We start from the raw sequence: 64,869 nt of genomic DNA, 5'->3' as shown, positions 1-64,869 counted from the left end.
CTTTTAAGGTGGGTCATGACTACCTTATAAGGTTTGCCCCACGGGTCGTTTTCTACTTCCTCGATCAGATCACGCCAGCATTGTCGTTTACTATCTCTGATGGCCTTGCGTAAACTTCGGCGTGCGTTTTTGTACTCTGCCTCCAGTTCTTCATAGTTTGACTTCTTGCGGCCACGCTGTGATGCTCTTCTCTTTATAAGACATTCTTTTCGGAGAGTAGCAATGTGGTCGTTCCACCAGTGCATCGATGGTAGATTATTTATGCCGCGTTTTCGGGGCATACTAGCGTCACAGGCTTCCGTGATCCTCTTCATCAGCTCTTCTAACTTATTTTCAGCATTTCCATTGTTGATTGGCTGAATATCCAGGGCTACGGTGAAAACAGCAGGATCAAAGCCGGATGCCTTCCAACCAAATGTATTAAGTTTCCTGTACACCCCTCCAGTAGCTTTTCCAGTGGACACTTCCCATATTATCGCGCAGTGGTCACTAGCCGTGTAAGTGTCCAACACCTTCCAAGAGCAGTTTCCCTTAGCGAGGCTGCTGCTGACGAAGGTAAGATCCACAGTGGAACTCGCGTCACCTCTTACGAACGTTGGTTTGTTACCACTGTTGAGCAGGACCACATCCAGTGTCGACATGGCCTCTAGTAGCGCTTCCCCTCGTGCATTTGTCTCCTTGCTGCCCCAGTCCACTGCCCAGGAGTTGAAGTCTCCTGCAATTGCCACGGGAGAGTGCTGCTTCGCATCCTCAGTCAGTCGATCTAGAAAATCCGTAAACTCGGCTAATGGGAGGCTGGGTGGAGCATAGCAACTGTAGAAATGGGTTCCGTTCAGTTTCGCTACCACATAGCCAGCTTCTGTGCTCTTTATCATGCTCTGGAAAGGACGCTCACCACAGGACCAAATGACAGCTTTAGCAGTGCTATCAGTTTCCCAAGGTTGAGTAGTGAGATGTCTGTATGGCTCGGAGATTATTGCAAGATCTGCCTTCAGTTCGCGCACGGTCTGCATGAGCAGATCGTGCGCAGCCTCACAATGGTTGAGGTTAAGTTGTACTATTAACATTACCGTTTACTCTTCACCTTCTGAAGTGCCTCTTTAAAGACTGGGCATCTGCTACTACCAGCTATGTGGGCACAATTCTTTGTGTCATCTTTTTCGAAGCACAGCGCGCATCGGGCTTCTTTCTGACAGGTGGCGGCCTTGTGGCCCTCTAGTCCACACTTGGTACATAGTTTGGACCGGTCCACTTTACTCTTGCATTTAGCGGAGAGATGTCCGTAGTGCCAGCACCTAAAGCACTTGGTTGGCTTCTCCACTCTTCTTATTCTGCAGTTAACCCAGCCAATCCTGATTTTGCCGTGTTTCCCCAGGACCTTTTCTACCATCGATGTTGCCAGTGTCACTGAGGCAGTCTGCGTGCCTCCGTAAGCTTTACGCAGTGATCTGATGGCATCCAGCACGACTCCAGACTCTTCCCCAGCCGCTTTCTGCAATGCTGCAAGGATCTCAGCCTTGGTCGTCATCTCGTCGAGGTCCCGAATTTCAATTTCTTCTTGCGGGCCCTTACTGATTACTATGGCGTCGTTTTTGAGAATATCGGCCATCGTTTTTTGAAGGCCCTGTCCTCTATCTGTGTTCTCCTTCGTAAGTACGATTAACAGGTCGCCAGTAGCCGTCCTACGGATTTTATCCACTGAGGCACAGACCTGATCGTTTGGGACACCCTCTTTGACCCGACGAAGTATATCTGCATACTTTTCTTTCTCATTCGGGTGAACTATTAGCACATTTGACCTTGTCGCTGAGTTTCGTGATCTCTTCTGTCGAGTCCGCTCCACGGGTTGCTTCAAAGGCTGCTCTGTACTTCGCTGTTTTTCCTTCCGGGATTTAACCTCCTGCCAGTCCTCTGTCATTTTTTCAGAGGGCTGTATTACATTTTTGGCGGTGGGTGGAGTAGGTCCTGCCTTCTTCCTCTTTTTTGGACCTTTGTTTCCCGATTCGGATGACTTCATTTTCTGCTTGGTGTAGCGGACGTCACATTTATCCGTTGAGGCTGACTCAGCATCAGCGTCGGTTCCTGTGTCTATCGTCGACGTCGTCTCCGCGAAAGTCCGAGCACGTGATATTGTTGGCGTGCACATAGTTTGTGGCGTAACAAAAGCAGCACGTTGGTGTGTTACTCGTGCATCTTCCAGCGTTTTCAGCCTCTTGAAAACACTTCCAATGCCGGCCACCTTGCTTTTAATCTCCTTGTGGACATTCACTTTCGGTTTGACGAACTCGTGAAGCTCATTGATGAGCGTCTCCAAGCGGTCCCACGCTTTCGTCCTCTGCATTTCAGCACTTGCATCTAAGGCTGATTGCTGGTTATGCTGCCCAGTGTTTCTTCCTTTCCCTTCGTCGTTGTTTTGTTTTTTGTTTTTTTACTCGTGCGAGTGGTCCCCCCCAGAATCCACGGGACCAGCGCTGGCCACCAAGGCTTCCACTCGGTCGGAACCAGCGGTGAGATTGTTCTCTAAAAAGGAGGTGCTCACCTGAGGTAATTTGTTTTTATCACACCCTGCCATGTTCGATTTATTTTCGGGGTTTCTTCCCCTAGCTGATTTTGGTCCGCCCTGGGTATTTTATTTCCCCAGCACCCTCCATTTTGGCGAGTTCCCCCTATCCGCCACCTGGGGAGGCGCCCAGTTGGGAATCAGCAACTCCGCTGGGTGTGCGTGTGTGCGTGTGTGCGTGTGTGCGTGTGCGTGTGTGCGTGTGTGCGTGTGCGCGTGTGCGTGTGCGTGTGCGTGTGCGTGTGCGTGTGCGTGTGCGTGTGCGTGTGCGTGTGCGTGTGCGTGTGCGTGTGCGTGTGCGTGTGCGTGTGCGTGTGCGTGTGCGTGTGCGTGTGCGTGTGCGTGTGCGTGTGCGTGTGCGTGTGCGTGTGCGTGTGCGTGTGCGTGTGCGTGTGCGTGTGCGTGTGCGTGTGCGTGTGCGTGTGCGTGTGCGTGTGCGTGTGCGTGTGCGTGTGCGTGTGCGTGTGCGTGTGTGTGTGTGTGTGTGTGTGTGTGTGTGTGTGTGTGTGTGTGTGTGCTTCACTATGTTGTTCTTTGTAATGTTCTGATCAAAAGCTCCAATGGGCACGAAGTCCAAAAATCGCTAGTTTCCGAGATACAGAGCGTCAAAGTTGCGGAATACGGCTATTCCTGTTTAACTAGGCAGGATGTCTTAACACCGTTTCATTATTTAGTTATGAAACCAATGAAGACTGAACCACCGCAACTCTTCTTTGCATTCAGTGTGTAAAAAAGAGTTTGGATATGTATTTTTAAATATAACCCAAGAACCGTCGGTATCAGCATTACCCGATGTATACCACGTGGAGGTTGCGCGATCGGATTTTATACATCACGTAGCCCTTAAAAGGGCTGATTTTTGTAACATTTTCATATGCATTCTAACTCACAATGGAGTATCACGGTTGATTGTTTACTTTTTAGTAGCGTGGTCTATTTGCTGCATTTTGTACGGACTCGATTAGTCTCCTGGATGGATAATGGACGTTTTCTTGATGTTGTGCATATCCCAAGAACCATATAACGCTTGCAATGTGTGCACATGGTCCAACAGTCCGAGCACCAGACTAATAACCTTGTATATGATTATCATTCTCATCTTCTTCGTCCTTCACTTGTTCATTTTCCTCATCAGTTGGTATATATGCTATCCAAAGCTGATGTTTAGTAGCATTACAAAATCGAGAAAATACTCGAACTCTCATGAATCCTGGCTGAGGCAGTCTGTTTTGATCTCGTAACATTTCCAGCTGGAGTTCTTCTTCACCTTCTCGCTGTAATTTATCTTGCACATATGAAGGGGCCAGCTTTACTTGATATATACCAAATGTGAGGTCTTTCAAATGTTGAATTGTTAAAATTGGGAAGTCCTGTATTTGTCCAGCATTTAAACGTACCCATCTTTGCGCGTTTCTTGTGTGGAGATTCTGAGCTTCTACAAGTGCCTGAACAACATTCGGTTCCCTGGCTCGTTCAAGTAGTTGTTGAGCCAATTCAGCATTGGCTCCTTCCATCAAAATAAGAGGGCGATATCTGTTTATAATTGCACCAGCCATCCGATACAAGTCTCCAATATACGGAATCTGCTGAATTTGTACAGTCTGCTGGAAAATTTTAAATTTTGATCTAAGGTGTCCATTTCTGGCTTCTACTACCCACCTTGATTTTGTAACAAGCCGCGAATCGTTTGCATCTTCAGTGCTGAGCTGATGTTCGTTGTGATTCAGAAGCGCTGGCATTTTCCAAGTAATGCCCAATTGTTCAAACAGTGGAATGGCATCTCGGTACCCTCTGTCAACAATAATAATATCATCATCCTGAAACCATCTTCTCATTCTATCCGCATCGCGCTGAAATTCATTTCGCAAAATAGCAGCATTATTGTTCGGATGATCGGAAAAGTATGGACCTTGAATGTTAAGAATCCAGCCATTGGGTGCAACTATCAATACCGGTTTGACCAAGTGACGTCCTTTGTGAACAGAATAAGACTGTCGAAGTGCTCTGAAGTTGGTACTTTTCGGCATGTACGTGTATGTGGCATCTATAATAGCAATGACTCTAGGAGTACGGGGATCTGGGTTGTACAATTCATTGGCGAATTCAGTTACATGTCTGGCAATATAATTTTCCCGCGTTATTGCGTCAAATCCAATATTGGCAGGTACAAAACGCTGCATCAGGGATTGTCTTACAGTAGCAATAGTTAAACTTGTTGCTTGTCTGCTTGGATATTGAAACATGGCGCAGAGAAATTCATCTGAAAGCCCTTGCCGCATTTTACACAAAAACATTAATAGTCCTTTTTTACCAACATACTTATAACCACCTTCACGAGGAACTCGGTCGCAGTAAGTAAATAGTTCTCTGAATTGATCTTTTGTTATAGGACAGAAACATTCGAATTCCTCATCTGTTAAGCTGTTCTCGTCATCAATTCGCGTCATACTTATTGCTACATTGCGCAGAGCCTGCAAAAATATTTGGAGTTTTGGTCCTGTGATCACATACGGTCTATTAATAAATTGCAAACCAAGTAACAGTGGTGGTAGCAAAAAACCTCGATCATCCAAATGATGTCGACATGATTTAACAAGCTGAGGAATGTATATGTGTTTGGACAAGCTCGCGCACAAGCCTGAACTCTAGATTTAGATGAGGAAGGAACAAATAAAAAGAATCCGTTTATTGAGAGAGAGATTACGTTTCATGATTTATATGTAATTCAAATCAAAGTTTAAAGTGGGCAGATCTACACAAAGAATACCAACATTTGTTGCATAGGAGAAGGGAAACTGCCCTAAAACCTTCCCAGTATTCGTTAACAAAATCATACAGAGATTATACAAAATATTATGGAAATACAATAAATGTATAAACACATAAAAGAAATAAATCAATAGTTATTATAGAACAGTCCTTTCTTTAAATATGTATCATAATATACTTTGAGGTTTACTAAAGTCTTTCCTTATCATATAAAATCTTCATTACAAGAAGAATTATTATAGTAGATTCTCTTATAAGTTCTCTTGACGTAGTCAAGCTTAAAATTAGTTGTTCTTCTCTAAAGAAAGGATTGTTTGAAACAAACATAAATCAATTAATACAAGAATATCACTTCAGATAGAATTTATATAATTTGGAAAATAATGCATCAATCCTTTAATTTAAATACCGAATTACTATCATCAGTCTATTCAGGGAAGTTACTTGTAATGTTAATACTGATTGAGTATTACTAAATAAGTGTCGAAGTCTCTGCAAAGCATTCTACTACATTATGAGCGATTACTACAACATGAGCTATATTCACGACATGAACAACAATAGCAAAATAAGTGATATGTTTTTCACTGAATTTACTAGACTAAATCTTGTACTAGACAGTCTTTGATTGACACATTAATTCACCACCGCATAAACGCAATACTAGATAACTAATAATTCGCAAGATATTTATCAGAAGATTATAAAGTAATTGAATAAGAACTTATATAGCAACGCAAGGAAACGGTTATTCGATAGTGTTATTACAATGCCAGAAACGATCTATATATTTCGCAAAGAACGCATTATCATTTAGTACGTAATACAAAGAAAAGTACACATAGCTCGCAAATTAACAAGAGATATTATCTAATTAATGAGAAAGAAATAATCGTACAAAGAAGAATTAAAGTTTTTATTCGTCATGAAAATGGTTGCAACCAAACTATTAATTATTTACTTTAATTTAGACTGAGCTCATTGTTATAAAATTGACTCGAAATGAATTGTGCACAAACCCGAAATAAGAGATGAGGATAACTTTCCTCCCCAGAATAACAAGGATAACCTTGAGAGGAGAGATTCTCACTCTCGCAACGTTAGAAGAAATCCAACGTTTCCACTCTTGCAACGTCAGAAGAAATCCAACGTTTCCACTCTAGCAACGCTAGAAGAAATCTAACGTTTCCACCCTAGCAACGCCAGAAGAAATCTAACGTTTCCATTAAAAAGTATTTAAACAGGTTACCTTTAGTTTCATGATAACATCACGTAAGAAGTTCATACAAGAGTATATCTCGAAAATACCAAGTCAACGCCTCGTTTATCCAGGACTTCGAAAGGGCGTTCTATCTCATGCCGAAAGGTTCTCTCGAACGTTCCATAAAATGGCTGCCTTCCTCGAGCCTTCTACGTGCCGGCATGGCTCGCCAGGATGTATCTCGCTGGCTTCCTCTCAGTGACGATCGTTGTTGTCCTTTTCCGATCCGTATATGTTTCACCATTATCTTACTTATCGCGCACGAATAAGCCGATCTCAAATACTTTACGACTTAACTGCGAAAAGATGATGCAATTATGCGACTCGAATTTAAGTATGATTTACGATGTATCACCCACGGTATCCGCGAGACGACTGTGCTCGCTCGGCCGGGCTGCGCGCCCCTCCTAACATGCTCAAGCATGCGCAGTAAACACGTGCCTCGCCGCTTGGGACGCAGCGTTGTCGGCGCCGCTCGCGCGCTTTTTCCATGAACTACGTAGAACGCGCGGCTTGACCTATCAGATTACAATCGACACTGATGGCCGCAAAAAAGAATAACACAATCTCTCTCTCTCTCTTTCTCTCAACTTCAAACAATATGTCTTTGGAGATAAAAACATTAGCTTTACACTCAATTGACAATCGATGGAGGTCACCCGCGGCGTTGCATATAAGACACGTACCGTTCCTAGTTTGTCTTAGAACATTTAATCGTAAGCGACCTGGATCTTCTTCAATTGCTTGTATTTCTTCACGAACCGACTGGTTGCAATTTATACATATTCGTGTCAGATTTGTTACTTCCAGGGGAGGCCTATTAAAAGCGTCACGTCTCTGAACAGCTGTACCCATTTTGGCAGCATTTTCCTCTCCATCAATACGAGACATTGTTCTAGGAAAAAATCGTCCATCACAAATATAACAGTGAAAATAGATTCTGTTGGCCATTTTGTATTACAGGTTCTCGAATGGCTAAACGTTAAGATGGAATAATTTAATAGCTCCGGATTTCGCTGTTTTAGAGACTCTTATAAGTGCCAGTGTAGACTGCCTTTATAAGGGCTGAAGTAATAGCTCTAATAAGTGATGATGTGGCAGTTTACTATTCTAAAAAGGACTGTTAGGCTATCAACTACCCAACAGCAAAAAATCTTCTTTCAGTATATAAAAAAGGACAGTTGAAGAAATGATTCTCGAAAACGATGTAAGTGCTAGCTTAATATCCTAAAAAGGACTGTTTATTTAGCAGCTACCCACCGGACGAAGTCTCTCAACTATCATAAGAAGGACTGTTGCAGAAACAATCACTGCACCCGACGTGAAAAATCACCAACCACCCACCAAATGTGAATGCTCAACTATCCTAAAAATAACTGTCGAAGAAACAATCACTGCACCAACAACACTAACGTGAAAAACTGCTAACAGCGGTTCGCGGAACACGCGCGACAGACTCGAGTCAACGAGGCACGGCAGTAATATGCATTTTATTTGATAAATTTAAATCAAATTAATTTTATAAAAAAGATGTATAATGTATAAATTAATAAAACTTACGATTAACCATCACGGGGAAGAGTATATCCCCGACCCGTCAACAGACGGAAACGGAGCTCGGACAACAGCATGAACAACGCCATAGTATCCGGCGGGTCACGCCGATCACCACCCGGCAAAAAGTCGCGCTGACCGATGCGGAAACGTGGACGAGCGTAGATAAAGCCCCCATCCAACCAGTCGGGCACCACCAGCGTAGGAGGGGTGGTTTCCTCCCCCGCATCGACAGCCCGGAGTTCCTCCAGAGTCACTACACCTCTAACTGGCACAAACTGCTCGAGAGGAGTCCTAATCGTAAAAAAATTGAAAAGACGTTACGCGACAGAGAAACAGTCTCGAACTAAAGCGACTCGTTAAATTATATAAAAGCTAGCAGTCATAATCAGCAAAAAATGCGATAAAAATAATACCAAGATAGCACCGGATGTGATTTTCCGACCAGCCTCGTTGTATCGAGAGAGACCGAGAGAGACGATACCGCTCTCTCTTCGTTCACCCGAACCGTACGTTTCGCAAATAATATTTTTTATCGCGCGTCCGAACTCGTTCAAGGTCGCTGTCGGCGTCACATCCTTCTTTTGTTTTTCTCGAACGATGCGGCGAGCAATTGTCGTTTTTTCCGGGGAAAGAGTTTATCTCTGGGTATGGAAAACCAAAACGTTGAGATAACGAACGCGTATAAAATGAGTTTTGCTCGCGACGGCGCGGCATACGGTGACGCGGATTGACAAATGTATCGTGAGAGAGCGGTGCGAACCGATCGGAACGGGAATAAGTTGTTTTTTAATGCGGTATGAGCGACGAGTACGTAGAACTTTGCAAACCGGTGTTTAATCCTAAAATTAGAAAACCGATCGTAAAAATAAGCGAACCGCTCGTGAGGAATTGTTGCAGATCGGATTCGTGGAGAGTCGACGTAACGAGATATCTGATCCGTCGCGAAATCGGAATCGCCGATCGCCAATCGAACTGGAGGTTTTTCTATTGCCAAATATATTTGAAAAGAATAGAGGACGGTATTTATACGTCTAATTGATTTAGACCCGACAGCGGTGATAATGTAGCAATAGCAATGTGAGTACTCGCGAATGAACGATCACCGTTATTACTCGTCCCGAGGAATCAGACGGCGAATTGCGCTGTTACGAGCCCATGCCCGCGTTTTCGTCGGATTCGGACGAAGAATCGGCGAGACTCGAAACGTCGTTATCGTCAAACGCATGTGCGTTGGTGGTGGTGAAAGAGGACGCGCGATGGAATCTGGCGACTCATCATTTGCGGAGAGAGATCGGAGCGCGCGTGGATAGAGACAACGATGGTAAATTCCGCTAGGGCGCACAATTATACGCGTAAATTGCCGCTCAAATATCATCATTATTATCAGACGGTGTTCGGAGGAGAGAAGCTACGTAGGATTTACACCTGCGGGTCTCGTCGTCTTTTCGATCGAGTGAAATTCTGTGTTCCCGAGGGTGAAAGGCCCTTCTGGATAACATGCAGAAAGAGTGCGACGAATCGCTCGCCGCGGACGTCCGCGACGCGGACGGATATCGCGCGTGGAGACGACGATGCGACGAGTGTCTCCAGCTCCTGCGGGAGAGCTGTCGAGTCGGACGCTCCGGAGGGCGAGGCAACACCGGAGCCGTGACCGCTCTGGTGGCTCGAATAGCGCGACTGGAAGGTTCGAGGGAGGATCTGCGTCGGCGATTCGAACGCGCCGTGGGTGCCGGTTTGAGTGCGCGACGCAATTCTAGCAGGGTTGGACGAATTTCAGGAACGCGATAGCGGATGGACGTTGTCTAGAATACTGAACTTAACGGTGAACGTGAACAAGTGTAATCCCATGCGCATGGGATGTTGGATGGTAAACGTGCGATCGGAGAAGGACACGTGTTTCGCACGCGCAGTGGTCGCGGCTCTGTATCCCGCCGAGCGGCACGCGGAACGATGCGGCTCGTATCCCGATTACGCGACGGTGCTGAATCTCGACGGGATAAAGTTCCCCATAGATCTGAAACACATCGGAAAATTCGAACGTCAGAATGACGTATCGATCAATGTGTTCACCACTCGGGAAGAGATTGGAAAGAAAGACAAGTACGTATGGGGCGCCGACGACAACGCGATCGTGCCTCTGCGGTTAACCGACGATAAGAGGGATAGACACGTAAATCTCCTGTATCTGCGCGATACGTTGCGTGGCGTCGTCAACGGGGGTCATTTCGCCTGGATAAAAAATCTATCGCGATTGGTGAATTCACAATTGACCGTGAGCCGCTGCGCGAAGCACGTTTGCGATCGGTAAAAAAAAAAAAAAAAAAAAAAAAAAAAAAAACTGAGGAACAAGGGAACGGAGAGAGATGTTATTTAATATATGGCGTTACTTCGCAGATGCCTACACTATTTCTATACGCGCGAAAAGTTGGCCGCTCACAGCGTCGACTGCGGTCGAATGAACGACTGCGCCATCGTTCTTCCAAACGAGGACGATAAGTGGCTGTCTTTCGACAATCACGACAGGAACAAGCGACTCCCCTTCGTGGTGTACGCGGATCTGGAGTGTCTTCTCGAACCATGGGAGAGAGAGAATGCCGAAGGGGGGGCGAGATACGCTTATCAGCGTCACGTACCGTTCAGCCTGGGTTACTATCTGTGCTGCACCTACGACGATACCGTATCCACGTACAGATATCGTCGCGGCGAGGATTGTGTTTCGTGGTTCGTTAACGAGCTTCGCGTTCTCGCGCGTCGCGCTAAGATTAAATTCTCCACCAATATATCTATGGTAGAACTTACGGAGGACGAGAAACGCGAATTTCAGTGCGCGACGCATTGTCACGTGTGTCGAAAAGTGTTCCAACCGGAGGACAAACGCATGCGAGATCACTGTCATCTAACCGGACGTTACAGAGGTCCGGCGCATGTTCGTTGCAATCTGAATTACAGAAACGTGTACGTGATTCCCGTGTTCTTCCACAATCTGTCGGGTTACGACGCGCATTTCATCATCGAGAAAATCGCGAACGATTTCGAGGGCGAGGTCGAGCTCCTGCCGCTTACGAAGGAAACCTACATATCGTTCTCGAAGACCGTTAAGGAGACGCAGACGGATGGGACATGGGATCGGTACGTTAAGCTACGATTCGTGGACTCGTACAAATTTTTAGCCGCGAGTATCGAAACCCTGGCGTCCTATCTGAGCAAGTACAAGCTGAGAATAACGCGCTTGGAGTACGCGGATTTGAGCACGCAGGATCTTGATCTGCTCACTCGCAAGGGAGTATTTCCGTACGAGTACGTTGACAGCCTGGACAAGTTGCGGGAGACCGAGCTTCCACCGCGCGAGGTCTTTTACAGCTCCCTGACAGACGAGACCGCGAGCGAGAGCGACTACGAGCACGCGACGAGGGTTTGGCGACGTTTTTGCGTGCGAGATCTCGGGGAGTACAGCGATCTCTATCTCAAGACCGACGTGCTTCTTCTGGCGGATATCTTTGAAAATTTTCGGGACACGTGTATGGCGAGTTACGGGCTCGATCCCGCGTATTATTATACGTTGCCGGGGTACACGTGGGACGCAATGCTGAGATACACCGGCGTGCGTTTCGAGCTGCTTACCGACATCGACATGGTGCTGTTCGTGGAACGTGGCATACGCGGCGGCCTCAGTCCATGTTCGCTCAGTTACGCGCGAGCTAACAACAGGCACGTACCGACATACGATTCGTCCCAGCCCAATACGTATCTCATGTATTACGACGTGAACAATCTGTACGGCTGGGCTATGTGCGAATCGCTGCCGTACGCGAATTTCCAGTGGCTCGACGACCCTGAAAATTTTGACGTGACGACCGTGCCACCGAACGGTGATGTCGGTTACATTCTGGAGGTGGATCTCGAGTATTCTGGTGACCTGCACGACGCCCACGCGGACCTGCCGTTGTGCCCAACGCGCGATAAACCGCCCGGTAAGCGGCAGGAGAAACTGTTCGCCACGCTCTACGACAAATCGCGCTACGTGACGCACTATCGAAATCTGCAGTAATGTCTGCGACTGGGTTTGCGACTGACGCGAGTTCGTCGCGTTCTGCGATTCACCCAGTCACCTTGGCTTCGCGGCTACATCGAGCTGAACACAACGTTCAGGACTCGCGCGAGCAACGAGTTCGAACGAAATATGTACAAACTGATGAACAATGCCGTCTTCGGTAAGACGATGGAAAACGTGCGCGATCACGTGGACGTGCGTCTCGTGACGCGATGGGAGAGCAGGTACGGCGCGGAGGCGATGATCGCCAAACCGAACTTTCACAGCAGGAGCGTCTTCTCGGAGAATCTCGTCGCGATCGAGCTGCGAGGGCTCGAGGTGAAATTCAACAAGCCGGTCTACGTGGGAATGTGTATTCTCGAGATATCCAAGATGCGCCTCTACGAGTTTCACTACGACTACGACTACATGGCGCCGCTCTATCGCGACCGGTGTCGAATTCTTTACACCGATACCGACAGTCTGATCTATTCGCTGGAGTGCGAAGACGCGTACGAGCTTATAAGACGCGACTTAGACAGATTCGACACGAGCGATTACGCGGAGAATAACGCGCACGGTATGCCGCGCGTCAACAGGAAGGTGCCCGGTTTGATGAAGGACGAGAACAACGGCGCGATCATGATGGAGTTCGTGGGCCTCAGAGCGAAGATGTACGCTTACAAGGTACTCGGATGCGACGACACCAAGAGAATAAAGGGCGTCAAGAGAAACGTAGTCGCTAAGAGGATCACGTTCGAGGATTACGTGGCGTGCCTGCGAAACGCGCGCGAGCTGAAAACGCACCAGTCGTGTATACGCTCGTGCCTGCACGACGTTTTCACCGTGTCGGAGCAGAAACTTGCTCTCAGTCCGCACGACGACAAGCGATGCGTGAGGTTGGACAGCGTGGAAACGCTTCCCTGGGAACATTACGGAATACCGTTGTAAAAAAAATAAAAACAATATCATACGTTTTCTAAAAATTGTATTATCGTAAGATCAATACGTAGAAAAAATAACGATGAATATGTATACTTTTTCGACGTTTCTGATACATCGAGTCAATCGGAAACGGACGAAGTCAGTGAAGTTACAATTGCATCTCAACCGGCAAGTGGATCTATGAAAAAAAATGGAAAGCCGATTATAGATTAGTTGTTAGTGTAATTTTTTTTATATTTGATTTATGATCGGTTTATAAGTTAGATTTACTGCCTGAGTGAATGTCAGTAATCACGTCATTCTTCATTCTGTAACTTATGTTGAATATTGTAGATATTTCACAATTGTTTTTTTTATCATATTACTCGTATAACATATTTGTATTTTTTTTTGTATAACATATTTGTATTTTTTTCGTATAACATATTTGTATTTTTTCTCTACGTGAAAAAAATACAACGAACGATGTCGTTCCTCTTCACACGCGCCTATTCCACAATTTCCACAGTGTACATTACGAGCTACCGAGTGCGCAAAAATGGTCGGTCGCGAGAACGCGATAAACATTGCGTACCGCCGAATGCGTAAGAATGGTCGGTCGCGGTACTTCTTAATTGAACAAACAGAGAAACGGCGAACGATTAACGAGAGAGCGAGACGGGGAAGGAGCGATAACGCGGAGACGCTTCAGCGCGAATGACCCGACGAGCCGCTGCGGCGCGAGTGAGCGATAACGCGAGGTGCGGTTACGAGCGATAACGCGAGTTGTTCTAATAATGTTTTTTTTCTTTTTTTCTATTTTTTTCTTACGTATTGTATAAATATAAATAACACTTTTATAAATAATGAAAATTTTTTTATGCAGCATACGGATATTATAACATAAATTTATACGACTACATGCAACATAAATTATTTTACTGTAAACACCCACTTGTTATAATTACTAGACACTACAGACGCGCGCGCTATTTAGCTTTAACGTTATGCTATTACTATTACACTACAGACGCGCGCGCTATTTTTTAGCTTTAACGTTATGCTATTACTATTACACTACAGACGCGCGCGCTATTTAGCTTTAACGTTATGCTATTACTATTACACTATTAACCCACCTTGATACACACACACAACTGACAAAATATACAATGACAGCTGCAAATGAAGTAAGCGCAGCAAGAGAACCAATCGGCATCGCGGAAAAAGTGACAACAATACCTACGACATGCCCTTTTTAGAAGAGGAGTCACTATACATATAATTACCGATCTCCGATCCGCTGATATTTCGCGTGGCACTTCGATCCTTGCGTGACGCGACCAAAATTCAGAATTAAACGATTTTATATTTATAATAATGATGAGAGATCGCATTAATAATAATATTAACCTCGCGACACGACGCGAGCTGTCACATTATGACACACGCGACGCACTACACGCACGAAACTCGCCACACTCCGCGATGACAGTCCCTCACAGGATGAAGCAAGCTCGCGGCGCGGCAATCAATCAAGATAGCCAATCGGCATCGCGGAAAAGAGGCTTCAATTTTACGATACAAACGAAATTCACTCAGGTAACACGCCTTTTTTTTAAAGTGGATGTAAACATATCCTTCTAACTTCACTTTTCAAAAATTATGGCGTATTCCAAACTCGTTGAATTGTGAGTGCCGCAACGCTCATCAAAGCTGGCTGTGATATGAGCATCATTACATCAGCATATTACAACCACTTTGTGAGCAACGCGAGCACGCTTTCCTCCTTGCAGTCGAGAATACAATTAATCGTTTATTTGAAATACGGAATAGAGTCTCGCGAATAGTTAACGTCGGGAGTGTCGTATAAAGTGCGGAAAGTATATAATAATGCGGAAGAAGGTCGCATCGTCGCATCGAGAGAATTCAACCTGACAACCCGAGAGGACGAGGAAAAGGCCTAGCTAGAGGAGAGGCATCGGGCGCCAGCGGAACAACGTAGCGGTAATTATTATTTTTCATTTTGTTTAAAAATAATTGTTTTCTTATTTAATTTTGAGTCGTTAATTTATATATAACCATGATTTAGAAATAATACTTAGAAAAAAAGAAGTAGTTTAAAAAATTATATGAAAGTTTGTTTCTTTTATATATATAGATTTAAATAAGTATCTAGTTGACTGATGAATAAATAAATAGTGCGTAAAAATAATGTTTTGAAACATTGGTCATCTTAAACACTGTTTTAATATAAATTTTATGTTTGTATGTTACAGAATCAACGTAGCTACGTGGCAGATACAACTCCGCTGTTGCGCGTCGGGGTCGGTGAGTAAACTCACATTTTTATTGAGGTAACGGAGAGAGAGAGAGAGAGAGAGAGATGTGTGGCACCTTATTAAATAAATAAATAAATATATACATATAATACTTAATATATCTAAATAGCATATATATGCTATTATATATGTGTATATATATAGGTGTGTGTGTATGTGTATAAATACCACCATATAGGTATCTAAATGTACGCAATTTTACAACAATATAAAGATGTTGTAAATAAGTGTGAAGTATTCCATATATTCGTTGCCTCAAAATGGATAAGTTAGAAACAGATTAGAATAAGTTTAATCCTGGATGCTTCTTTATTAGTGTATTTATTTTACATTTATTGATTAATTTTTAGTGCAGTGCTTACGCGCGCACTATATACACAGACAGATTTTTTCGGAAAATTGAAAATACCATGAAGACACGTAATAGAGAATATTATTTATTAATATATATACATATTAAATAATAATATCTATTATTCGGTTAATATTAGAATCGAATATCAGACGTTATTGAATTTTAATTTTATTATATACATAGATATATATTTCATACACCACCACCTTTTTACAAATGTAAAAATTAAACAAATTAAAAGCTAAAGAAAACAAAAATTTAACAATTAAAATTTTTACTGCTAAATTACCTAAATTTATTTATGATATTTATATCTTATATAATCGGCAGAGAGAGAGAAAGTGTAAGTATAGCAGAGAGAAAGATGTGTGTATATTAAGTATTTTTGCAATAAAGAAAATATAAAGTATAATAAAATAAAAAATGAGCAAAAAATAATTACAGTAAATAATATTGTTAGCATAATATTGAAAAATGATTGTTACAGTGTAGAAAATATTGTATTATTTCCATGATTTATCTTTTTATCACAAATATTCATTTAGGATTAAACTTTATATAAGTGACTTTAGCCTAAACTGTTATAGCTTATCTATATGTACTTGATGATTGATAACTAGAAACTTTATATCAGTTAAAATAGTAATATATGACGTGAGATCCAATATATATTTCGTTATGAAAAAAAAGATTTTTTTCTAGTAATGATTTTAAAATCGATCAGTTTTGCGTCACTTAAAAATTCTTAACTTTGAAATAATGTATGATACAAGAAATAATTTTAACAAGTTCACGCAAAGTTCACACAAAGAGATATTATTGTCGATTCTAATTGAGGAAAATTTATTATACCTTATTTCGGATCTTACGTCATTTATCTGAATTTCTCATCTCTGCATGATTCAGCAACGAATCGTTCGAATCGATAAAAATACGTATATGGGCTTTGGATTTCTATTTGATGACACACTTCACGTGTTTAGTAATTTTTATTCAATTAGTGTTAAATTAAAATTTCATTGTTTATAGACATTTTTTCAAATTCAAATTTTCTTCTAATCGGATCTATGTATTTTTATTACTAGAATTATGTACTTTAATTGCTATAAGAATAAACCGCGTGTAAAAAATAAATGCAAAGTTAATTTGTATGCTATTGAAACTGTTGTTGTTACTGTTGATTGTTAATTTTGTACTTGATTGATTTAATTAATATGATGGCCCCTTCGCGTGACGCGTTCGTGTTTCGCGCATCATGCATATAAAAGCGTAAAATCTGACGCTTATTGCCGATGATTGGCCGGCAACATAAAGCCAGGATATTAAATCGATCACGACAAAAGATCGATTTAATTTGATCGGAAGACAGAAGACGAAGAGGATCGTACAAGGTAGGTTGGTGTATAACACCAATCAAAGTACATGTAAAGGTGAGTCTATTTTCTTGTATACGTGCGATCGCACGTAATCAGAGACCGAAAGGTGCCGTCTCGAATTAAATATTTATTTTGCATGTAAATTAAACTCCCAATAAAACTTTTAAACGGTCACGATTTAAAACAAAAATTCGCGCACGTTTTTCTAATTTCGGCTAATCGCATAGTTATAGGTATACTAGATAAAGATTCGGGTAGGTAGGAATACGGATAAAAATTTAGATAAAAATCAGTAGGTAGGAATATAGGGAGGGTGTGATTTTTAACAATAGGAGGAAACTTGGTTAATATTATAATTTTAAGAAGGAAACTTAATTAATATTAAAATTTTCAGAAATTTAAATAGGAAAACAATAAGTACGCATACGGGTAGGCAGGGATACGGATAGGTAGGAATGGGAGAAGGGGGCGTGATGAAAAAATTAATGTATGTACTTATAATTTTAAGGAATTTAAATTTATTTGTATAAAAATGCAATAATATAAGGTTAACAATTATGTACAAAACAATACATTCTATCGCAAAAATGATGATAAGTAATAAATGATAAATAATGAAGAAGCAATAAATAAAACATTTTCAAAGAAAAGAGGACTGCTGTAGAGGCTCACAGAGATGTCATACAAACAGCAAATTCCTCCGAATTTCTACCATGAGCAAGCACGAACGAGCAATTGGATTATTACACCGGACGACATATTTGAATTTAGATCGCAGTCATCGCGCGATTGACTACGATAGCAAGCAACCGTCTGTTTGCATAATAATAACGATGTAATAAAACAATTTTTTAAAGTGTGACTTAACATTACTTAAGGGAATGATAGTTGAATGTGCGAAGTTATGCTAAAAGGCAAGCATCGCTAATTACATTATTGTATCGCGGGAATAATACACTGCCATCTGGCATTTATTGGTGCCTATAGACGTGACATATAAAAAGTAAAAAATTTTTCTTTTTCAAAGTTGGTAGCCTTGCATTCGGAGCAGGTACTCCGTACGTCCGTACTCCGGCTTTCCCTACGTGAGATCTCCAGCCCAGCATCAGTTCGGAGTTAGTTACTCCTAACTGAACCTGTTATTTTACATCGTGTTTTATACGAGCATTTTATATCAAGTATTATTTCTAGAAATTGTTAGCGATGCAATGTACGAAGCTTTCATTAGCGGTTATCGTTTAGCTGATGTGTCACATGGCAAGCCCTATTATGTTTATTGTATCGAGATTTTGGAGTCAAAGACTGGCACTCGATATTTCATCGAGAGAAGATACAGCGAATTTAGTGCATTACATCGTAAGGTACGTTACGGAAATGTTAATTATTGATAATTGTGTGATATAAGAAAAAAATATTCGCGTGTGATCAATTGTACAATCAAGACAAATAACTTTTTTTAAACAACGCACTATGGAACAATGTCTCTTGGAAGATAAGTATAAATAAAATATTATATGTTTATTGGCAATAAAGTATAATTTTCTTGAAAAGTCATAAACTTGTGGCTTCCATAAGAGTTTTTAACGTACCGTTGATTTTATCCTGGATAGTCAAGTCTGTCAAAAAGAGTTTGCAAAATGTTGCGATAAATTTTTTCAGCAGAATACCAGCAGAAATATAACAGATATAGTGGTAGATCCACTAATATGACCGGTGCGACTGCGAAAATTGAGCAGAATGTGCCATTTTGCAGTTATTTAAGTGACGTATTTCATTTAAATGGTTACGAAATAACAAATTCTGCTTAATTTCTGCTGGAAATCTGCCGTCCGTTTATGTCCGTAAGCTCTGCTGGTAGAACACGAACTTAATGTTAATGTCATAAATTTCTGTTTAAATCTATTAATAAATTGCTAGCATACGCCGCTAATATTTTGCTTACCATGTTACGGATATGAACTAGTTATGACATAACATTGTAATCATTACTCTTGTTACAAATCGACATTGATACACTTTTCTTTTTTTAGGATATTTTTATTATAAGTTGCGCTTTGAAATATCTTGTATTTATTGAATAGGTATCGGTATATTTTTTATACAAGAAAATTGTATTCCTTTTTTATTCTTTTCCAGTTGAAGAAGGATAATTCGGATATTGCGCCGTTTCCACCAAAAAGAGTAAGAAACTCGCAACCAAAAGTATTGGAACAACGACGAACTGCTTTGGAATTGTATATACAAAAAATGTTAAGTCTATTAGCAACCAAACAGCAAGTTCTCAATTTTTTGGGCATAGAAAGCCAAGAAACTGCGTTCCATCGAAGGTATTTGTCCAAATTTAACTTAGAAGAAAGATACATTCTAGCATAGTAAATAATAGCAATTAATTTTGTTATTTTTAATTTTTCAAGAATACGTAAAGCAGCAGATAGTTCAACGCATAATCATCCAAATATTTTGGAGCATCATCCAGTCTTGACTTTTCATTGCGATCCATATGTCCCAGACCCAGCTGACTCAACTAACGGTCTTTCAGATGTTGTAACTAATGGTGTGTTATTAGGTATATATAAATCTTGATATTATACGAGTGATTTGCAACGTTAAAACAATAAAATAAGATGCGTTTTTGATAGGTTAGTAGATAAGTATAGAGAAATCCATCTAAATGGATAAAAGACTAGTGCACGTGATAACAATATACAAATAAGAAAATTTCTAAAAATAACACTTATTTTTTGTGAATAATATATCAAAATGAAAAGAATGACAAATTTAACGTTCTTATTTTATACAATCTCATAGACAGAATCTCATTTATACAATAGCACGTTATTTAAAACTTAAAGCATCGTACAATTTGTTTGTAGATACGTACTAAAAGTCTATATTTACAGGTTTAATTAGTATCGATCATTAAAAGAAATTGTATCTTTTGACTGTTATATCTTCTGATATGATACATGTGTAACATTACGTATATGTATATGAAATGTCATAAAGAAAATAAAATTAAATTATACTAAATTATTAAACCTCTGTATTACTCACGTGTTTCTTTTTATCGTAATTACTTGCATAATGGAGCGTAAAATATAGCCCAAAATTATATCTCAATTAATTTTTATTGTTCTCTTTGATGATTTATAATTAAATAAAAGTTGATAATATTCTATATATCTTGTAGATAAAAATAAGCGCAAAAGTTCCTTTTTTAATTATGAAACAATTTGCGCAACATTTAATCGATAAATATTTTTAAGGCTCAGGTGTGTATTTAACGCCTCACGTGAGAGTAACGTAGGGTTAATTATGCTCTGCGTACTTATCCAATCCAAACAAATGAACCAATCTAAAAAATTTTTGGATAAGATTGTACCGAACGATAGATTGTGAATACGTACAATATCACCTAAAAATCTACTCTCTTGGCCCTTGGCTAACCAATGATCCGCTAGTGCGCTCCTTCCAGTTATTTTAGGTTTTACAGTTCGGTGTTGTACATCTCATATTGGCAGTATTGAAATGTACTAACAAGTCTGCTTACCGTGATTATTTCGCATATGATAGAAAGAGACAGAAGTGACGCCGAACCGCCATTACTTGTACCACATATGCACATATATGCGAATTGTCTGTGAATGTGATCTGAGTATATCACAAAGCAGTGACTGTCCGTGTAATTTATACATGTGTTATGTGCCACCAGCAATGGCATTCCCTATTCGTGGTATCAAAAATGGTGGCAAATTGAGCAGTCCAGTATAGAAATCTATGATTCTGATACACAATGTTAAATTATACTAGCAATAAAAAATGCATCAATTTTGAAACAATTGTGGCACAATTAACTAATATTGGCAATAAAAACAGAATATTTAAATATTGCATATGTACAATGGAAATAGAAATGTTGTTCTGCTCAAGTGTAGGAACTAGAACTGCACTTGCGCCAAGCCTTTTCTTCTTACGAGAAATGAAGCTCCGCTATGCCTTCTCCTCCAGTAATTGGTCAAAATCGGTCGATCACTATTCACTAGAGATGAGGGTGAAGCTCGGTGCAAGTCAGTGCAAGTGCAGTTCAACCTCGCGCTAGAATAAAACAGCATTCTTATTCTTGTTCTCAACTACATATATATCGACAACTCAGGGCCTCAGGGCGAATCCTCCGTATCGTGCAGTTCAATGCAAACGTGACTAAAAAAAATTGAAGGGGCATATATTGGATTGGGGCTGATCGGAGTCGATCGACTCTCATCGTCTAACATCCAAGTCCGACGTCCGACAACCATCGGTGAAGCTTCGGTGGTGCCGTGGTGCCGAGACTACCGAGACCGAGTACCGAGCGAGAATGTGAAATGTGACGCGGCCAGCAAAGCGGATTGTAACTTCCGTCTCTGTCTCGCGCTTTGTCTCACCTTGCACAATGAAAGTACGCAACGCCAGAGTGACAGAGTGAGTGGGGACACGGTGTTGACGAAAAAGAAAAGGAGAAAGAAAGAACGAGGAAAGGTGGGAGAGAGAAATCGTCAGTTTCACGAGCCGTCATGGCTGAATCATTGTGAACGATTCTCGTAGGAAACCGATAACAAATGACAGCGCGGGTGATTCATTAGGGTGGTGAAAAATCGCGGTGTCCATCTCGCGATAGTCGCGAATCGCGATACTAGTGTCTCGGGCTCGGGGCATCTGCCGACTCCATTTGATTCAGCCCAGTGGGATCCGATTGCCCCGGAGTCCGGACAGCTCCATGCCGAAGCTTCACGACGAGAGGGAGTCGTGATAATAGAGACGGTGTTTTGTGCGTGTCCTCGGTGGCCGGTGCGCGAGGCCGTGTTCGGTGCTACACGATGAACGGGTTAAGTCTGAGTGAACTGTGTTGCCTGTTCTGTTGTCCGCCCTGCCCGTCCAGAATCGCAGACAAATTAGCCTTCCTGCCGCCCGAACCCACGTACACGTTTGTCGAGGACGAGGGCTCCAAGTACTCCATTTCTCTGTCGGAGCGCGCCGAGTGGCAGTATACCGAGCGCGAGAAGGAGTCGGTGGAAGGCTTCTATACGAGAACGTCGCGCGGCAACCGCATAGCATGCCTATTTGTACGTTGCTCGGCGACCGCGCGTTTTACCATTCTCTTTTCCCACGGCAATGCCGTCGATCTCGGCCAGATGTCGAGTTTCTACCTCGGACTGGGCTCGCGCATAAACTGCAATATATTCAGTTACGATTACTCGGGTTACGGGGTGTCGGGCGGCAAGCCGTCCGAGAAGAACCTCTACGCGGATATCGACGCCGCGTGGCACGCGCTGCGTACGCGTTACGGCATCAGTCCGGAGAACATAATACTCTACGGCCAGAGCATCGGCACTGTGCCCACGGTCGATCTCGCTGCAAGATACGAGGTCGGCGCGGTGGTTCTGCATTCACCGCTCATGTCCGGGATGCGGGTTGCTTTCCCGAAAACCAAAAGAACTTGGTTCTTTGATGCTTTCACCAGGTATAAGCAAAAAAATCATCCTCTGTTAGATAATTTTTTGACCATAGGCGATATGGACTGGAAGTTCAAGTCGCGCTGTCGCGAGTCGCGAGGTGTTTTATCGGGCGAGATGGGAGAGGGATTCGTGCGCATGACTATCGTCCAAGTCTCTCTCTCCCTACCCCCCTCTCTCTCTCTTAAATATACGTACGGCCATGCACGTGACATCGACACTTTGATTCAAATTATTTTTCGGAAATTTATACTATTATTTATACCATCAAAACATTTAAAAAAAATGTTTATGATAGTAAAAATAAATGTAATATATAATAATGTCCATTTTTTTCTGAAGACACAAAACGTCTAGAAGTGAGTTTCCATATTGTAACCTAAAGGTTATAACATTTGACAAGCATAAAAGAGTAACTTAAGAAAACAGCGCCATAGGACTGATAATCAGGGTGTCACGTTATATTGATTATTTAATAGTTTAATACAAAATATTTTGTTTTTTACTCATTCTGTTTTGAGATAGAAATTAGACGATTTACAAGATATTTTATACTTTGTGTCGTAATGCGTCTCTCTGATCATTTTTGTACAGATTTTACAATATTTATATCAATATGTTAATTTTAGAGTCTTGATATTTTGATACTATATAGGATTTTTGTTTTAAAATTTGTTTCAATAATTTCAGGAATCTGCCCTTAAGCTTTATATATGGTCTTTACGAGGCACTTCATATATTATTTATGTTTTTTACATAAAAACGAAAATATGATTATCAATATAACTTTACATGTATCATTAATAGTTCTATAACTCACTGTTTCTAATTTTGTCAAAATTAACTTATTATATATTTGTGTAAGATGGAAAAATAACAAATCTAATTTGATTAATTTAAACATAGATGTTAAAGCAATAAATATAACGAGAGAGAGAGAGAGAGAGAGAGAGAGAGAGAGAGAGAGAGAGAAAGAATCATAAACTTTTTATAGGTTTTATAAGAATTATTGACAATAATATATGAAATTTAAAATACTAGGTGGGTTTAAACATTAATTGGATTATTATTATTTTTTTGGTGATACAAAATACTTTATTTTAAATAACACGTTATTATTTGTTATATTTACCTTGAAATTGCAGGTATTTTTTTTATTTAAGTCTTATATTTTCTTCAAAGATGATGTTAGGTTGCAAGTGTATCCAATTTTGCACATTGATGCCACTTTTTCGATGACTGTTGAACAAAACAATGAATTAAAGTTTTATTTGTAATCTTAACAGATTCTAAAAACACGTCTTTATTTTGTCGATAGCGTCGAAAGTTGCGTAGTTATTTGTGCACTTGTAAAGTCCTGTTTTCATCTGTCAAAGTTTGTGATATCCTACGAGTACACTCACTTTATTCACTTATTTTAATTCTTTACTAATCATGACTTTGATATTTTCAACACTGACTCATAAAATTTTTACGAACCGTAATACGTAATTATCCCACAGCAAGCTATTCACATTTCCACATTATCACTATTAACAAATGTCCGCAGCTAGCAAGCACGTTTACGTGAGTCTGTTTTTAACGCATTCTCACTTTTGTTTAAAATTATTGCACTACTGAAATCTTTTGATCTGCGAAAGAGAGTTATAGATAAACTGTTTTTTTCCAATTTTTTATAGATTTTGCGGGGAAAAATTGGAAGTAAAGAGTATGAGAATTTTATTGTATTTGTTAAATTTATGTTATGACAATACCATAAATAACTTTTTCAAATGGAACTTTTGTCTTGTATTTTTTTTGTTTTCTCGCATGCTTTATTTTACCCTATAAGTATGTTTTTAAACAAAAGGATACAAGATTAAAATTTGTCAAGAAATATAATTTTGAATAAAAATATTTTATTCAAAATTGGTCTAATTATATTTCAAGCTAATGTCTTTCGTAATATTTTTCATTTCTCAACGTATATTGATTTATATAATTTATATAGGCATATTCTATATAAAAATATACTTGCAACTTATATACAATTAATGACAATCTTGTTAAGTTAGATATGATTTATCTTTAGAACAAATTCTGTATTCAGAAGCTAATATATTCGGCACAAATTTTAACTTTTTATTTAAAGTAATTTTGATATGCCTGCAAATAAAATTTAAAAAATGTAAAATCTGTTTGACATTAACTAGAAAAAAGAGATAAAACTGTTTAACACATAAAAATTACATTGTATAACGATATTTAAACAATATTTAAACGTTATTTTTTCTTTGCAGCATAGATAAAGTGCCGAAAGTAACATCTCCTGTTCTGGTTATTCATGGCACCGAAGACGAAGTTATAAATTTTAGCCATGGTTTGGCGATTTACGAAAGATGTCCAAGAGCAGTGGAACCGCTATGGGTTGAGGTATTGAAATAATTGATAACATATTATATATTATTAAAAGTGCTTAATATTTTTTTGTTTTTTTTTTACTTATGACATTGTTATGCGATTTATCTATACTTTTCATACGTGCTAAAATAAAGACTACTACATATGAAAATATTTAAATACAAACATAAGTACTCTTTGATTGATAAAATATTGAATATATGTTTCGTTAAAAATGTGATGATATTAATATTGGGTATTTTTTTCAGGGTGCCGGGCACAATGATGTAGAGTTATACAATCAATACCTCGAACGACTGAAACAATTTGTAAGCGTGGAATTGATAAACTGACGGCGACTCAGCCTCTCCCAGAGTCAGGGAGGACAGGGAGGGGGCCATATGCATGCAAACAGCCAAGGACGTACCGTTTCCAACAACTCTAATACCGTCAGTTCCATTTCGACAAGTTCTCCAACAGAGAAGCTAGTCTAGCAGTCGCCTCCCACAGGGGAGAAGACACCTGTCCTTCCCTGTGACGAAGAATCATCTTTTGCTTCCGTAGATGATGTATTCTTCTTTTGCGAACAGCAGCCGACTGTAAATCAGGAAACATATTATTCAGAGTCATTCAAGAAAACGCGTTCCAAAGACGAGTATCCAAATGCCGAAGGTAATACGAAAAAATCCAATGTGAGATCGGAGAATAAGAACTCTAAAAAAGATTCTTCTACGTGCACAAAGGACAAAGGCCAGAATAAAACCGCCACCGATCGTCACAACTTTCAATTGAATCATGCTGGAAAGATCGCCAAGAAACATACTTATTTACCAAAAAATTTGAAAAACCCCTTTGCTCACAGTCAAAAAAATATTGTTCACAGAAGCTTAAAGAATTCATTTGGACAAAATCAGAAAAAGACAGATAGCCAAAGAACTCACACGACTTTGATTGACATACTTGTGGAGGATTGTCGACAATGCGCGATTGGAGAGAAATCAGTCGCATCATTTTCCAATGTTTCCGATGATGTTAAAAAGGATATTACTGATTGTAGAGGTACTCTTACTCAGCCTACAGAGAAAAAGTCTCCTGGATCTCGATTTAAGTATAATTGCATAGAATCGGCGTTGGACTCGATTAACACTAATAAAGACAGCAGGCAACGTTATTACAATAAAATCTCAATTGTCGATAATATTACAAAGCTTAGAAAGCCCGATGCAACCCACGCAAAGACTACAGAAATCACAAAGAAGTTTCCTTGGAATTGCACATGTACTAAAACGAAGAGAAATCTCGACAAGTGCAAGGAACAAGAGAAGAATGATTCTATCGAGAGCTTTGATTCCTGCAATGACGCAAAGCAATTGAAAAAGAAAAAACCTGCTTGTAGTCCATTGAAAAAATTCGGCCGATCGTCTTTGTCAGTGGGCGCGGACAAAATCGCGATAAATTTGCCAAAGTATTCTCCTTGCGCAAGCAGATTAGCCGCAAGCTCAAAAATTTTGTCGTCTGATCGAGCGCCAGATCCTGAGAGTCCGCTTCACGTTCCACGCTCGAGGAGTCCGTCTCACGTTGATGTACAAACCGAGAACAACCCTTCGAACCATTCGGAAAAAACGTCGATACAGGCCAGTTTATCTCTGAACATACAACAGTTCCAAAAGACCCGGTATTCTCTGCGTAGTAGGAGTGTAGGTGACAGCTGTGTAACGTCACCAACAAGTGAAGCGACTACCGTGAGCTACTCGCCTACCGGTACAGAGATATTATCCCTGGAAGAAGTCGGGCCGCATACATCGCATACATCGTCGGCCGAAGGCTCGGGTAGTAGTTATTCAGAAGTCAAGGAAAAATTGGACGCCGAATGCTCTGACAAAGTCAGAAGAGCGACTTTAGAGACGAAGTGTTAATGAAACGTGGACTCTCGACGACACGCCAAACATGTGTTTTACATCATTTTCTCTTCCATACGTATTTTACGTAAAGCGATGACGCAGTTCCGTATGCGCGGTAAACTCCTTCGGGCTGTAATCGTGCTAGTGAGAAACTGTACACAGAGGCGAATATATACGACACACATTTATAAAATTTATTATATTTCTAGAAACGCGAGAGCATACTTGTGCATATTGATTATTCATATTCTACATATATACACACTCAACACACGCGTGTGTTGCGTACACGCGTGGATATTAAGCTGTTTTTGCAAAATAGGCTACAGAACGTTGTTGCGACAAATGTGTCGAGTATTATTATTATTATTATCCTCCTTGAAGTTAGGATATTCAATGATTCCCGTGTGGTTGTCGAAATATTTCTTTGCCTCGGGGGAAGTGCGACGAGCATTGATAGCATGCAGTGAAGAGATATCTCGCTGAAAATATCCGCATTATCTTAATTTATTAAAAAATTAGTTTTGTTAAGTTTTTTATTTAGCTAAACTTTTTAATTTTTTAGCTGTAAAAGGCATATATATATACTTTTTTTTAAGAACCTTTTATTTGCCTTTTATTTGCGGAAAGCGTATATATATATATACGCTTTCGTAAGGTAGGTGTGTGTATAATATACACACACACACACACACACCCACGCGCGCATTCTTATATTATCCAGGACCGAATTAGATCCACGGGAGGGAGGGGGGAGATATTTCCCGAAATTTCCAAGTTTTATTTCGGGCAGATCTGGTTTAGCGAGAAAATGCGAATCTTTTCAAATTTCATGTTTTTGTGAGTGATTGGTTTTCCCGATGTCAGTAATGATAAATGATAGTTGTAACAGTATAATGAGGGCATTTGTTCTTATATTTATGGTAAAGACCTGTGAGAGGAGAATTGGAGATCTTCCAAGCTAATAAAAGTTTCAGCACGCGGTCGTCACAGAATAGTTTGGAATTAGCAAAGTGAGATAATTAATGAACACGCAGTGCGTCCCGCAAGAATGTCTTTGTCGGAAGCTAAATAATAGGACAAAAATCTTGTCAACAACAATAAGAATGCAAATAGCTAGGGACAATATTACTGCCAAACTTGACTATGAATTATAATTAATTGCTAAGAAAGTGAGATAATGCGTGTGAAGGACCTCATCTACATAGGTACGTTTCTCGTTAGTATTTTTATATCTCGGTAATGTAAATACAATACAATAAACGATTTTTTCTTTATCGATGTATGCGACAGTATATGAGGCGGTTGCGTGAAATGCCAATTGCATAGATAATCGCGAGATGCACTCTTTTGCGTAAAGCAATTTTGCTACTTTTTAAGGCATTCTATAAATTGTTGATACTTTTTACCTGTCAAAATTGTTTATTGGATATCGCGAAGCCAATGTTCGCGTAGTGAAAAAAAAAGTTTTAAGATGATCGATTTTACCTACTAAAATAGGAAGTGATACATCGTAAGTGTAAGTCGGTTTTTACCGTTCAGGCTACTTGTGCCACAATGTCCTCGTAACTTGTTGGAAATGTTATAAGTGGAAAACAAACAAAATGCGCGACAGACGTACGAAGAAGAGAAGAGAAGAGAATAATGCAACTTAGTTACGTAAAAGCAAGATTTTGCTACGCTTCGCACGGCATCTTTTTTTACAAAAAAGCTTCGTTCAATCTACACGGTGATTCAAATATCCGTAATAGATCTGATGATGAAGACATTCAAGCAAGAATAGATTAGATTAGTGGAATAATTTTTCAAATATTCATGTAATTTCATTACTTATGAAATGATAAATACTAGGCGTTATAAATTTATCAAAAGACATTTCGGAGACAGTTTCTTTGGTGAGTTTAGAGTTTTTTTTAACTTTAGGAAATTCGGAAAAACACAAGAAGGAATCTTAGCGCTATAAAAATTAATTCTGTATTACAATATGTAAGAAATAAGAATTTTCCATGTCGAATAATACACGTACATTATAACGTTGAGCGAAACATATACACACACACTGTGATACTAAGATTTAATTTGCTAAGATACTAAGAATTTTAGCAAGTGAGGCTCAAATTAAATCTTTATATTAATCTTTGACAAACACCACAAGTTTTATTACACTTTTGTTATATAATAGGTCTATATCAACTTATTAAACACATTTCGTTGAGTTGAAAAATCCTTGAAAGAATAATTTTATATTTCTTTTACAATTCATGCCATTTTAAGCATAAGACTTTATTTTTTATATTTTGTTATTAATTACAATAAATTATTATATTAATGTTTTTATATTTAGAGATCTAAATGGATGCTCGGAAATCTCTTGGTATTTGTTGAGAATTTAAAATAAAATCGATCTGTGTGTATAAGCGTTCATAATTCGGAAATATTCGGCTTAATATTTCAACATTTTCACGGAGGAAAAAATCGATATTAAATTAGCCAAAAATCTATCAATTGAAAAATAATGCGTCAAAAATGGGATATTTTATACATTCTTCTAAGATGCGTGTAACGTTTACGCGGATTCGGTTATTTAAGTTTAACAAACTAATACTTTCTCTCTGTATTTCTCGAAAATAATGGCACTATTTATTGTCAGATTATTATCAATATTGAGTAGCCTACTCATATACATGTAAAAATCTCATAATTATCACTTGTCTTAAAGCATTCTCTGAAATTAATAGAAATTAATATTGCGTTAATATTACCCTTTACACGCACTTGTCTTCGTTGCAGTTTATTCATCAAATTCTTACTTGAATGTCTCCAGTTTTCACGACAATATTGTATTTATAATTATATCGCATAATTAGCGTTAGATGTCGAATTCTGAATCCAATTTATTAAAAATGAAAAATCTATTTAACATTGTGTGACGGACTGACAATTATATTATCACATTTGATGTGTGATAACATAATGTTGAATGAGGTGCCAATAAGTCAATGCTTACTTTAAAACCACCATTCTGTTTGTGTTGTCCAATCTCCTTCGTTTTGCACAGAACATATATATGTATACATACATACATATACATATGCATATATATTAACAGGGCCGGCTGTAGGAATGAGTAAAGCAAGTAAGTATCTGTAAGATACGCTTGCGATATTCTAATAAATTCAAAAAATAGACGTAAAAAAAACGAGCATATATATTTCTTGTGAAATTTAGATATCGATTTTTTATTTGATGAAAATATTATAGCGTTAATAGTTTCCGAATTATGTGTCATTACGGACGAAAATTTAATTCCTCGCGAATTAAATTGCAGCGATGAGAATAAGTAACGTTGTTGAGTATAAAATAGATTTATTAAAATATTAAAATAAGTAATCTGATTTATTTCATTATTCTGTTTGAAATAGATCTTCTTTAAGAAATCTAAGTTGAAATTTGGCTACCGAAAATATCGAATGTAGAAATAAGAAACATTTTTGCTAAAAACATTGCTCTAGATTTCATAAGAAATAACGAGGTGTCCACTTCTTTTCCGATTACAGGACATTTTATAGTCGGGCGACAAACTTTCAATGCAGCATTTCGATTATGTGTTTTGGTACATCTTTACCAAAATCCGCAGACATTAGTACAATGTATAGATATCGATAAAAATCTACAAAAATATTATTAAGAAAAATAGAAATGGAGGAAATGGGAGCAGATAAAAATGGCAGAAAATTGTTCGAAGCGGCAGAAAACTTAGAGCCGGTCTTGTGTCCTAGTTCCTGTTATCGGCGTTATCGCATCGCAATTTATATTATTTAAAATGTACTCCATACCTCGCGATACCATTGTGCATGTGCAGTTTTCACTTCTTTTACTCCCAACCGATTTCTATATAACTGTCACTATTTTGATCGCTATTTTTATTTGCGATCTCAATTTCAGTGATTAATTTAAAAGGTTAAGAGATAAAACTCGCAATAAGGATCGAATTATGTTGTTGTTTATCAGAGAGATTTGTACAGTACGCATCGATTTCGATATACTTGAATTTTCTCTTTTTTCTACTTTTTTCTCTTAATTTTTAGCTTAAACTACGTCTCTTCCTCTCTCTTCTTTTTCTCTCTCTCCCTTTCTCTCTTACTTTTGCTCGCGTTTTTTCGCCGTTTCTCTTCTTCACGCGCTCGCAAGTGATCGACCGGTTTTGAACAGTACTATCGTCTTTCATGATCGCGTCGTCCGAAAAGAAACTGGTAGTCTCGATACTTGACGTTTGAAGCGAGTACCGCGGATTCACGATGCGTTGATATTCGTAACTGTACATACATAGTAGCGTGTAAACTAAGTAATAAGAAAAAAATAACATTGCGCGTATTCGATGTTCTCTTCGGTCGTGTCTAATGTACTTACAAAGGGGAGAATCCGTTTAAGGACAAAAAACGCATTTTGATAGCGAAGATTATAGCTGTGATGTGATTGTTGAAGGTAAAAGTAAGAGGGAGACATTGTGAGAAGAGAAGCTATATACATAGATGAATGCGAGGAACTTTACTGTAAACGCGTACGTTTGAGAGGAAACGGAAGAAAGAGAAAAAAAGCTTGTCCTGAAACAAATATCGGAATCGTCGTTTATTTAGCTTTAAGAACATAATTAGGGAAATAACGACATTTGTTTCTCTGTATAAGATCGCGTAGAAAGCGTAGAAACACCGCTAGAAACATATACCCGAATAAAAAGGGTCATTTTAGAATTTTATACTTCCATCGCACTTGGACGTACTATCATCGCGCAGTACTTTACTAATCCTGTGGAAAACGTTAACACAATGTATAATTATGATGTAAATTACATGTTTAAGCACATATTATCAATGCAACGTGTTTTATTTCACGAGTAAGGGAAGGGATGATATTCACGGTAGAAATTTTGTGGATTAAGTATATATACATATATTATATGATAGTTGAGAAATAATTTAGAAACAATATTTGGAGATGAAATACGCTGACACATATATCAGAAACATGTTTTATATCAAATATAAAAATTATTGATAAAGTTATTACAATCGCACAGACTTGAAGTCGATTTTATCGACTTAGTAATTAATATTAATAATAATGCTGAAAAAGCAATACTTTTCCTTATTAAATTTTAAATGCTTGTTGGTGACTGTATTTGGACGAATTTGTAACCTTTTTTAACAATTACAAAAATATTTAACGTCAAAAAATTAAAAGCCACTATTGATGATTTTTATTGAGACTTTTATTTTAAAAAAGACAATTTTTTAACTAAAAAGTCTTGTTCCACAAGTCCATATTTCTGAAAAATAGGGATAAAAATTCATAGTTTCCATAATGTCTTCTACAAATATTTTTCTAAAATATTAAAAATTGCTTAAAAATAAACTTCGACTGAGATAAAAAAAAATGAAAGATACGAGAAAACTAAAATCAGACTTTATTGCAGATTTCAATCGTTAATACGCATGTTTCTTATCGTTTTTAAAAATATAACTTATGTCTATGAATTGTCGCCAGTGCACTACTTTGTCTCGAAGGTCAATGCGTTTCTGCGATGAAGAAGAAAAAGAAAAAGAAAACGTTGTGCCATGTATATAGGCTGGTTCACCACTCCGACCGGCACCTCCGCGACTCACCTGCGCTGAAACCTGATGCCGACGATAAAAATGAAAACAGGTTACACGGCAGCTCGCGCTCGAATGGCCACGCTGTACCTCCAAGGAACAGACTAAGTCGCTTCAAGGAAGAGATCAGCTTTTTCGTTATCGTATGCGTCTCAAATTAATTATATACTTCCTTTCGACTGTGGATCCTTCAAACGTTTTCAAGTTGATTTTTCTTTTATGAAAATGTCAATAAGGCATTAATAACTTACGAGTTATAAATGATTGGAAATGCATAGATCTTTCGATGAATAAATCACATTCCCGAAATGTTAATGAGCAACAAAGGTTTATTTTTCAATTTTATAGTCACACACACACACACACACACACACACACACACACACACACATTAAGTTAAAAATAATAAATATAATATTTTTTTATGAAATTTTTGGTAAGGAAAAATTGCCTTAAAATTAATAAAAGAATACGTAGATAAAATATTATACATATAATTTGGAATATTTTGTATATATTGACTATATCGAACTTTAATCTTATGCCGCGATAGTTATTTCCTTTATTACGAATAATTTTTCTCGTAATAAATCGAAATATACCAATCGGTAATTGGGCACAAGCATTTGATTGATTTCCCTTACGCCATTAACCTGTAATCAATATGTATAATAGCCTGATAATTGTGGAAAATTATGATTTATCGTAGCACGATGAGCAAGCAAGCAAGTTGGAGATTGTGTGCGAAGGATAATGTTAAAAAAATAAGTTTTTACCCTAAAAAATTTAAATTTCTTGTGTAATTCAAAGAAAATAAATTAATAATTAATAGAAAAAAAATGATTAAAGACTTGAAGAATCTAAAAAAGAAATCAAAAATTATGATTTTATAAGATTTGTAGTTTTTTCCCATTTTTGATGTCAGAAATGATTAACAGTTTGAAATTGTATTTTTTAGATAAGATACCGATGTGCAATAAGATCGATGTGCGATAGAATTAATGAAAGAATACGATAATAAAAGACTTATCCCCATTATCACCATGCCCGTAGCCGTATCGTGAACCACGACTTGACCACCGCGTCGCACAGTCTGCAACGATACAGTCTTGCGCTCTTGCTCTTTGCCACATACTGCCGTTCATTGTCCAGTCTCGGTTCCCCGCATATACATACCTCTGCACATATAGCAGCGCATGTTCGTGTACAAATACATACGCGCGCGTGTGCATTACAGGCATCTATTATGGTCTGAAATAACTAGCGGCGAAAGAGAGCATACACGCACATAACTACGTTATATCGTTATATCGTTCAACATATATATGCGCACACGTTGCACGCGTCACCGCTTTGTCTCCTAACGCACTTCCGTCGCGGAAGCGGAATTATCACCATGAGTCTCGGTTTGCACGAAAAATCTGGCCAATGGAAAGAGCTCCATATGCGATCGCATATCTCGCGAAGAAGCAGCTTCTTTTTGCTTTTACGTCGTAGTCGATTACATCGACCGATTAACTCTCGTCAGCGTTTTAATTTTTGACTTTTTTCTTACATCTGGTATAATAACCGAGAAAGAAGAGAGAGATAAACACCCGGACAAACGTTAACCGACGTTGGTAAAACTGCTGCGATTAAAGTAACCGGTCACGAGGGTCTCTCGCGGTCTCTTCTATGTCAGACTAAACGCGATCTGGAGCAGACGCGGTGCTTCACCGATACGCAAATGACGCCGCATCGGACAACGTTCGTCTCGAATTACAAATTAACGAGAAATAACTCGCAACTCGCTTCTGATATAACTGATATAACACACGCTGGTCGTTGCGGTGTTCTTGGCACGCGTATTTCCCCGCTCCGCCCCGCCCTGCGTTTGCGGACACGCGGTCGCGTAATACGGTCGTTGTCATATTTTTAATGCGATATCAAGGATTACGATGCGCACGCTATCGGGGCGCGGCGATATTAAATGTTTGATTTATTCGGTCGAATTGTTTGAATTACACGATAACACATGGGCATGGCCAATTGCTTCTCATCGCCGCTATGAATGATCAGTCAATTTTAATTAATTACATTATTGTTCCGCTTCCCGATTAATAGCACACATCTCTCTCCCTCTCTCTCTCTCTCTCTCTCTCTCTCTCTCTCTCTCTCTAAATATCCTGCCGTACCTATGTAAATTTCAAGAGAAAATTTATATTCTGAATCAATTTTTATTTTTCTTCTCGCATTGGATTTTTCTCTTCGTTTTTATAGTTTTGACACGCGAAAATCAAGATTAAATTAAGAACGAATTATACAGTTAGTAATTTTGCTATAACTACTTGTATCGATCGAATTAACGATCGATTAAGTTCATCAAACTTTTAAAACGTGCCGGATGAATTAATATATCAATTATCGTTGATGTTTTGGAGATATTGTTGATTATATAGATAATAAATAATAATTTTTGGAAATCTATTATTGGAACGTCGATTCTTCGACTGCTCGACATCGCTCCTCTCTAGACTGGATCGCCGACGGCGACGCGACGCGCGACGCGGCATAGTTAGTGGAAAGGGGGACTGGGGAGTGGGGAGAGTGAGTACGTGACCGCACGCTGGCGCAGGCGCACCGTTGCCGGCGCGGCGCGAGTGAGAAATTGAGTAGTGGGGATGAGAGGTACGACGGAGTCGGAGGTCGGAGTGTCGGAGCACGGAGCGGCCGTTGGCGTTGGCGTTGGCTTGGTAGTGCTGGCAGTTGCGATTCGAACGGCGAGTGGTGTGCGCGTGTCGTTCCGTCCGGCGTCCGGTACGTGTTTTTTCGCGCCGCGCGGCCGGAGACTCTGCGCGTACGACGCGCCCGCGTGGCTCGCGATTTCTCTTTTCTGTTTCTTGGTTTTATTTCGCGTGGCGCGCCATTAGCAACGCCGCGGCCGCCGCGCCGGATTGCGAAACGGCTAAAGGCAATCGCAGCAGGTGACGCGGTTGCCGAACGTTATCGAGAGTGACGCGTTCTGTATAAAAGGCGGGCCGGTAGTGGTGTTCCAGTGTTACACTTTATTGTGCCAACCATCAGTTTCTTCCCTCGTTCAACGGCCCCTCGCCCTCCGGGTTTACAATTTCTCTCGGCGGGCTCCTTCGTCGCACGACGAAACTGGACCCTGTCGAGACCCTCGCACGCGGTTTTACGCCGGGAAAGAGTGTTTCTTTGGGGACTTTTGCTGCGGGTGATCGCTTGGCAGCGAGGCCAGCAGCGAGGCCGGCGGGGATACTCGGGACGCGCATTCGTCGACCATCCGATTGGCTCTGTCTCTTCAGTGTCTTCTCGGTAAGTCCGTTCTCCATTGTCCGCGACAGGAATGCTCGTCGATAGCTTAGCTTGCCCATTCACGCTTTTTTTCTGTTAATTTTCTGTACTTTGCGCATTTAACGAAGTGACGTATCGGATTTTGTTTGAACTTTCGCCACGTTTTCAATCTGACAGTGTTGATAAAAGAACGTAAAGTTTGCTTCTGTTTAACGCGAAAAGTGTATTGAAAGCAATCTGTTTCGAAGAGATCGGTCAACCGAAAGGGTTTTAACGAAACCCAGGCATCGTACGCGGCTCGAATCTGGGCTCAGGCGGGAAACGGCGCGGTGCAGAAAGTATACAGGCGCGACGCGCGACGCGCGACGCTACGTGACAAATTTAGAATTGCTCGTTTTTAAACCAGACTCATCGGCACGCACGTTACCTTCTATTTTCCTCGCTCTATGACTTTGCTCAACTGTCGTATTTATATATAATGTGATCTTTCGTTTCAAATTATCCGTGTCAAGCTTTACAGAGCTTGTTTATGAATCTTTTTATGTATTTAAATTAGCTACCTTCGATATCGTTGAACTTGCTTTTATGCATTATCAATTTAATTATTTTTATATTAACAATTATTTTATTAAACTGTACAAAGTGATCCACGATTCGCGGTCTTATGATTTTAATGATCGATTCTCCGTGGATTCGATCTTTTCTTCGTAAAAATATCGAGGTAACGATAGTTTTCGAGTTATGTTATAAGTGAAGAGTATAAGTTGCGATAAATGATACGCGTGTGTATATAAAAATTCCCTTGATATTTTTGTTGAAAAAAACTCGACTGCACTTCTCAGAAAATCTATCATCATTTAAGATAGTTTCGAGTTATGATACAAAAAAAATATGTATATCTACATTCGTGACGTATTATTGTGATATATGATATATATAGTGATATACATATGAAGTTGATTCTTTTCTTTCTCGAAAAATTACTTCGTTACGCAGATATTTCATAAAAGGCATAGGAATGTATTACATGTGTTAAGTTTTATAGAAAATTTTTCAAGTCCCGTATCTGCTCCAAATTTAAACATACATATATACAGTTTTACAATTTTCGCGCAATATCGGGCATCGTTGTTGCACGCGTAACTTTCTTCGCAATATGGAACTTGAGGTAATTCAGGTCTATTCTTCTGAGTTACACACGTTCCGTATCTTTTTGAGAGAAATGTTCCTCTCTTTTTTCTCTCTTCTCACAAATTCCTAGCATATTATAGAATGCGATAGAATGTATTTCACGTCAAGTGAAGGGAAGGGAATAGAACTAATAATTTGTCGATGTCCTGCTTATAAGGATGACTTTGACCAAATACCGATTAACTTAATTAACTTATCAAATCACACATGTGTACGATATTTTACTAACTTGGATAGAATTATTCATTCTTCGTTTGAAACGCGAAAAGAAAAATTAGATATTGGACGGATGGCGGATTATATAGCGCCGCGAGAAATGTCATCGTAAGCAAGTCTGTATTTTGAATTAATAATCGTCAATTAAATTAATCCAAGTTTGGTCGAAGTCGTCCGAAGAGTGGCCGAAGGTCCAAACGTGGGGTCTGCGATCCGTTATCTCTCCCGCAATTAGGAATGCTGGTAGCGTTGATTGTTGAAAGCAACGCGTGATGCTGCGACGCTGCGCCACTCGAACGGCCTGTTTATCCTCGTTGTCGCGTTGTCCCTAGTTTTTCCCTTTGTCATAAATAAATACACGCACGCAACAACGATGCCCGATATCGCGCGCGCGCGCCCATATTCCCACTTTTATTTTTTATTTTGAGTGTCATTTTTCGTTTTCCTTCTCTCTTCTTTTTTTTCACCAACGCGCCCATCGATTGCAATCGTTGTTCCGACAAGAGCAATTTGTCAAACAAAAGTTCGACCTGGGTGACGTTGTAGGCTTTTGCGAATATACGATAAAAGTCGAGTCAGGTTGAAAGAAGTTGACGTTAAGCAAAGTTTCCGCGTCGATTCGGAACCCGGAGTAATGGTGATTTTTAAACTCAGAGAAAGCACGGAAAGTAAAGATTACATAATTATGTGATTTGGCACATGATTTGGACGAAGATGATCGTACGGAATCAATTAAAAACAATTGTAGTGTTTTCGGAGCAATATTTGCAGAAATAAAGTGAGAAAAGCGAAACAATTCGTCATTTAAAAAATGTTAAAAATGACAAGCTATCCTTAAACAAGAAAAATATCAGAAAATAATTAATTTTGTAAGTGTGTGAAAACGGAGCTCAAGTTATTATAAAAAGTATAGCTTCGTAAATTTTTCTATTAATCGATATATGTATATATATAACTGTTTTTATAATTGTGACATCCATGTAAGTGATATATTTCAAAAGGAAGAAGTCTTGCCACGCAATATATAGCCTATACATATTTGAAGACATCTTGTATATACGATAGATATAGATGCGTACATATTTTTATCGTCGTGATGTTGATAACTGTCACAGATATTTAAACGCCACGATACCTACGTAGGAACGATATGTATAACGATATGTATAATGAATGAAGACGTTCAGTTAACGAATACGGTGGGGCGAACGTGCTTGTTCCAATGGTTTATGAAGTTTTCTTGCGTCGCGAGAGAGCAGCCACGCCGTGACCACCAGCTTATCGTTCTCGAACACGCGTCGTTACGTTCGAGTCACGGGGCCCCTCCGGCGAAAACCTCGGAACCGGTTTCGAACGTATAGAATCGTGTTGAGTAGCCGGTCGGTCGGTCGGTCGTATGCGCACACGCGCACGACTCGCTACGACTTTCTAAATTTCCGTCGTGCGCATTAGGTCCTACGATTAACCCGTTGCATTCCCATCCAGGGTGTCGACTTGAAAAAACATGGAAAACCTGAAATTCACAGGGAGCTATTCTTTATCTGGAAAACTCAAGCAGCTCTTACAGAATTTTATATTATGACACTTTTGTCGAAATTATTTTTCCGGAAAGTTTCCTTTTATATTAAAAGTATTAAAATGCTGAAGATTTGTTTATAAGATCTTTAAATTTTGAGACATTTTTTGTTTAAAATTTTAGATAAATTTTGTTTTGCTTGAATGAATATGTCTTTTAAGCGTTGTCACTTTTTTTTATATTTACGACAGATTTTCTTTTTTTGTTGTTCTTTTGGAAAGAAAAAGGTGAACGTTTTATAAAATTACTTAATATAAAAAACTATATATGAAATTCTTATTTTTATAGGAAAATTTTCCACTTTTTTCAGTATTTTTTTAAATTTGGCATTTGAAACAGGTAATTCTTATCTTTCTTCCTTTATCGTACAAGCGAGAAAGAAGAAATAAAAAATCTAGATAATAATTAAATTTATTTTAAAATTATATATATCCAAAACTGGAGTTTTTTTACGTGGAAATGTGAACGAAGGTCTGAAAAATCATCAGACAAGTCTCAAATCTTTTTCCAAGCAGACATTTACTGAGAATAGACATCCTGTTATCGTTCGTTTCGATTTCTTGGCGTGATATTCTGGTGATTGTTAGAAAACGATTTTGATAAAGTCACGATTAAAGTTATAGTAGAAAGAATAAAAGAGAAACTCACTGTTGTGTGTGTGTGTGTGTGTGTTTGTGTGTGCAACTGCAGTGTTTATTATCAAATTTTTCGTTTAACGAAAATTATTTTAAATAGTATCATGTAGAAAATATTGATCTTTTTTTGTACATTTAGTTTGATACAATATTTCTCTGGAAAAATATAAAACTTAATTATTTTAACTTATCGGTAAATCGACGTGCCTTTTCTGAAATAATTGATTGCATTTTCGGGTACATATACACGCATATGCCAACATAATCGATTAAAATTATTTAAAGATTAAGTACATATATTTTCAATTTTTTGCTTGGGATCGATATTTGTGGGATTGTATTTAATATTTTCGTAAATTAAAAGAACAACGGTCAAGTTAAATATTGATGGTTAAAGCAATTACGATACAATAAACGATGAAAGAAACGTCTGAGAAAATCGGTATCTTATATTTTTATTTAATGTATTTCCGCAAATATATATATATATCCGCAATACTATTTGCTCTACATAGATATTTGTTTGTTATCTAAGAACGGATATTGAAAGATATCCGTTCTAGATCGAGTTTTCATGTACATTACGTTATTTTTAGTAGACTATTATCGCAAATGACGGAGCATTTTCGTTATTTCGTAGAAAAGATAATCGAGATAAGAGTCTCGAGGTAAAGATGAGCTTAATTTGTAGTATGCAAATTATGAAATCTCATTAGTGCGCGGTGCCAGCTGCAACAATAGCTAATTAGGCGGTATCTGTTCTTAAAGTTCGGATAAAGACCAATGATGAAAGTTATAAGAATCGATTCTGTGCACGCTGGAGTGTTATCTAATTCATTGTTTCCTTCAAAGCTGAATTATATTTTTTCATGTGAGTTCGTATTGCGTTTGATGCCCGACCGAATGAGTTATGAGCAAGTTACCGACCTTTCGACTAGCGCTGTATAAACTGCCTAATGGTATACGAAGTATATCGTTCATGCCCAAGCGCTTCGTGACATTCCGTTGAATTTGTAGTAAGGTTGCAATGAGGTGCCGCGAAACATCACAAGAGCAGAAGACGTTTATCTGTGGTACACGCGGTTCTTGGAGGTACTCAAATAATAATGATGCACTTACTAACATCTAAAGCTGTAAATGCCTAAACTCTTGGCATTCTTGATTTCATGTTAATTTTTGATGCACTTTCGTGTTTATGAATAAGCAAAGATCTTGGAAATTTTCAGTTAATGATTTACTCTTTTCCGTGTAACGTGCGAGAAAAATTAGAATCAGCTATTCTATAATAATATCTAATCTAAAGACATTTAGACATACATATTTTTATCCATAGATAAGATTCATTATTTATAATGCAGATATATGTATATCGCAAAAAAAACCCGCTCGTTAATGTTTTCGATCGCATATGAATCAATCAATACGAATAAATGTTTGATACACTCTGCTTTATGAATAATTTAACGAGTAATTAAGATTGTATACGTTTATATTCTGAGAATGAATCACATTCAAATCTTTGTCTAATCATAAATTTGAATACTAGGAAAGGACTGGATATTTAATCGATTGCATTAAAAATTGAATTAATTGAAACAAAATTAATAGGAACAAACTTTGTTTTTGTTTCAATGAATAAAAAATAACAGATACAGCAGTGTGAATGAATGAGTATCTTCTTAGTATTTCAAAGCGCAACGCGAGGAGCAAAGGCAAAAGTTGTCAGTGAAGGAACGTTCTCTAAGCTCATAATATAATTTCATTAAGGACTTTGTCAAAGAAATTTGTTATACGATAGACTGTGAAACTTATGAACATAGCGCATCCTGCTTTTAATTAAGTTTTCAATAAAGTAAATGTTAATATTTTGTTTTGTGGGTGGTTAAATGATATAACCAACTGTGAAATTGTATAATAATTTCGTTTATAATCTAAATAAAAGAATACAATATTTTGAAAGAATGACTTTGAGATACAAAGATTCGCTTGCATATCTTGTTAAAAGCATTTATAATTTTTTGTGATTTTTGGTTGCGGTATACCGTTTACAGTATACAATAGATCTGAAACGTAACTGCCAATTTTTAAGATATCTGAAATTCATCTGAGCTATGTTATTTAGAATTATTTGTAACTTGTGTGCATAATGTTTTGTTTGTAATTGCACAGTTCGAAAGTTACCACAGTTTATTAACAACCCATCTCTCGACCCGAAACCTAGTTGTCAACTCGAAAATTACGGACTAAATGAAAATCATTACAACAATTATGATGAATTCTAAATAATATGACGCAAGCGGATTTGAGATGATTTAAAATTTAGTCAAATTACGTTTTTGATTATTTGTTAATACGTTCTAACTTTTAAGCGAGATGATAAATACGAGTAAAATTACTGCATGTAATTATAAACGAAATACTAAATACTAATATTAAAATACTTTTTTTGAAAATTTAATGTATTAAAAATGGAACACCCCCCAAGTTCATAAAGATGCGCGACTGTCGTTAAACTCCTATTCGTTTCGATGCATGAAAGAGAGAAAATAAAAATGATACGCTTGATTGCAGTTATGGAAATGTGGGCTTCGTGTAAGAGTATTTCTGCAATTTCGCTGCCAATGGAGGGAAAGCATCCAAAATATACTTACCGCGATAGTCACGCGGAATTTAGGTTTGCGCTCTGTCGACACGTGAATTATTTCTTTTTTTTTCATTCCCTTTTCTTGCACATTTTCGCAAGAGCGTTTGTCAAGCTCGCGATATTATTTTCTGCGCGTGACCGATTACCGTTCTTCCTACGATTTCCGGTTAAGTATATATTATTCAAAGCACAGCATTGTGTATTTCACTCAGCGCACATTAATTCTTCATTAATACGAATATGATATGCTTGCTACATTGCTACTCAGCAATTTATAACTTTTTGATCATGCGATCGTGTTGCTTTAGGTATGCGGTCCAGTGTTACTTGAAATTTCAATTTGCTAACATCGTACGGTGTACACGTTTGCTCTACTTTATATCGAGATTATTAATAGTTTCATCTTTCTAAAACGTTTTTCCTTAAAAATATATATTTCAATATAATTATTTCCTAAGTATTATATGTATATACAACATATAGGTATAGGTATACAATAAATGTTTTATTTTTCAACAGCTGCATTTAAAATTAGAAATGAAAAATTGTAATAATAATTAATGAAAAGATGTTTGAACTAATATATATATCGAAAAACAAGAAACGTTTATTTTTAAATAAATAAAATAGTATTTATGTGAAGAAGGATATTGACATTAGCTTGGATGTAGCCTAGACACGTTGATATCGATTTTATGTTTAAATGATGTTAAGAAACTGTATACTGTTGCACCGTAAAGAAAATCTAGAATGTCAAGAAAATAGGTCGGGATTGTCTTGTCTCTAACATTTACACCAGCAAACTGTAGGTTGGAATGTAGTGTTGGCAGAATGCTACATGCCTTGCAAATAGTCCAAATTGCGGCACGCCATAAGTAAACGCATTCACACGATTATATGCAGGATCTAGCAAATAACGGAAAAACACGCAGTATTTAACTCGCTTCATTAATTGTTTTTTTGTGCTTTTTAAGAGATCTATATAAACAGTATAATACTGATTATGCATTTTATTTGACACAAGTTCGTTAATCATATTATATTGCATATCTGTTGAGTTTTAATGGCATTTAAAATTTTTTAGATTTTAACATTTTTAAAATTATTAGTAAAGAATAATTGATATTCTTTGAGTAGAAAATATCGCCAAATTTTATACAAGTAATATTTATTTTATTAGTAGATATTCTAGGCCTATTGTACTTATAACTATAAGTAACAAGTTCCATTAGTATATAGATTAGCTTATGAGGATTCGATCGAAAATATAACGCTATGCAAAATTACATAATATTTTCAATAAATTTTTGTTATGTGGAACTAAATATACGTATCAGCAATATATCAACAATACGTGAGAAAGTAAAACGAAATTTCTAAATATTCTAAAATTGCTAATATTATTTTATATGTGTGAATCATAAACAAGTTATTGCGCGAATAACTTACACTTACATTATATTATTTGCTTCCTGTGGCATTATGTATTCACGACGGAAGAGGTAATGAAATTTTTGTTATAACGTTGCCTATGAAAGTGGATGATGTAATTTCGCAACATTAATATTTTAATTCTGTGCGTGTTCAAACGATCACGCTATTTCCTAATTCGCTTAATTTCGGGTTTTGCTTGACTTATTGCTTTTAGTGCTTAACGTATTTATTTAGTCACAAAATATAATTACAAACTTCATGAATATAAAATTTATATTAAATGATTTTAAGACATTAACAATATTTTGGAATTTTTTCAATATTAATTCAATACAAAAAGATTGTCATTTTTTGATTAAATTTTGTTTTAACGTTATAGTTCGAAGTTTCTCAATTATAAAGCTTCATTTTAAACAACAAAATTATATCGAAGTAACTATTTATAGTTTTCAACTTTAATTGGCACAAATACAGTCAATTGTTTCGCAGCATTTTGATTATTCGTGAAATTAAACTTTGATATATTAAAGAGCCAACGAGGATTAATATGACTGATAACAGCTGATTCTAGCTCAGCTGTGTGCGATTCGTACAATTTCAACGTGTCGCGCTCATGAAAGAGAAAGCAGGTTCGTGTATGATCGCCAATGAAAAATACAAACTAAGCATCGTCGAAACTTTTCCTCTTCTGAATTATGAAGCTATCTAGACAAAACAGCGAGGTTTTATTTTCCGGTTTTTTTATCAACACATCGTTGATGGAAGAGCGAAGAAAAGCAGACAACTCGGAACGGAGCCAATCGGGTATTTATAGGATGATGAATAGGAATACCACATTGGTGCCAACCAAGCGCCGCATTTCGTTTCTTGAGATTCCCTTGATTTTATTATTGAACGATTGACAAATAATATTTAATACTATATAAGAGTTGATGATTAATAATAAGTATATTTTAAAAGTATTATACAGCGTATATTCAATTTGTTACGGTATAACCTAATATATGCGAGATATATTTTTTAAATTTTGTCATAGAGAGAGAGAGAGAGAGAGAGAGAGAGAGAGAGAGAGAGAATTTATATAATAGATTAAATAGATAAAATTTATATAGATTTATCTATATAAAATTTATGTAGATAATGTTATATTTGATACAGTACATATAGAAAAGAGAAGGAAATAAATATTTCTATATAAGTGTTTAATTTTTTAATCTGCTAAAGTTTATGGAAATTGACACATAATTTAATCTTGCTATTTAAGTGACTTTTTTTCGAAAAACCGATTTGTTAAAATAGTCATTTATTTAAAACATCATAAATGTCATGCAACTTTAATAAGTGTGACTGACACGAATTACTATTCTCTCTTTCTATATATATATATATATATAAGAGTTTTTTATCACTCTTTATTTTTTATTTCGCTCTCATCGAAGTTATTTCTCACGTAACATTTCCACTTTCAAATATGAGATCTCGCGTGCTTGAAATTCCGGTGTCGATACCCGAACGAGACGACGATTTCTTTCTTTTACTTGACACTTTACACGGCACTATCTTCGTTGATATCTGATTACTATTTCCGTTACAATCTATATCTCTTTCCTTCGAATCTGTTATCACGAATGTCAAGATGAATTTATTTATACTTAACTAATGTACTATAACGAAACTGATATATCGATATCTTCATCAATCAGATTATATCAGATTATATCACGTTTATTCACCTTTTTTTAGAAGTTGCGCCTATATCGTGTTATTCAGAAGCAAATACTATAAATTTTTTAAGCTGCATTACGTGTTTATCTTTGTATTCAATTTTAATTTCCGTTATAGCGTTATCTTTGAAATATTTGTTTTATCGCATAAAGATTTAAATTGTTTAAAATTTTACTTAAAACTGATTATTATTGAAAATTTTGAAAAATTTTTCAAATTTTTTATCTTGAATAATATAATAATATGCCTTTATTCGATTCATTTTTAATACTATTTTAATATTCTACAAATATATATAATAAAGTAGGGTCAAAGTGTTAATAGAAGGGTTAATAGAAAGGAATATAAGGCAGCGATCGATTCGGAAGATGATGCAGTAACGGCAATAATGCTGTTGTTTGAGTCGTGCTCGTATTTGATTAGAATTTTCATTATAGCATAGTTCAACTTTTTCTCGCTTTGCGAGACTCGCTTTCGATTAATATTATGAACGAATCGAATGAACGAGTACGACTATTATTGGCTCTGTCGTCGGTTGCCAGAACAAACGAGTGTGAAGGTAGAAGAGGGGAGGCCAGGGGAGATTATTACCTCTCAAGGAGTAAGAAACCGGCGTGGGCCAGGTACACTCCGGACGAGAAGTCCCGCGATGTAACATAAAGAGTAAACCCATCTATTTCCTGAGTCTGCTTTATGTTTCTTTCTTTACAAATTCTTTGGGTGATTTGAAATCGATTTGTTTCTTAACATTTTCCCGTCCGAAAGTTTTTTTAAGCGATAAACCGATGGTGATCGATTTGTGCAATGGGAACTGTAATTTTAACAGAGCATATGAATACTGTTTATAGTCATGCAATTTACACTTTGACTGACTTTAACTTATTTTTAATTAAAAGTCAATTATAAAACTATACAATGTTAAAAATTATACAGACGTATAGTCAATGATATCTTGTCTCTCGACATTTTTGTTAAATGAAACTAATTGTTTTTATATTGGCTAAAATGCAATGCTTGAAAAGACTGATAATTTCGGGAGTGGTGAATTGTTAATCTTTTGAATACGGCCTGAAATCTTTTAAGAGCTCAGTTCTTTTAAATAATTCTTTTTTTAATCAGTTTTTACTGTTCATATTGTTTAGTATATAATTGATTCTAGATTTAAGATTTTATCTATTTTAGTATCTTGTTCGCTTATATGTATTAAGGAGGCTCTTACCTCGATCATAATATGACAGATCTTTATGAAATTAATATATGTTGTAAAGTGAACCACAACGGACCGATGCCCAAAACTTGAGCATAGGTTGACGATAAAAACTGTAAAAATATCAGTATTGAAATTCGCATTTTTAACACAGGGCATATGGTAAACACTAAAATTTTTACCGGAAGTGATGTATTTTCTTGGCAAGTTTGCGAGCCAGGTAAACAAAAAACTAAGGAATTGTAGTTAAAATAATAATCTTTCTAATGATAAGAAGGAAACTTGGCGTTGACGATGAGTTATAAAAGATATTGTAGTTTTAATATGACGTACGACAGGTTAGGCGAATGATCTTCCGAGTGTCAAAATCGCGCCAAGTTTCTAACCTCACTTGCACATGTCTTTTCTCTGCGCTGTATGGTAGCGGCATAATTATTCTCTCGCGCATCGACAACCTTTATTTTCGAGAATTTTCCTTTCATTTTTCCTCTCAGCATTCTCACGTTATATCTTTCTTTTGGCTCCATCTCTTCATCGCATCAATCGCTACAACGCTACACGGCTACACCTCACTTAGCTACACACTGCTGCAGACGACGTTGTAACACGCGCATGTTATTATTCTGCTCTTTAGCACTGACGTAGTCAACTGACTTATTGTATAAATTTTAATATTTACACTAATAGAACATATAACTTACTCTTACACTATGTAAAAATCATTATTTATTTTTTTATTTAATTTTCCGATAATTTTATAACCAATTATTAATGATAATTTTTCGGTTGCTACATTGATTAGAGCAGCCGGGTAAGAGCCTCCTTAAGCAACGTTCTGTATATTTCGGTACTTTTTTTTACATATGGGTGATTACGCAACACGTATGAAAATATGAGAAATAATAATTTAAGCATGAATTTATTACGAGCCCGTGACTGAGCGATTATCGGCAGCGTACAGGTTGCTCGTACGTAATTGGACGATATATAGATGTATATAGGCGAGTGCCGAGTATGAAATTATGACGTACGCGGTGAACCGCATACCGCGTGCTTGAAAGCTATAACGAGGTACGTGGCGCGCTTACATTTGCACAGGTATAGTCCAGCGCTCGTTTTGCGACTTATGCGCGCGAGGAATGCACGCCACGTGTAATGATAAAAACATATCAGGTATATCTCGGGTATATACATATATGGCAAATCCTAGACAGATTTACCGTGCTTTTTTTTACCTATGAATTTTGTTGATTTGAAGTTGATTTTTCTTTGAAAAACATGCGTTTTAATCACAATTTATTGAAAAAAGTTTTCTAAATCCTGATGAGTTTCGAAAATATAAACAAACAAAAGTGAATGGCAGACATTATTTGATGAGATTTTTTGATCGCTAAGTTTTGAAAGTATATACAGATAAAGGAACAGATTTTCAAGCGACTTTAATTGAATACATCTGTAATTTGAATGTTGGTTAATTGTACACTGAAAATTTGTAATTATATTTGCATAGAAATTTATATGTGTATAGTGTTCTCCTATCAAATCACGTTTTTATTGTTTAAGTATTATAATACATGATGATCTATTACAAAGGCTAATTTGAAATGATTGATACTGAAAGAGGAGAACTGAAATATACATATTATAATATTTCGAGTTGCATCAAGAGAATACCATGCTTTTCCGGCAACTATGTGAGATATGTAATATGTGATAGTGCAATGCATATCGCATCATGCGGCATTGATGGCTCAAAATTAATACGTTAGCAATGATTAATTTTAATTGTCGCCTATTAAAATAGATTATTGAATTTCTCCGCATTGTTTCAAACACATTCCTGTATAACGATTCACGAACTCGCTGTTCGTGTATAACAGAAGTGCGCATTTGATGAAATATGCATCATATATACAGAGCACATAATTTTTACCGTATTATTTTTGATTGAGTGATAATTAATTTTTTACCAGTTTAGTAATGATGTTGAGATTACATTTTCGATTAATGGTTGAAAATAAGGCAATTTTGGCAAATTCAGCTTCAGGAGAAATGAATAATAAAATCACATTTTCCATATAAATTTCAAATGAGTCTTGCTTTAAAAGAAGTGCTTTAAAAAATCGTTGATATATGTATATTGTTAATAGTTATTTTAACGTTAGTAAACAAATTTGTTTAAAGATAATAATATTATATTGGAATATTCGACACAATTAATTTTTTAAAAATAATATGTAAAATGCACTCAGACGTTTTATTAATACATATATATAATGAAGAATAAATGCGAAAATAAAGAGATTAAAAAGTGTTGCGTAACTGGGGGGTTTGGACAAACTGATATTTCGTACAGCTTTTTGTCATGATTTAATGCCGCTATAATATACCTACTGCGGATATCAAGAAGGATTTAAAACGCGCGCAGAAAAGTCGTTGTTGACTTTCACGTTGCTTTATTACGCGTAATTGGCTACTGCATTCGTTTCATGCTGGAGTTTCACGACATCGCGCACGACGTGAATGAGACTTGCGTAAAACTCTTACGCAATCCATGATTCCTCCATCAAGTTATTCCGCTTTCGTATATTTTTGGCTACGTATGTATATTTTGGATGTGTGAAGATACATTTCCGGGATACGCAAACGGGATGGAATTTATAAATTAGTACTTATAGAGAAGGGCGTGTGGGATCTATATGATCAGCGACTTGAAATTTGTGATTTTCATTTAATTACGTTTAACAATGTACACGTGATGGTGTGTTTATTTTAGCTTTTGGAGTTTGAATTTTTCTAGCTCTTATGTGTGCAAGAAATGAATGAGTAATTGAATGTAATTATTTCAATGCAATAATTTTTCTCTTTTTATATAGTAGTAAAAATTGACTTTTAAAATCGTATAAGAATATAATATTTATTGAGAGAAATAAGAAATATATTAACTGCATTTGTAAATAGTAGAGAAACAACGTGATATTGTTATAATTATGTAGTGAAGTAATAGGGGAAATATCGCGTAAGAATCGGTATCGCTGCGTAATCTGCGCGCGCTTATAGCCACCGCGAATTGATGTGAGAATAGAATATATCTATACCTAAGTACAAAACAACGGGCTTAACCAGGCGCTACCAGCTATGCACGGAGGCTCCGTCGAACGTTAAACTTTTCCTCCAACCACCTTGCGGAGCCGGCAGCTCTCTCGCATTCCAACAGGTGTGAAACGCGTCACTGCGCTTTGGCGGAGGGAAGACGCGCTTTTATCGCATAGAATGCAGGCGCGCATAGGTTGCACGACGAAAGCAGGGACGAGAATGTTACGTATAGCACTCCTGTACGTATGTACAATATGTGTTCGTGTGTGTGCGTCCGTGTGTGTGTGTATTTATACACACAGGGTATACGCACGGGGGATGATAGGTGGCCAGGCCAAGGGGAAGAAAATAGTCTGCGGGGGTGAGCGCAAATCTCTTCCTTTGTATCCGCCGGCACGGAAAATTCATTAATCCTTCGAGCCGTTGCTCGTAAACGACATGCTCGTTTCGACACCTTGCTGCGGCGCGTGTTGAAAGGACGGGAAATAACTGCACAATGTGCATTTTTCGTGAGCACGTTATAATTATACACTTTATGCAAAAACAGTTTAACGCGCGACGTAATAACACGCGATTTCACGTTCCTTTGTCGTGTTATTATTAGAGCGTCGAAATTTAAACTCACAAGTATATAAAATTATTACTTCTCGGTATTACTTCGTTTTATATACATGACGGTTTTTCTGTCTATATGACGCTATGTTTTTCGGACACCCCGTACATCGACGAGCAGGGCTGGTCGTGATGCTTAAACACGAACGTTCTCAAACGCAACGTGGCAAACGGCTGGCTTATGCTACGGACTGTACACGAGCGAATGGTTAGCCTTGAAATCGACTATGCTCAGGACCGCGTCGATGCTTTCCACTGTCTCTCGTCCAGCCCGAACCTGTGTTGTGTAACGTGGACAGTCACGATGCGCTTTCGCCCTATGTTTCTTCTCCATCGGCGTATATCCATGCGCGTAAGGCATGGTGCCGAGATATCAGTCCGTTTCCTCTCTTTTTGTTTTTTTTCGGATATTCAAGATAACATTGACCGATACGCGAGTGTATGAAGTTAGCCCCCCTTTTTTTGAAATTCATATTTTTGAAAGTTGTTCCAGGTTGTTCTGACTTTGTACTACATTGTTCCAAAACGATATTCCTTAATTCCAAACAGTTTTTTAATAAAATAAAAAAAACGATTTTTTTGGCTGGCCCCCCTTTTTTCGAAAATCGAAATTTTTTTTATCGCTACAGATTGTTCTAGTTATTCCAAATATTGTTCCAAAAGGACAGATCCTTAAATCAAACCGAAAATCCAGAAGATAAAAAAAACTATTTTCCGTTGGCCCCCCTTTTTTCAAAAATCAAAAATTTTTTTATCGCTACAGATTGTTCTAGTTGTTCCAAACATTGTTCCAAAGTATTAATTCGATTAGTTAAAAAAACTTTAAGAGATATTGAAAAAAGAAAAAATTTTAAAATAACAGTTTTTAGCCATTTATTCGTAAACAAAATGATTTACAAAACTGTCGATCTAGAATATATTTCAAACCGCTTAGAACAACTCAGAACGAAATTTTTAAGCCCAAAACAAGAACCTAAAGGGTACTTTACTCTTCATCGGAAATATTATTTTTTGATTTTCTTCGTTAAAAATCTTGTTCCAGGCTTCCCGCTTTAAAACTATCGTGTTCTCCACTGGAACAACTGAGAACAAAATTTTTAAGACCAAAACAAGAACCTAAAGGGTACTTTACTCTTCATCGGAAATATTATTTTTTTATTTTCTTCGTTAAAAATTTTGTTCCAGGCTTCCCGCTTTAAAACTATCGTGTTCTCTACTGGAACAACTCAGAACAAAATTTTTGAGACCAGAACAAGAACCTAAAGGGTACTTTACTCTTCATCGGAAATATTATTTTTTAATTTTCTTCGTTAAAAATTTTGTTCCTAGTTTCCCGCTTTAAAACTATCGTGTTCTCCACTGGAACAACTCAGAACAAAATTTTTAAGACCAGAACAAGAGCCTAAAGGGTACTTTACTCTTCATCGGAAATATTATTTTTTTATTTTTTTTGTTAAAAATCTTGTTCCAGGCTTCCCGCTTTAAAACTATCGTGTTCTCCTCTGGAAGAACTCAGAACAAAATTTTTGAGTCCAGAACAAGAGCCTAAAGGGTACTTTACTCTTCATCGGAAATATTATTTTTCGATTTTCTTCGGTAAAAATCTTGTAAAGTACCCTTTAGGTTCTTGTCCTGGTCTCAAAAATTTTGTTCTGAGTTGTTCCAGTGGAGAACACGATAGTTTTAAAACGGGAAGCTAGGAACAAGATTTTTAACGAAGAAAATTAAAAAATAATATTTCCGATGAAGAGTAAAGTACCCTTTAGGTTCTTGTTCTGGTCTCAAAAATTTTGTTCTGAGTTTTTCGAGTGGAGAACACGATAGTTTTAAAGCGGGAAGCTAGGAACAAGATTTTTAACAAAGAAAATTAAAAATAATATTTCCGATGAAGAGTAAAGTACCCTTTAGGCTCTTGTTCTGGTCTTAAAAATTTTGTTCTGAGTTGCTCCAGTAGAGAACACGATAGTTTTAAAGCGGGAAACTAGGAACAAAATTTTTAACGAAGAAAATTAAAAAATAATATTTCCGATGAAGAGTAAAGTACTCTTTAGGCTCTTGTTCTGGTCTTAAAAATTTTGTTCTGAGTTGCTCCAGTGGAGAACACGATAGTTTTAAAGCGGAAAGCCTGGAACACGATTTTTAACGAAAAATATTAAAAAATAATATTTTCGATGAAGAGTAAAGTACCCTTTAGGTTCTTGTTCTGGTCTCAAAAATTTTGTTCTAAGTTTTTCCAGTGGAGAACACGATAGTTTTAAAGCGGGAAGCCTGGAACAAGATTTTTACCGAGGAAAATCGAAAAATAATTTTTCCAATGAAGAGTAAAGTACCCTTTAGGCTCTTGTTCTGGTCTTAAAAATTTTGTTCTGAGTTGTTCCAGTAGAGAACACGATAGTTTTAAAGCGGGAAGCCTGGAACAAAATTTTTAACGAAGAAAATAAAAAAATAATATTTCCGATGAAGAGTAAAGTACCCTTTAGGTTCTTGTTTTGGTCTTAAAAATTTTGTTCTCAGTTGTTCAATTGGAGTACGCGTTAGTTTTAGAGCGTGAAGTCTGGAACAAGATTTTTAACGAAGAGAATCAAAAAATAATATTTCCGATGAAGAGTAAAGTACCCTTTAGGTTCTTGTTTTGGGCTTAAAAATTTCGTTCTGAGTTGTTCTAAGCGGTTTGAAATATATTCTAGATCGACAGTTTTGTAAATCATTTTGTTTACGAATAAATGGCTAAAAACTGTTATTTTAAAATTTTTTCTTTTTTCAATATCTCTTAAAGTTTTTTTAACTAATCGAATTAATACTTTGGAACAATGTTTGGAACAACTAGAACAATCTGTAGCGATAAAAAAATTTTTGATTTTTGAAAAAAGGGGGGCCAACAGGAAAATAGTTTTTTTATCTTCTGGATTTTTAGTTTGACTTAAGGATCTGAACTTTTGGAACAATATTTGGAACAACTAGAACAATCTGTAGCGATAAAAAAAATTTCGATTTTCGAAAAAAGGGGGGCCAGCCAAAAAAATCGTTTTTTTTATTTTATTAAAAAACTGTTTGGAATTAAGGAATATCGTTTTGGAACAATGTAGTACAAAGTCAGAACAACCTGGAACAACTTTCAAAAATATGAATTTCAAAAAAAGGGGGGCTAACTTCATACACTCCCGATACGCTGCTTATACGAGATATTGACATCAGGAACATTGACATTGAAACATTAAGTATACCGACTAAATTTTCTATTGATTTGTTATGCGCCAGCAAGAAAAAGTATTATATTAATGTTTAAATAATTTTGTTATTATTCCCTTGATTCATCTAGAAGCAAAAATGAAATAAAAAATAATAGAAAAATAAATGTAGGTACAGAAGATTCCAAAATCACTGAAACTTTTTTTAATAACGGTTTTTTTAATTCAGAGTCGATTTAATCTGACATTATCGAAGCAAATATCGGTATTAAATTTTATGACAGCTAAATCATGAATAATTATTTCTTTTAAGTCAAATTTAGGTAAAACTAAAAATACAAATAATTTTATTAACTTTCTTTTATAAAATTTTATTACATAAAACATTGCACACGCGTGCGTATGTGTGTAAAATTTGTTGATGTATTTACAGTTACAGTATTTACGCGATTAGGTCATTTTTTGCAATTTGTGCTAAAAAATTCATGCTATTCTAGATTATGCAGCAAATATATTGTCAATTCTTTCGAGAAATATGTAATTATGTCACCGAATTAATATTCACTTTTTGCGTGAGTTGATTATTAATCGCGTAATATTAATTGAGAAATATTAATATTCTTGACTGAAATTATGCTTTGATTTTCTGGAAACAAATATACATAAACTTTTATTGTTCTTAAACCATTCATATCTTTATTAATATATTCAATGAACCGATAGACGATAAAGAATCTGTGATATCTGAGATATTTAATTTTGGCAATGATATCGAAAAATGTACTTTTTTTCGGAAGTCAAAGAATGCTATATAATATCCAAATATAAACGAAGGGGCACATTTTCCATTCAGAAACTGTATACGCTTCACTTCCTATCAGTGAGAAAAAATTAATGCTTATATATTGACGTTGACGAGAAGGATCGATAGCACACCGAGGGTCTCGAAAAGTCTGACAGATGATGAGTTGGTGGAATGTATTTTCCCGCATCATATTGTATAGTATGTGCATCAGTTTACTTTTTAGGAAAACAAAAATATCTGCATAAATATTAAGTCCGGCGTGCGGTTTTTTACTTATAAAGGTTCAAGTAAAAAACCGCACGGACTTATTGGCCAACCTAATATACAATAGACATAATATTAACAATTTTTCCATTAATTTGATGATGGTATGTATAAGTTTTTAGAATTTAAAATTTTAGAAAATTTTGTTGTTGTAAGTTAAAATTCAACATAAATTGTGTTGAAGATTGGCTGATTAGTGTAAAAAATTTAACAATTGATAACAGATGAATCTCTGAAAAGCTATATAAAGACATAGAAGATACTTTTCCGGAGCGAAATTACATTTTGCAGGAATTTCACATCACGTATTCGTGGGTTTTGCGCCTGCAATGGATATAGTCTGTAACCGATAATTTGCATCCGTCTGTTCAGACAAGATTGTATATGAATGTATAGTGTGCTGATCTCGGCAAAGCTTCCCTAAACGCCACGACAAAGTTACGTATATATTCCGGTTATTACCCGGACACCTACTTTAACGTGTTTACATCAGAAAGTTGCGTCTGAGCTTGCGATATACTTACTTATATCGGCTTCTGTATCATATGGCGCGACATGAATTTTCGCTAATACCAGCGCTAATATTTGACGAATCGTTTATCACTTAATTTGGTGGTGCATCGTTATAGGATATAATAAATAATATCACTTAATATTTGCAGCATGCATTTCGCTTTCATTGTGAATTGTACCAATGTAAAACGGAAAGAAAATAATATTGTTTGTTGTTATTTCTACTTTTCTTTGAAAACAGCTTAATAGAGATATCTAAAAATTCTAAAAGCGTCTCTCAAATTTCCATAGATTTTTTTCATTGATTTTTTTTTATCGAAATTGTTAGGAGAAGGAATTATATATAAATATAATATATAAATTGTATATAGTTATATTTTCCATTTTTAAACTTAAATGTTTTTTAATAAAAATCTGTATGTTACAAAGTTCATTGTATCTCTGCTTGCTTTTCTAAAGTTTAATTCTCACGGAGGAGAGGAAACTTTCACTTTTTTTCAACCACTTACAACTTAAAAACTATTAATCTTTTTTCGTCTTTCTTTCTAAAGAAAAGATCGATTCTTATTCATCAAAGAATCTGTAAAAGCTGACTTGATAACTCTGAGAGAGAAATGTTCTCTCTGTACATATTATTAAGTTACTAAGATTCTTTAAAGCCTATGTCTCATGGAAAATTCATCTTTTCATCGAGATCTTCTTTCAAGTTGTGCTACTTCGCTTTATTAACTTCGAATTTAAAAGACGAATGTCTTCAGACGTACTTGTCTCTCGCCATGTCGCTAGTTAAAAATTTTATAATTTTAATACAGGCGTTTTTCTCTCTCCGGTGCGCACTCTTCGCGAAGCAACTCCGCGAGTTTGCTCCGCGGTTGTGATTGTCGCAAGATGAAAAACATCCGTGGGACAAGAGGCGGATTAGACGAAGCGTGGAGATCAAGCGGTTGCGCGCGCGCGCGCGCGCGAGAGAGAGAGCGAGAGGCAATGAAGAATTGCAAGCGTGAACTCGCGGATGAAAGAAGACGAGACGGAGAAGGGGAGAACCGTTAGACGTACTTGCGGTCGCTATACGGTCGTTTCCGGTATTTTAGCCGCGGGTCGCCGCTTCGAGAGATATGCTCTTCGCGCACTGACTTGACTAACAGTGTGTATCCGCGGTAAACGATCCAACGCAACGATGTGTTGTGTGCCCGGTAATAGCCAGTGGTTCGCTTGGATATTAGATTAGCTCTATATTAATAATAGCTCGAAATATATCGAAGATTACATATTAACAGAGATACCGGAAGAATGTCTAGAATTTTGAACGTGATGAAATACATTTCATCACACATCTTATACTTCTTATAGAAATGATGTAGGTATACAATTGACGAATAAGACCAGCTGGAAATATCTCGTAAAATATCTCGTTTATTTTTTCGTTATATATTATTTCAATACTTGTATGTATATAGAATAGAAATATATATATGAATTTATTGATATAAAGAAATTATATAATTGTATTTTAAAAAAATATGTAAATATTTCTAAGATTATTGTATATTTTCTAGACAAAGTTTTAATACTCTATTTTGTGTATGGCGTTTGCAGCATAAGATTAATAATTCTTATTAATGCATAACGCGTTTACGTAACGAGAATCGTGTAAACAATTGAAATCATTACGAGGAAGGCTCATGCGTTTATTCTTTTTGTTGGTGGTCTATTTTATCATAATTTATTTTATCTCTCGTTATTTCAAACAATATTACGTAATTGCATTAATATTTGCATCACGGAATAATCTGCATATTTCCTTCTACTTAATATAATATTGAAAACATTTAAATAGTATTGGATGTCGTATATATCGTAAATAATGTACTCATTTTGTATGGGAAATAATTGAATAATCGTTTTATGTGCTAAAGTAGGGATCATAAAGAATTCCTTTTAGAAACTCTGTAGAAGCGGCTATTAAGTTATGCATTAAAGATAGGTTGCGCTTTTTAATTAGCATTAATCTTGATTAATTAAATTTTTTTCTTTTTTTGCTTCTCTCTCTCTCTTTTTCTTTGTTTTCTTTTTCGAGATACCATAATAACTTTAAAAGGATCAAATCTTTGCTAACTTAGGAATTGTCAAATCATGTATAATAATCAGGCCTATATAGATTATCGCAAAGGATAAAATTTCGCGCTGAAAAAGATAATTCAAAAATAAAGAATAAATTCTTTTTGTATCAGATTTTATATTTGAGAGTATTAATTATTAATTTTGAAAAATAAAAATATGTAGAAGACAAAATTTAAAAAGTTGGAATAAATTTAAAAAATATTAATGAGATGAGAATATTTTTTCCATTAATAAGTTATGCTCATTAAATTTTTAATGATTGATGGAAGACGTAAATAATAATTATTATATATATTAGTTGTATTTAAAAATAATTTAGGACGATTTTGGAAATATTAAAAAAGATGATTTATAAAAATGTATTGTAGTCAGAAAATATATCGCTCTATAAAATTGAATTCGAGGAACAAAAATTTGCGTTTTAGTTCACTAATTACAAGAAAGGCGACTAGGTTTATCTTGCATATCAACGTAGAAACGTCGATGTTTGATTTATATGTTCGCACATACTGCACCTCATTCACGCGTTGCTAGATACCTAAACAACGTAAACGATCAATTTTTTAAAATAAATTCAAACTACCTTGAGTGACTAAATTCCGGCGTCGCAGTTTGGAAACTCTTAAGCTTGTAGTCGATGCGGTGCGACGCAAATAAGCCGCATTCATTACAACCAGTTTACAACCTAATATAAACTTGCCGGTATAAAGCACATGAGTTCATAGACAAAATAATGAAAGTCTGTTATATGGCAGTGTATATCATGTGCCGTTAACCGAATGTCTCCCACGCACCCCATTTAAGTTCCGCGTACTATTCTGCACATGATTGATTATATTTTTATTTCCGGAATTAAACATCGACGTAAACTTATATAAAATAAATAAGAAAAAACAATCTTTGTTCTAAATACGATGCATTTAATTTTTTAAAATTTAATCTCTGCTGCACTGATAATCCACAAGTATATATTTCTCATGCATTGTATAATTTTAATTATATGTTTTATTAAATTTGTATGTTTATTTAAATAGAATACTTTTTTGTTTTGTAGTTTGTATTTAAAGTGGTTATATAATTGAAGTATTGAGTTAAAATATCACAGGTGTTACTTTGTTTAAAATTAACTTTGCATAGAACTGAAACTCACAATGAATTCCACTTAGGAAGTGATGTATAAAATTAGATTAGAAAACTGGAGGTTAAATTAAACTGTACACTCAAGGAAGATAGTACGTTGAATGTTTCTTATAAAGATAAATTATCTTCGTTAATTATTTTTCAAGCTATCTAACATTTTGTGCAATTTTATAACAATCCATTTCGTGTATAGTTCAAGTCAAGAATGCTTTTATCCTCGTTAAATATAAAATTATTTTTACAACATGCATCACGTTTAGATAATAAAAAATTTTTTCTCTGATATTTATCTCTTATAATTTTTAAGACAAAATGATATTCTATAAAATAACTTTAATGTACTTATGTGTGTACACATCTATTGCTTTATTATTATATTTAATTAAATCAAAGTTTGACTTACATATATGTACGTGTATATTGCAATAGTTACAGTATGAATTATTGATATATTACAGTTATAGCCTTAATGTTATTTATATCAGTTATCGATTGTTTTTATAGTAATAGTAAAAGATTGCTAGAGAGTAAGAACGCTCCTTTTTACGAGCAGCATGAATAACGCATGAATATCTAGACATGTTATACTTGTTCGGAAGATATCCCTATACACAGTAAAAAATTTTGTGTTAATTTAACACATTTCACATGTCCCAAATGGTCCATCCAAATTTTTGTGTTATTTTAACACAAGATGAATATGTCAAAAAGTAACACAAATATTAACACTAAGAAATGTTTAATATAAATTTAACACAAAATATTCAAATAACATAACCACATAATGTTAAATTAACACTTGGATATGTTAAAAATTCAACACAAATTTTTAACAACTATTTTGAGTATAGACCGATTGGAACATAAATACACAACGTGTTAAAATCTTTTTTACTGTGACATTGCAGATAGGTGAAAGCGCGTTCATGATTTTGTCATCGTGTTTTAGTCGATCGCTTTAGTTATTGTTAGGTCAACGATATTGGCTTTGATTTTGGCAAACGTCCAACGTTTACGTCTGGTTTTTATTTTTCTGCAGATTGAAATGTCTGGGACTGTTATCGATAACAGTACCTAGATGAAGAAACCAGGACAATATATTTATACATATATAGTACATATGTATATACACGTTTGTGATATGTTTTAGTAAAGTTAAGAATGTTATAATGACATGATACAAAATTAAATAATTGTTCAAGTGCAAGCTATTTAAGGAGATGAAAAGAATTATTTTATTTTTGATATAAAAAGTTAGAAGATAGATGGATGGAAACTCTGGATCTAATCTATATAGTATTTCGTGCATAATAAGGCGGGGATTGATATCAAAGATTTATTTTTAAACAATTTTGAGATTAAATTATCCCATGGCAAAAATTTAAATTCTGTTTTATAACAATTTATTAATTTATATATAATAATATAATCTAATTGTTGTAAGAATTTGACGGATTAAATTTCAGTAAGTAATTAAATCTTTAAATTAATTTTATACGAATTATTATTTTACAGACTAATACGGACTAATTTAATTTGAGACTTAATTTCTAAGATTGAAATGAGGTACGAGAAATCATTACTAGACAAAAATAATCATCTAATCGTAGACTTTCCACTGTTCACATTCTGCTTTTTGCAAAGTATACCCTGTATGCATTGCATATATACCAGCTGGCAGTGCTACCCTCTATTCCTTGCACACTCGTCCGACTCGCCCTAAAGTAAGCCCTCCATGCATCCGCTCGCGTATTCGTTCTTTCTTTCTCTTTCTCTCTCTCTTTCTCTCTCGTTCTCTCCTGCTCTTTTTCTCTTTCCCCTCTCTTAGCGTTCGTTTTTTTCTCATTCCCTCGATTTAACGGCTGCATGCGTATCGTGCTACAAGTACGACCGCATGTATAAAGCGCCGTGCATTGCGAAGCGGCTGATTGTTGCGCGCGTGCAATGTGCTCCCTCGTGAATGTGCAAATGTGTGCGAGTCCTCTCACTCTTACCTTCAATGGAACCCTTTGAGGTCAGATGCGCGATCGTCTCTGGCGTACGCCCCGCGCATTAGCTGCACACTAATGGTTTCGAAATCAATGGTATTGATATACCTATTAATTGTAATTGTTTGCGAAATCGATATTTTTATGTTAATCGTTGTTACAGAAAATGTTACAAATACTCGTAGTTAAGGTACTAAGTCTTCGTGAGTAAATTACTTAATATGGAATTATTGGAGAACACCGCCATCTCGCAGCTATTTAACAATGCACGAGGAATTGTCGTTTAATATTTAATACGCACGTGGATAATAGATTTCAAATTACAATGCGAGATCGATTGTGCTATGATATTCGACACATCAGCTATTAACAATAAAATAAGCTGAGGCAAGTGGAAAAAAGTTATTGTAACAGGCTTGTTAGAAACAAAAGTCTTATATTGATCAATTTATTCATAGTTTTTTAAGTATAAATTTTCAATAAATGTTTAAGCAAAATTTTTCTATATGTATTACATTTTTTCAACAATTTGGCATTTGGATTAGTTCTTTATTTACCGCTTAGGCTTTCGTTTTTTTTTTTAATCGATATCTTTTGAAGATATCTTTTCTGATATGTTACGCATGTGCTAACGAAAGATAGCTATATAATAGCTATCTGTGTACATAGTCTTATTAAATTTGAAGAGACATTTAAAACATTAGTTATGTTTAATAAATTTCAAAATGTAACAACGATGCTGTGTCTATACTTATATTTTCTTTTAGATAATTAAAAGGGTTAATCAAGATTTGCTGTTTTTTTCAGCGTATTATATTTATGATTTAATATCTCCATGCAAAACCATTCACGCCGAAAGTTACCCCTACTTCGAGACAATACGTCGGCAACGCGATTTTTCCCTTCCCTCCGAACATTCGATTTGTCTCGGAGCCCTGAGCGATCGTGCACCCTCAAGCATGCATCACTTTAAATTCAGCTGGATAGGAAGCAGCGGGCGGCGCGAGTCCGCGATTATCCTGCAGGCATGTAACCTACGTACATTGCAGGATAACGCATCGCAGATCCCGACCGCTCATCAGGGATCGGGGGAAGGGAAAGGAGAGAGACGTGTGCAAGATACCAGGGATTCGTCCGACTATATGAATATTCAGGGTTCACCTTCGCAGCGATGAAAATTCGATTGCCCCGTAGCTACGGGGACTCGACATGTAACTCATTGCAACGGGGCGATGACGACGACGACGACGACGTTGACGACGACGTTGACGACGACGACGATGATGACGACGAACGTGCACCATGTATCTTTTAACGTCGTGTATCTCCGCTTGTATTTCCGTTACGCGCGACACGGTTCCATTGTACATTACCGGTCGATCGATATAGTGATCACGGGCGTAAGACACTTCGCAAACCAAACGATTCCCGTCTATATCGTGCACTCGGGACAACGATACGACTCTGATTTCTCTGAATGTATCGAATAATCAAACTTCTCGCGTGTTTAATGAAATGTATAGATACGATAGATATATACGAAAGTTATATCTTTGTCGACGTTGTTTTCTGATAAAGAGATCTGAAATGCTATATATTTTTCTACGATACACACATTGGGATATCGAGAAAGAGAAAAAGAAAGATGAAATATTAGGAGTTTTGTTCTATTTATTACACAATTTAATTACAAATATTTTTTTTTTCCCAAAGAACGATTCTTGGTTTTTGTGAAGCGTCTCTGTCGGATCAAGGTTTTGTCGGCGTATGAAGTTGTCCTACCATTTGGGCATGTGATTTATATGAAATTATACATTATAATTAGTTGCGTAGTCATATATGTTTACGCCGTAAATGGTCGTACCGTATATACCGTATACCGTATATATGTATAACGGCTACATTACGCGACATATATACTTATGCAACTTTGTAATGAACTCATCAAGTGGTTAAAAACTTAATAGCTAGGACGCTATTTTAGAAAATTGTATAATATTAGAGAAAATATAATAATTATTGCTTTATTCTATAGAAAATTTGACACTTTTTTAAGAGTAGAATATCACTTTCCATCGTTCTAGGAGTAATGAGGAGTAATGCTTTATACAATAAATAGAAATTTTACTATAGTTAATAAAGAATTAAAATATTTAGATTTAAGAGAGACACTATAGGAAGATTTCTAAAATATGACGCTTTTGCGATCGGCACCCTGTAATGCATTTCTCTTGAGAAACTTGACGTATGTAACATTAAAGTATTATAATTACACCAGGCGTGCATTAATGCGCCTGTGCACTTATCCGTGAACACGTTCTCTCTCTCTCTCTCTCTCTCTCTCTCTCTCTCTCTCTCTCTCTCTCTCTCTCTCTTTCTCTTTCTCTCTCTTCTTTCTTTTCTTTCTTTCTGTAACCAGCTCTATCCATTTATTTCATGGTAATGCCGATTGCAATTTTCTCGCCATTCCTTTATTGGATCACGAGCTCTCATCGAGGGCGAGATATATCGATCTGTCGCCATCAATGTATCTCGTCGCAATAAGATGAATTCTGTAGCAATGTACGCGGAGAGCGCGAGGCCGTGACGATGGCTCGAGGGAAAAGTGCAAAAGAGAGACTGGAGGTCGCAAGACGATGAAGGGCGCGAGAGCCGCGCGATCTCGATAGCTTTCTTCCATGGAAAAGAAATATACCAGTGGGATAGAATCGCATCTCGTGCTTTCGTGGAAACGCAGAAATTCGAGCGCTTCGCCAATGTGCTTCTATAGCGGTTCAATCGTATTATCGTTCGATCGACGCCATCGCTATACAGGTACTGCTTGAGATTGTCGCTCGGCGAATTGACTAACAGGGAACATGTTTCTGGTATCCGGAACGAATTTGATTGAGAAGTATGTTGTTATATTCAATAATTTAGAAGACATCACACATACACACACACACATGTCTTTTATCTGAGTTTGAGTTTGTAAGATCGGAAGAATCATTCGAATATTGAAAATTATAAATGAAAAAATCATTAATAATTATATCTTACAAATTTCAATGTTCAAGAAATTGTTTCAGCTTTTAAATCCTGAAATACACGTAAAAATTATATATATTTCTTTATATTTAGCAATATATTTTATTCGATTCCATTTACATGTCTCTTGCGAAAAGATGCGATTATGGATTCTCAATATACATATATCGTTCTCATGTATGACCATCACTCTGTAATGTTAGATTTATGCAAGTTACGCTAAAAGCACATTAGATTTCTGCGTAATATATACTGGCATCGTATATTATGTATCACAGAACTTCCAAATTTGTGTAGCATGTCATTTTGATGTGACATGAATAGATTATATGGTGAATCGGGAGATATTGATGGTCATAAATCTTTTTAACACTTATTAGACATAGTATTTTCGTAACATATTGGTGCAAACAAAATCTAATATTTAAATTATTATACCAAATATATATCAAAGAGCATATCCAAAAGAAAGCATTTTATTTATTTTAACATTTACAGCATTTGATGTCCTTTCTTTTCGATGTCAATTATAATAATTGATGCAATAATACTGATTTGGTGCATGGGTGAAAGTGTGTCATTGATAATGTAAACTATATTATTATCAACCTACTACGTTAGTATTTAATCGATAATTTATTGATTTTTTTATTTTAAAATAATTTCAATAAATGGCAACTTTACAGGCGTATTTTTTAATCAATTAAGACAGAGATAAATAATTTTAATTTTACATATCGAGAGTCATTGTTAAGAATTTATAAAGTTTACGAGCATGCTCTACTAACAATGCACACTGCCAATTTCTATATGCTAATGTTAATTACGGTCGGGTAGTGGACGAAAAAGTATGGACCTCACGTACGAGTAGTAATAGCAGCGGCAAAATGGAATCTGATATCTGCGAACGTATATTACATCGTACAGGTCGCAGTACTACTCGCGAGAAATCTTTTTCACTACTTATTGTTTGCTTTTGAAAATCTTGCAAATCTAAAAGTGTGTATACAGGATGGTTCATCCAAACGAAAGAACATCAGCTTGAGACTTGATAGGAAATGCAATCCTGAGTAAACGTCATTCGTAAGATGATTATATCACGTACTTAAAAATATCTAGAAAATCTGATTTTGTGAAAAATGTTTAAGGAATTATTGTGTGTGTGTGTGGATGAAAGAATTCTTAAACAATTTTATGATTTACGGATTCAAGTTGAGAAGACCTAGTGTCTTTTCGTTTCGAGACATCCTGTATATCCGTACACGCGTCTTGTTTGTTAGCTGAGGGAATTTGCTGACGGTGTACCATCGCGGTGACCATCAGAACGCACGCGTGCACGGTGCAATCTGTAAATGGTATCGCTATACGCGTGATGTCTCTCTCTCTCTCTCTTTCTCTCTCTCTCTCTCTCTGTCTTTCTTTTTTCTCTTTGTCTTTATTCACGACGACGATTTTTTTTCCTTTTTGCACGGTTCGCGTTATTTTACACTTAACCAAGCGGACTTTATTAATCGCGCAGATTATACGCGCGAATCGGCATTGCGTGGCTAGCTCCGAAATACGGTGAAATCGCGCGAGCGAATACGACGTTCCCGTTCG

General features: G+C 36.6%; 4 protein-coding genes across 5 annotated transcripts in view; all 4 read left to right on the top strand.

Annotated features, from left to right (window-relative positions):
* Positions 1 to 18,194: 18,194 nt before the first annotated feature.
* Positions 18,195 to 20,212, top strand: LOC143907478 (sorting nexin-24). Its single transcript, XM_077424296.1, has 4 exons — positions 18,195 to 18,289; positions 18,366 to 18,535; positions 19,311 to 19,501; positions 19,589 to 20,212. The coding sequence occupies exons 2-4, from the start codon at positions 18,383 to 18,385 to the stop codon at positions 19,755 to 19,757; spliced, it is 513 nt and encodes a 170-aa protein (XP_077280422.1). The 5' UTR covers positions 18,195 to 18,289; positions 18,366 to 18,382; the 3' UTR covers positions 19,758 to 20,212.
* Positions 20,213 to 21,249: 1,037 nt separating this feature from the next.
* LOC143907469 (alpha/beta hydrolase domain-containing protein 17B) lies at positions 21,250 to 25,546 on the top strand. Its single transcript, XM_077424288.1, has 3 exons — positions 21,250 to 22,671; positions 24,943 to 25,075; positions 25,312 to 25,546. The coding sequence occupies exons 1-3, from the start codon at positions 22,028 to 22,030 to the stop codon at positions 25,393 to 25,395; spliced, it is 861 nt and encodes a 286-aa protein (XP_077280414.1). The 5' UTR covers positions 21,250 to 22,027; the 3' UTR covers positions 25,396 to 25,546.
* On the top strand, positions 25,444 to 31,820 carry LOC143907483 (uncharacterized). The gene is made up of 2 exons (XM_077424300.1): positions 25,444 to 25,491; positions 25,537 to 31,820. Exons 1-2 carry the CDS (start codon positions 25,444 to 25,446, stop codon positions 26,956 to 26,958), a joined length of 1,470 nt encoding a protein of 489 aa, XP_077280426.1. The 3' UTR covers positions 26,959 to 31,820.
* A 3,454-nt stretch (positions 31,821 to 35,274) lies between these two features.
* The window catches only part of LOC143907493 (semaphorin-1A), a 216,428-nt gene continuing 186,833 nt past the window's right edge, over positions 35,275 to 64,869 (top strand). The window contains exon 1 of one of the 2 annotated variants that reach the window (XM_077424312.1): positions 35,275 to 35,909. The gene's annotated coding sequence lies outside the window, so the exon portion shown is untranslated. The remainder of the gene's footprint in view (positions 35,910 to 64,869) is intronic. The other variant, XM_077424311.1, reaches the window with a different exon arrangement.

Source organism: Temnothorax americanus, unplaced genomic scaffold (assembly GCF_048541705.1).
Source record: "Temnothorax americanus isolate GAGA-0224 unplaced genomic scaffold, ASM4854170v1 Scaffold82, whole genome shotgun sequence".
In the NCBI taxonomy this organism is placed as follows: Eukaryota; Metazoa; Arthropoda; class Insecta; order Hymenoptera; family Formicidae; genus Temnothorax; species Temnothorax americanus.
This window is presented reverse-complemented; position numbering and strand designations above follow the sequence as displayed.

Bases quoted from the DNA above. Each gene is read 5' to 3' on its own strand.
- LOC143907469 (XM_077424288.1), top strand. From the start codon at position 22,028: ATGAACGGGTTAAGTCTGAGTGAACTGTGTTGCCTGTTCTGTTGTCCG. The intron at 22,672-24,942 runs GTATAAGCAAAA...TTTTCTTTGCAG, and splicing joins TTCTTTGATGCTTTCACCAG to CATAGATAAAGTGCCGAAAG. The intron at 25,076-25,311 runs GTATTGAAATAA...TATTTTTTTCAG, and splicing joins TGGAACCGCTATGGGTTGAG to GGTGCCGGGCACAATGATGT.
- LOC143907478 (XM_077424296.1), top strand. From the start codon at position 18,383: ATGTACGAAGCTTTCATTAGCGGTTATCGTTTAGCTGATGTGTCACAT. The intron at 18,536-19,310 runs GTACGTTACGGA...ATTCTTTTCCAG, and splicing joins TTAGTGCATTACATCGTAAG to TTGAAGAAGGATAATTCGGA. The intron at 19,502-19,588 runs GTATTTGTCCAA...TAATTTTTCAAG, and splicing joins GAAACTGCGTTCCATCGAAG to AATACGTAAAGCAGCAGATA.
- LOC143907483 (XM_077424300.1), top strand. From the start codon at position 25,444: ATGCATGCAAACAGCCAAGGACGTACCGTTTCCAACAACTCTAATACC. The intron at 25,492-25,536 runs GTCAGTTCCATT...AAGCTAGTCTAG, and splicing joins TTTCCAACAACTCTAATACC to CAGTCGCCTCCCACAGGGGA.